The 72089-nt window shown below is 36.9% G+C and overlaps 1 protein-coding gene across 2 annotated transcripts; it reads right to left on the bottom strand.

Moving 5' to 3' along the window:
* Nucleotides 1–12070: 12070 nt before the first annotated feature.
* LOC137771455 (organic anion transporter 7) lies at nucleotides 12071–49211 on the bottom strand. Of its 2 annotated transcripts, XM_068554823.1 has the most exons (11): nucleotides 49158–49211; nucleotides 48614–48932; nucleotides 47825–47928; nucleotides 29168–29322; nucleotides 28897–29065; nucleotides 27638–27761; nucleotides 16424–16539; nucleotides 15538–15752; nucleotides 13824–13932; nucleotides 13154–13357; nucleotides 12071–12249 (listed from the first exon to the last, which is right to left on the bottom strand). In XM_068554823.1, exons 2-11 carry the CDS (start codon nucleotides 48692–48694, stop codon nucleotides 12189–12191), a joined length of 1338 nt encoding a protein of 445 aa, XP_068410924.1. In that variant the 5' UTR covers nucleotides 48695–48932; nucleotides 49158–49211; the 3' UTR covers nucleotides 12071–12188. The 2 variants fall into 2 exon arrangements, with proteins under 2 accessions (XP_068410924.1, XP_068410923.1); XM_068554822.1 differs by lacking the exon at nucleotides 49158–49211 and having other exon boundaries at nucleotides 48614–49020.
* Nucleotides 49212–72089: the final 22878 nt, after the last annotated feature.

Here is a 72089-nt window from a genome sequence, read left to right as displayed (position 1 = left end):
CCACAACTACTGAGCCTGCATGTCACAACTACTGAAGCCCGAGCACCTAGAGCCCATGCACACCGCAATGAAGAGTAGCCCCCACTTGCTGCAACTAGAGAAAGCCCACATGCAGAAATGAAGACCCAATGCAGCCAAAAATAAATAAATAAAATAAAATAAATGATAAAAAAAGTAAATGGACTAAAAGTGGCTGAATTTATGAAAAAAAAAAACCCCACAAGACCTATACATATACTTCCTACAACAGACTCACTTCAGATCTAAAGACACACAGAGACCAAAAGGGGGAAGATGGAAAAGGTATTCCATGCAAACGGAAAAGAAAAGTAAGCTGGAGTAGCATTACTTATATCAGGAAAATAGACTTAAAAACAAATACTGAAATAAAGGACTAAAAAGGACATTACATATTGATAAAGGTATGATTCTAACAAGAAAGAATAACAATTGTAAACATATATACATCCAACATAGGCGCACCTAAATTCATGAAACAAATATTAACAAACATAAGGAAGTTGACAGTAATACAATAATATTAGGGGACTTTAACATCATACTTACATCAATGGACAGATTATCCAGACAGAAAATCAAAGAGGAAACACTGGCTTTAAATGATACCTTAGAGCAGAGGGAATTGATATATAGAGAACGTTTCATCCAAAAGCAGCAGAGTACACATTCTTTTTAAGTGCATATGGAATATTATTCAGCATATCCCATGCTAGGCCACAAGAGAAATCTCAGTAAATTTAAGAAGTTTGAAATCATATCAAGCATCTTTTCAGAGCACAATAGTATGTGAATAAAAATCAACTAAAAGAGAAAACTGTACAATACACAAACATGTGGGGGTTAAACACATGGCGACTAAACAATCAATGGGTCACTGAAGAAATTAAAGAGGAAATAAAAAAGTACCTGGAGACAAATGAAAATAGAAACATAATGATAAAGAATCTATGGGCTGCAACAAAGGCAATTCTAAGAGGGAAGTTTATAGCAATACAAGCCTACCTAAGGAAACAAGAAAAATCTCAAAGAAATAATCTAGCCTAAAGGAACTGGAAAAATAAGAACAAATAAAACACAAAGTTAGTAGAAGGAAAGAAAGAATAAAGATCAGAGCATCAAAAAATGAAACAGAGACTAAAAACCCCAAACAATGGAAATGATCAAAAAAACTAAGAACTGATTTTTAAAAATTAATTAATTAATTAATTAATTAATTAATTTTTGGCTGTGTTGGGTCTTCGTTTCTGTGCAAGGGCTTTCTCTAGTTGCGGCGAGCGGGGGCCACTCTTCATCACGGTGCGCGGGCCTCTCACTGTCGCGGCCTCTCTTGTTGCGGAGCACAAGCTCCAGACGCGCAGGCTCAGTAGTTGTGGCTCACGGGCCTAGTTGCTCCGCGGCATGTAGGATCTTCCCAGACCAGGGCTCGAACCCGTGTCCCCTGCATTGGCAGGCAGATTCTCAACCACTGTGCCACCAGGGAAGCCCTAAGAACTGATTTTTGAAAAGAGAAAAGATGGCCAAACCTTTAGCTGGACTCATCAAGAGAAAAAGAGAGCTCAAATAAAATCATAAATGAAACTAACACACCATTGTAAAGCAATTATACTCTAATAAAGATGTTAAAAAAAATGAAAGTGGAGAAATTATAACTGACACCACAGAAACAAAGAATCATAAGAGATTACTGTGACCAATTATGTGTCAATAAAATGGACAACCTAAAGAAATGGATAAATTCCTAGAAATGTACAATCTCCCAAGGCTGGATTCAGTCAGAAAACTGGAAGACTGGATTCAGGAAGAAATAGAAAACAAGAACAGACCAATCAGCAGCAATAAAATTGAATCAGTAACAAACTCCACCAAAACAAATGTCCAGGATCAGACAGCTTCACAGAGGAATTCTATCAAACATTTAAAGAAGACTTAATACTTATCCTTTCAAAATTTCCAAAAAATTGAAGAGAAAGGAACACTTCCAAATTTATTCAAAAAAGCCAGCATCACCCTGTTTCCAAAACTAGACAAAGACACTCACACACACCAAAAATACAGACTAATACCACTGGTGAAAATAGATGCAAAAATCCTCCACAAATATTAAGAAACTGAATTCAAAAATACTTTAAAAGAAAGGTACAACATGATGAAGTGGGATTTATCCCAAGGATGCAAGGATGATTCAATAGTCATAAATCAATCCATGTGATATACCACATTAACAAACTGAAGAATAAAAATCATATGATCAGGCCAATAGATGCAGAAAAATCTTTTGACAAAATTCAACATCCATTTATGGTAAAAGCAGTTGACAAAGTGAGTAGAAAGGGAACATAATAAAGGGTTATATATGATAAACATACAGCCATCATCATACTCAATAGTGAAATACTGAAAGCATTTTCTCTAACATTGGGAAAGAGACAAAGATGCTCACTCTTGCCACTTTTATTAAACATAGTACTGGAAGTCCTGGCCACAGAAATTGACAGAAAAAATATTCAAGGGATCCAAATTGGAAAGGAAGAAGTAAAACTGTCACTGTTTTCAGATGACATAATACTATATATAAAAATCCCAAAGAGGCCACCAATAAACTGTAACAACTAACTAATTTTGTAAAGTTGCAGGATATAAAACTAATATACAGAAATCTGTTGCATTTCTATACATTAAAAAATATTAGAAAGAGAAATTAAGAAAACAATCCCCTTAAAAATTGCATCAAAAGAAAATTTAACCAGGAACATGAAAGACTTGTATTTTGAAAACATAAGACATCAATGAAAGAAACTGAAGTAGATACAAACAACTGGAAAGACACACTCATCTACAACACAAACCACAAGATTCTATATTTGTCTCTATATTTACCTTTATCAGGGATTTTATACTTTTACATGGTTTTGTGTTGCTGTTTATTGTCTCTTTGCTTCAACTTGTAGGACTCCTTTTAACATTTCATGTAAGTCTGATCTAGTGGTGATAAACTTCTTCATCTTTTGTTTGGGAAAGTCTTACCTTCTTTTTTTTAGGGATAGTTTTGCTGGATATAGTATTCTTGGTTGGCAGTTGTTTTTTTCTTTCTTTGAATTTATCATTCCACTCCATTCTAGACCACAAGATTTCTGTAGAAAATATGCTGATAGTCTAATAGGCACTCTCTTCTGTATAACAAGTTGCTTTTCTCTTGTTGCTTTCAAGATTCTCTCTTTGTCTGTGGCTTTTGACAGTATGATTATAATAATGTATCTCAGGAAAGGTCTCTTCAGATTTATCCCAGTTGGAGTTCTTTGTGCTTCTTCAACTTGTATGTCTATTTCTCAGACTTGGGAATTTTTTGGCTATTATTTCTTCAAATAGTTTCTCTTCTCCTTTCTCCCTTTCTTCTCCTTTCAAGACTCCCATAATGTGCATGCTGTTCTGCTTGGATGTGTCCCATAAGTCCTTTTAGCTCTCTTCATTTTTCTTTATTTGTTCTTCTTTTTGATCCTCTGCCTTGGTAATTTCAAAAGTTCTGTCTTCATGTTCATTGATTCTGTCTTCCGCCTGGTCAAGTCTGTTGCTTAGTCCTTCCCATAAATTTTTCAAGTTAGTTCTTGTATTCTTCAGTTCCAGAATTTCTGTTTGGTTTTCATTTATAGTTTACATCTCTGTTGATAGTCTCATTTTGTTCATGCATTTCCACCCTGATTTTGTTTAGTTGCCTTTGCTCTCTTTAATTCATTGAGCATCTTTATCATGGTAATTTTGCATTCTTTGGCAATTCATGTATTTCTGTTTCCTTTAGGTTCAGTTTCTGGAGGTTTAATTGGTTCATTTAAATGTGTCATGATTGCCTGTTTCTTTTTATGTCTTGTTATTTTTGTTATTGAGGTTTTTAGCATCTGAAGAACCAGCTAACTCTTCCAAACTTTGTACTCTGGTCTCATACAGGGAGGACTTTCTTCACAAAGCCTGGCTAGAGATTCTGGAGACCTCTCAAGCCTTTTCTTGGTATGTGCCCTCTCTGGCTTTTGTGTGTAATCTCCAATTTGAAGAAGTTGACTGATTTTTACTCAGGACCTCTCCCTATTGTTTGTAGTATTGAGACCTAGCAGACACTGTAGTAAATCACTGTCCGGGGTCTCCACCTAGTGTCTGTTTGTGGTATTGCACATTCTGGTGCAGGGTTTATGTCTTTTTTTCAGAGGATGCCCCCCCCCAACCTGGCATCCATTCTTATTTGTATAGGTGATGGTCTCCCCAGAAGTGGCCCCCCCCAATAAATCACTTGGACATACAATCTTCTAATTTCCTCCCCAGAAAGAAGATAGGAGTTGGTGGTTTCCCATCCGATGCACCTCAGTGTGAGGTGTGGGGAGGGGCTCTAACCAGAGAGAGTGGAGAGTGTCAGGAATTCCCTACTGGTTGATGCTGTTGGCCTCATGCTCATCTGGGGTGCATGAATTTTTAACTGGCTTCTGGATTTCTCACAGAAGTTTTTTGTCATCTTCTTGTTGTTAAGTCTGTGGGGAAGGAAGGTCTAGGGCTTCTTATTCTGCCATCTTGCTAATGTCACTCCCAGAATTAATAGAATTTTTACTTTGAATTGGTTGCCAGTGAGTACCTAAGGAAAAGTGAGAAAAATCCTATTGGAACCTGGAGAAGTGGGGATCCATATTATATAGTTGCAGAAAGCTTAACAACACTGTCCTTACTAATATGTGGAAAGTGGAAAATGGGCTTAATAAACTGGGTGATATAGCTAAGAAAATTATCAAGCAAAATGTCAAAGATGTCACTTGATTTTTCTTGCTGATTTTACAAAAAAGTGAAGGGAGAGAGATAAATTAAGAACTACTAAAGTAAGAAGAATGAGGACATGATGGGTTTTAGTTTTATTTCTAGATAGCAGGTGAGCTAAAAATTAGCATTGGGGCTTCCCTGGTGGCGCAGTGGTTGAGAATCTGCCTGCCAATGCAGGGGACACGGGTTCGAGCCCTGGTCTGGGAAGATCCCACATGCCGCAGAGCAACTAGGCCCGTGGGCCACAATTACTGAGCCTGCGCGTCTGGAGCCTGTGCTGCGCAACAAGAGAGGCTGCGATAGTGAGAGGCCCGCGCACCGCGATGAAGAGTGGCCCCCGCTTGCCACAACTGGGGAGAGCCCTCGCGCAGAGATGAAGACCCAACACAGCCATAAATATATAAATAAATAAAAATAAAAAAACAGGAGCTGAAAAAAAAAATTAGCATTGGATTCTCAGGAAGGACCAAATCCAGGCTATTATCAGAGAAAACATTTTTACACATCAAGTAGAGACGTGAGTATAAAATCATTTGATAAGACCTCACAAGGATCAAGGTGTTGCTACAAATGAGTTTATGTCATCTGATAAGCTGCTATGGATGAGAATATGGAAGGCTATAAACTTCCATTATGGGTATTGTAATTCAGGCCTGGATTTGTAATTGAAAATAAGATAATGAGACATTCATCCAGATTCAGACCGACCAATTTGTTCAATTTGCAGCATCAAGCTACTAGGGACAATTATGTTTTCTCTTGCTCCTTGGACAATAACATATTCTCTTGTGTTTCTGGAAAATGATTCCACTCCTGGGCAATAAAAACCACAGAATTAAAGCCTGAACACAAACTATGGTATATGCTCTTTAGGCTACTGGGCAGTTAAACAGGCCAATTGAAGATGCATACTGTAGGACTCTTATGTATCTGATGATTACTTTAGGGGGTACCCACAGGAGTGACTGATAATGTTCTCATGATGGATGTTACCTATTGATAACAGGCCAGCAAATGGCAACAAACTTTTAAGATCCAGGTTGAAGATCAGTGAGCTCTCTCATTTATAGTGCACAATCTGGCTCCCTCCCGCCTATGCTGTGTGGACTGGTATTGATTCAATGACTTTGACGTAATCCCTATAGTCAAACTTTATCCGTTCAAGGAAAAACAGAACTGGGGCAAAGTCTAAAATTCATCAGTCCCTAAGGAGCACCAGATACATTATGCACTGATGAAGGTGTATTGGGGAACTTATGGCAACAAAGGAATCTCTTCGTATTTTTGGATACTGAGGAATAATTCACGGTGCTGCCAGGAGGTACTCATGTTACATTGGGAAATTACTTTAACTGGATATGGAAATAACTTTCAGATTGGACAATGGACTGTTATAATTTTGTGGGTGGGAACTTTAGGGCCGATACACATCAAGTAGTGGTGATTGATACTGCTGAATGTATTGTGGGAATAGATATGTTATATATGTGTAGTACTCTGGTTACTGTAAGGGATGTTCCCAATGGGGAAATGTTGTAATTCGAAGCAGATTAATAAGATAAGTGTACACCAGGAACCATCTATCTTCCCCAGCATTGTCACGTAGTTCCTTTGTGATAGTAGAGGATAGCATTGTAGAGGGAAGCAGGTTACTACAGTAATCATGGAGATAATGGAGGAAGAAGAGCTTAATAAAAATATCACATTATTAAATAGCTTTGTGTGATCAATCAAAAAAGTCCAATGAAGCTTGGTGCTCCGCTGTGGACCCCTGAAATTTAGGAAGGCATTATCTCCCCTGCAACTGCAGTTGTGATATCATGAAGTCGTGGAGTCGTCATGGAGTCCATTGTGCAGACCGAGGGCACGTGTTAAGCAGTGGTGACATTGCTAATGCCTGTTAAGAGACAGTTTCTCGTTGCCATTTGGGTTCTAGCGAGGTATGAGCCTTCCTGCCCTGCCTCCCTCAGAATGGAGCTGCCGAGTATAAAATATATACTTCAGCTGCAGACTAGCATCAGCTCTTCATCAGTGGGATGTCCCACAACTCAGATTGTAGTCTTCTGGCCCCTTTTTGTGACCTCCTTTGTGGTTTGTGGGACAAAGGCTATGAAGAACTTGTATCCTTGGCTACTCTTCACGTCACTGTCTATGTAGATAAATAAAAATGGTTTGTTTTATCTGTACTCTCTGAATTACTTAAGGCCCTGATCTTTTGATGTGATCTTGACAGACTAAGGATGAGCTCTTGGAGTTGTGGTTCGAAAATGGAGCATGGACGAAATATAACCAGCAAAAGAGATATTAGGAATAGCTAGAAAATCTATTTTAGATATTGTCTACTTCAGATATTCTTTTACTTATTATTGCTTGCTTCTCCTGATATCTCTGTAAATGTTACCCTCATCCATACAGTCAACCAAATAAAATGCCTGGTTTTCCCTTAACTCTTTATTGTCATTCACTCAAAATTCAAACAATGTCAAATTCGGTCAATTGTATCTACTAAATCTATTTCTATCATCATAATGAAATCAGAATGAAAATCATAACATTTCCTGACCTAATACAATTTTAGCCCAAAATGAAGAAACAGTATTCATGGTCTCTTGGTGTGCAGTAAAGATTTTAACTCAATGGCTTAGGATGTTCAAAACCTGCTCTATCTGAGGAAAGGACTGGCCTTTTTCTCTCTCCTGGGAGACAACCTATAAGCCTTTTGAATATTTGATTTGATAAGGGTTTATTTGTATATTTGGGACTTGGGCTATGACAGATAGTTTAGCTATGAATCTGATTTATGGTGAATGAGTGCTTTTGTTAACCTGGGGCCATGGGTCATTTTATATCAGTCTGACCTCTTGGGGGACCATAACTGAGCAGTTAAGGGCAGTCACTTGGGCCTGTCCATCTTACAAGACAGGCACCCAATAAAAACCTTGGACACCTAGGCTTGGGTGAGTTTCTGTAGCTGGAATTTCTTCATACATCTTGTCATATACCACATACGTGTTGCTGGTAGGATTAACCAGTGTATGTAACTCCAAACAGGAAAGGACAACAGGAAGCTTGTGCTTGATTTCTTCTGGATTCCACCTAAGGCATTTTTCCTTTTCTGATTTAAATTTTTCTTTCCACTGTAATAAACCATAAGCATACTATAACAGCTTTTCAGAATTCTGTTACTCTTTCCAGTAAATCAGGAAACTCAAATGTGTTCTTGGGGACCCCCAACACTCTTGGGATACTTCAGTGAAGGTAAATCAACAGATTAGTCTTTGTTTTGCATCTGGTGTTTTGGGATAAAAAAACCTCTTAGCCATTAATTTTCACGCAGGAGGTTTATTAGAACTACAATCTATAAGTTTGTGAGGAAGGCATGACTGGTTACAGCTAAATGTTGAACCAGTATTGTTGCAACAGAGTGCCCAGGCAATCTATGGGAGGAGGTAGAGGTGGAAGAGCCCTTCAGAAATGTCTGGTATCAAGTCACAGAATGAGCCAAGTTAACACCACAAGGACGAGTTATTGTGTATGAGCAGTCCCTCAAGAGTGTAACATTGAAGGATGTACATCACTTTGACCAAGGACCAGTCCAAGGAATAAATGTGTGCATTAAGTCATACTCTTGTTGTAGCCCATCTATCTTGCCCATAGGGATGGTATGCTTTATCTGTCATTGCCATAAGTTATCTAAAATGGAACAGTATCTGCTATATCTAGGAAGTGAAACACATTGATAAATGACAAAAAGCAGCTCTTTAGTTGAGATATCCTTGTATAAGAGTTTTCAGCTCCTATAGAACATGCTATACAGACAATGGCTTATGGTGACTAAGCCACTTAGTCTCTGTCTTGTGATCAACAGCAACTCATGGACTCTGGAGAAAATAGATTCTGGGAAACAGGGATCAACTAATGTATCTTTGAGTTTTCTGAAAAGAAGGATGATAGGATGGTAAAAAACAAAAATAAACAAACCCCACCTTTACTAAATTGCATGAGTGCAATTGCAGGTCTCTAGTTTTCACACATTTCCTTTTCTCAGGTTCACTACAAGACTATATTCCACTCAGTGATGTCATAATAACTTTGAGAATAATAAAGGGTAATAACTTAGAGAGGGTACCAATGGAAGCCTCTTTCAGCAGAGATTTCCATGCCATGTCATTTCATAAATCACCTGCTGTCCTACTAATAGCTGCACTTGCTTTATGTACTATCCTTCTTTAGGAACCGTTGACTAGATTCCATGATACTATTTCTGAATAATTAATAGAATCAGGTTTTATATAACGATTGTCAAAAATTATATACAGCCTCATGGTTCAAAAAGGTATGGTTGCCAAGGCCTCTGTTAGTGGGTAGTCTGTGTCTATGTCCAGGAAGAAGCTCTAATATTACAATTAGGAGACAAGATTTGCCATATAGCATTTCCTCACTTGATTTTAAATGTCATTAGTTATCTGAATTTGGTTTTTCCTTTTATAAAAATCCTTTTAAGAAATACTACAAAATACAGAGTAAATGAAACATGTTCACTGATAATCCTGTTGCAAAACAATGGCAGATTGGACGTTTTTGAAGAATGACCCTGCAACTCTGTGTCAGACTGAAAGGAAAATTCCCCAAGCCTCTCACCACAATTTACTATACTTGTGCATACTATACTTCTCCACCAAAATATACGTCACTCTACTCTCTGTATCACAGAGCATCTGCTGGGCCACAACTGCTGGTGTAACGTCAAAGACCCATGAGGACCTGTGGGACTTTTTCTGCCATGAAACATCAGATTTTATGGACTGGCAGCTAGCCTTTGGGGTGATGTACAATAGATGCTGTCTAGTCTTTCTCATGATGGGATATCAAACATTTCATTAAGAAGAAGACCGGATAAACCAATGACATTCATTATTGATAATTCCTTGGCATTTCCTTTCTCCCTTTCCCACTTTTTGCAAGTGGTAATTTCTGTGCTTCTTGATCTCTTGGAAGTCATTTGGCAGGGAAAAGGCAAAAGAAGACGTAAGACTGGGGCTTCCCTGGTGGTGCAGTGGTTAAGAATCCGCCTGCCAATGCAGGGGACACAGGTTCAAGCCCTGGCCCGGGAAGATCCCACATACCATGGAGCAACTAACCCCCTGAGCCACAACTACTGAGCCCACGTGTCAAAACTACTGAAGCCCACGCGCCTAGAGCCTGAGCTCTGCAACAAGAGAAGACACCGCAATAAGAAGCGTGTGCACCAAACGAAGAGGAACCCTCACTTGCTGCAACTAGAGAAAGCCCGCGCACAGCAATGAAGACCCAAAGCAGCCAAAAATAAATGAATAAAAATAAAAAATAAATAAATTTATTTTAAAAAGAACTGAAATTTAAAACAAAGAAGACTGTAAGACTGACTTGATTGTGTTTCAAAAACTAAAGCCCATGGGGTAACTAGAAGGTATGTGTGGAAGAGCTAATAAGAGAAAGAAGTTGAGTGTCTAGGAAGTCTGAGGATGGAGGAGTGCTTGTAGGTTCTGGGGGAGCAGGGACCCAGTCCTGAGCCCTGGCAACACTCTATGGAAACAGAAGACCCCTTCCACTGTGGCTGTAAAAGGAGCTGAGCTGTCAGATGAGAAGCCCCAGATTCCAACATTTCATTGTGGTGTGGATGGCAGAATTGCTGCACCTGAGTGTCCACTGGTCCAGTAGTAACCTCTTTGAACAGGTAACTGATAACCAGTGCAGCTCCTCCTTGTAACCGTATATACTCCTGGAATCTAGATAGCTCTGGTGTGGAAGACTTGTGGAAATAATTTCCCAAAGTAACTGATTTGCAATCTTCTACCAGCCTGGAGGGAATGAGGACTTTAACATAAATTTTCTTTGCCCATAGAAAATAAAAATGTGATGCCACGCCAGTACACATAGAGTAATATCTGCTACATCTGTTTTTATAACTTTTTTTTCATTTCCTCTTTGTATCCAAGGTTCCTATCATACTGCTTGGTGACTATTACATGCTGAATAAATGGTTGCTGAATCAATGAAAGATTTTTAAAGCTCTTTATAATGACACCATTCTGTTTTATGCAAGTGTATGGCATATGTTATTTTATAACTCCACCATCAATTAACAAGGTTCCATTTACATTCTTCGGAAAATAAAAGTTGGTATTTTACTTAGTTTATATGTCTTTAAATTCCAGTGGTTTTGTACAGTTTTTCATAAATTTATTAGTCATAGGATTTTTTTCTTTTGAAAATTATATGCTCTTGCCTTTTGACCATCTAATATTGAATTATGTATTCTTTTCATGAATATATATTAGAATCCTACATATTAATATATAATCATTTTGAAAATTGTTAATTTGTCTTTTGCAGTTTATTTTTGATAGTATCTTATAATATTTTAAAATGTTGCACTATCCTTTTAAAATTTAGAGTACAGAAACTTACAAAGAAGAAAGTAAAATCTCATAAAGGTACACCACTAAAAGTTAACAGCTTTTATCATTTTGGTGAATATTTTTTCTAGATTTCTCCCATAAGTTTTTAGAGTTTTGTCCAATAGAGGTTTTAAATGAGTATTTAGTCAAATCTACCTGTATTTAAATCATTGGCATTTGCTTTACTTATCAGAACATTTTTCTTAATCCCAAGATTTTGTACCCTCATTTTCTATTGAATAACATGGCTTAATTGTTCCATTTGTCATTTTAACCATATGGAATATATATATTTTTTGGCTTAGAGAATGAAATCAAATTATTAGTCATTTATTTCTAAAGTTAGTTAATGATATTTATTACATAATCATTTTTTTCTACCAGTGATTTATGATGCCCAAATTATCAAGTTTTAAGTGTTCTACACACCACCGTCTCATTCTGGACTTCTTTTGATTTGTAAATGCATCTGCGTTTCATTTCAGCATATGCTGCCCCAAATACTTGCACCACCTACCCTCCATAAACTTCATTTTTCTGGATCTTGTCTATAATTAATTTGTAGATATATTTGGAACTTTTTCAAATTGTCCCCAAAGTAATTATTACATCAATTACTCAGTCATTAATTAGAGCAGAATCAATGTTTTAAATACTGTTCTAGCTTTCTTTCCAGAAACGTGCTAGGGTTCTACAATTATACACATATTTTATTATGATTCCTTTAAAAGTATTATGACTTTCCTCAAACTTCTTATTATGATTAGTCATAGGCATTTTATATATAGTTATTTAGAACTGCAATTGTAAATGGGGTCCATTTTTCCTTTATATCTTTTTATTTATTTGTTTTCCAAACTGTGCCAATATCTGGGAATGATCCCAATTTTTCTTGTTTATCTTGCTCTTTGATTAGCAGTTAGTTCCTGGAATCCTTTAAAACTGTGTCACTTTCATGGAGGTATCTTCCTGCTTTGCTTTTCTTGAGCCTCTTCTCCTAGAGCAAATACAATGAAAACAACAAACAAACAAACAAAATTTTAAAAACATGGAAAAACATCTATGTCCTGCATTCTTTAGAGCAAGCTGATTCTTGGTCCATGAGTTTTGATGCAAACCATGACGCCTGCCCTGAGAATCTGAGTGAATTTTGTGAAGAAAAAAGCCAAGCTCCCAGGGCAGGATCTGGAGACACAGCTTTGATAGTTTCAGCGCTCACCCTTGGACACCATGGTATTGGCTAACGGGGTCTTTGGAAGAGGAAAGGGAAGTATATAAAAGTTTTTAAACCCTTTCAAATTCTTGATCACTTAAAAATACCAATAACTACCACCTTTTCCCTCTCTTTTCTTAACACTTTCATTCCCAGTGAAAACCAGACGGTCTGAATCTTACAGGCAGCACAATAGGACTCCTTCCCCTGAGATATATTGTCATCTGTGGAAGGGGCTCTTGTCCTCTCCCTGATCTCCCTCAGATCTTCAGTGACCAGGGCAGGTCACAGACCTACAGACACCAGCAATCTCAGAGAGGTTACTGCCCTCACTGGGCTGAGGGCTGCCAGGATCTGAGGGATGAGAATCTGGTGTCTGGATCTGTGCATGTTCGTGAAACACCTTCAAGGGTATGTATGTCACACTAGGGCATTAATTTTGGCTTCTTCATCACTAAACCTACTGGTGCCTACTGGTGTTGGTCTGTGCGATCTAGGGAGGCTTGGGGGAGTCTGAGGTCACTGTGAGGAGGGATGAGGCTGTAGCTAAACCACAGGCACTGACCACCTGGAGTAGTCTAGGTGTAAGCCTTCTCCTGGGGACAATGACCCTGCATGGTGCCTTGCCCTCCCCAGCACCAACCTATATCACACAGCAACCCTAAGGGAGAGCCAGCGGTTTACTCACTCCTTTTCCACATCCTGGATGGAGTCAGGCAGAGGCTTATTCCTGGTTTCAGGAAGGAGTGGAACAACAAGGCCAGCGAGGATGGAGCAGACTCCATAGATGATCCAGGGTAGGCGGGGAGAATATACTGTTAGGATCATCAAGAGGGGAGCCAGGGCTGCCCCAATATTAGAAGCAACTCCCATGAATCCGGAGGCTGTTACCCTTGGAGTGCAAACAACAATACAAAAATAATCTGGTATAAATCCATACAAGTAATTTGTAATTTATTATTTTGCTGTGATTATGGGAGACACCTCAGCAGTATTTAGACACATGAAGGCTGACGACGTACTCTTACATTTAAAATATGCTCTTATTTGCTCACGAAGTTTTCAAGTGCACAAGTGCATTAAGACATGTTTTCATTATTTAAAAAATACTCTTGCCAACAGCACCTACCCTCTAATGGTTCAGCAGATTATGGGAGATGATACGTTAAAGGGCTTAACTCATGCCTGACAAAAGTGAGATTTTAACAAAAATTTTGGCTATAATTTTTGTTATCATTAATACTATTATAATCAATGCTTTTGATAATGAATCAGATTAGTTTTCTTCCCACTATAAGTCTTGATTAGCTGGGAAAGGTCTGTTTTGACCCTGATAGAGCTTCCATGAGATTGTGTACCTGACAACGGTGGGGACTAGTTCATTTCCATGGACAAAAGTACACATGAGAGCCATAGAAGAAACTGCTATTCCCAAAGTTGACAAAGCCACACGCAAGGTCTGTATTTCTGGAGAAGAAGACAAGTGAGACTCAGGAAATCTGAGCTGAAGAAATCACCATCCACCAAACTATAAGTGAAAAAGACACAGTTGGGGGACATCCCTGGTGGTCCAGTGGCTAAGACTCCACGATCCCAATGCAGGGGGCCTGGGTTCGATCCCTAGTCAGGGAACTAGATCCCACATGCCGCAACTGAAGACCCCGCACACGGCAATGAAGGTCCCGCATGCTGCAACTAAGACCCGGTGCAGCCAAATAAATAATTAAGTAAATAAATAAATATTTTTAAAAAAGAAAAAGACAGTTGGAGACATTTGCATGTGTTAAATACCTGGTAGAGAAAGCACACAGGGGCAAAGAATGTGCACAGCCTAATAGCTGAGAAATGTGACATCTGTATATTACAGCTTAAATAAGAAATTAAAAACCTGAGTTATTGCATCAACTCTTCCTACATATCAGAGATTTCAGAAATTTGCCAAAGATGGAGAGGGGAACAAAAGCCCAGCAAGAGTTTGCTTTCGTTTACTCTGTCCAGTGTCTCCTCTGCCTTTCATGTATAACATAGGACTATCATATGAGCAATTACTGATGGATGTAAGACTCATCAATATCCTCCAGGAGTTCAAAACCTGGGTGTTTAAACAATATTGACATGGGGCTAGTAATGCAGTAGAGAGTAATAAAAGAATGGGGCTCATATTAATGGATAAGCTGGAGAATTGCTTGATCTAGAATAATATTTGAAGATTCAAGAATAAGGATCTGTTTTAGGGAAAATATAGTTAGACTTTGGAAACCTCTGAAAGGAAGTTTCAGAAAGTCAGTTTTCTATTCCATTAAAAAAATCATGAAAGCATTACAACGTGGGAGTGGGCTCTGTTGTAAGGCAGCAAATTCACGTTGATGCTGATATTCAAGATGGGATCCTGTAAAGTGTATCACTGCACTGGGAGTTAGCTGAAACATGGTGACCACCTGGGTTCCCCTATTCATTACATATGGTCATTTAATTTAGTAAAATTGATTTTAAGAGAGGCTGTTAACAGCTTAATGCCTTTTTGTTACTCCCTGTACCTTCTATGCTTGAAGACAAAGGATTAAAAATACCTTAGAGTCAAGATGACACCCTGGGACCAGGGTTACAGTTATGGCGACCTAATTCCAGACACAAGAGTGGATATATAGAATCAGGGAGTAAATTTTCACTGAAACTGTAGTAATAAGAAAGAGACCAGACAGAGGAAGTGACAGTTGTGTCCTCACATGAGATACGATTATACATAGTGACATAATACTGTCATTTACAGTTACAAGTGTGATTGGCCAAAGAGAAAGTGATCAATTGCTCTCCCAGAGAAACTATCAGGAATAAATGGCACCAATTACCAAATACATCTCAGATATGGTGAAGACAACCATATGTCTGAACTGACTTTTCCTGACCTTTGACTATTTCTCAGCCACTTAATGACAGAATCTATCCTAAATCCTCAGATTGGTTTTGGAAAATCCTTAGAATCCTAGTCTTCACTTCCTTCTGGCTTCAGATTCTGTTTTCAAATCTCTGAGGTAAGACATTTTCTTATTTCAACCTGTGCTCTTTTCTCACCTTGAGGTGCAAATGTGATGGCCAGAATGGAGACTCCAAGGAGAAACATGAAGAGCGTCTGGCTTACTTGACGGCCCAGGTGATTCAGTGCCAAAAATGCAACATAATTGGCTGGGAGGTTGACTGCACCAAAAAGAACCTGGAACAGGAAAACATTGCTCCCCATGTACTGGAGGTGGAGAATCAGGCCAAAATAGGACATGAAGTTTGCAAATCTGTGGTGAACAAAAATGAAAGACACTTACCATAAGGTTTAGAGCCTTTGTCTTACAAATGATGATAATAAATATTAACCAGGCAGCCGGTGGTTGGTTTTAAAGTATAAAAACATGGTATATTTTATGGAATAATTCATCACAAGATGATGATTTTAAAATTCTAAAATTGGAGCCCCTAATTATTGTTAAGTTTTGGGGGAGGGTTTGGAGTGTTTTTTTGTGGAGGATGCATGATGGAGCCTTCTAGTGTTTTAGAGTTTTTTTTCTATATCTTTATCTGGGTGATGGTTGCATATTTACATATGGAAATATTCATTGAGCTGTATATTTTTGTGCACTTTACTGATTGTAATTTTACCTCCATTAAAATGGAAACAAACAAGTGAAGAAAGTTAAAGCCAATGTCTGTACCATGACTGAAGTTCTCAGTCTCAGTTTCCAGTGATGAGATTGGTAGGGTGATATGATAAACAAAACTCTCTGCTGTATAAATAGCTCTGGGTCAGTATTTTCACAACCCTTTGACTACTCTAAACACAGCAATTATCATTATGGCTTCCTCTGTATTTTATCTCAAATCTGTTCCCACAACATGTTGTATCCTTTGATATGGGGTAGATTCATGTCTCCACTATTTTAACGTCCCTCATGCACTCTGAGAAGCCCACCTCACAAAGGACAGGAGACAGATGCTCTTACGCAGGCTGGGTGTGCGGAACAAGTCAAACACAGAAGGTTTGGTCTGTGCGGCCTCCAGCTCTTCCTGCAGGATGGATCTCACAACCTTCAACAACAACAACGACAGGCTGTTCAGTTGCCACACAATGGGAGGCACTGTGAGGCCCTCAACAGATGACAAGATAGATGATGTCCCTTTCTGTCTACTGGAAAATATAGCCACTGAGGATGTAATGACAGGAGTAAAAGTGGTATGAATAGAGAATTACAGAGTTAAAGGGGACAGAAGGAAATGATGTAGCAACAAAAATATTCAAACATAAGATTCGAGAGGGCTACAGGGCATCAGAAAGGGAGTGTACCTTAGATACTCAGATTAGAAAGGGAATCAAATGCAGAGTTGCTTGGATTATGTTCCAAAGCTCCATTTGTGCCAGATGGGCATGAAAGACCTGAGAACTAAGCTTGGTTATCAGCTGGCTGTCCTTTGCAGAGAAACTGTTTATCTCAGGAAAAAGAACATTTCCTGAGAATCTTTATTTCGGTTCTTTTCTCAGTCACTTTGGGGGAAGTCCTGGCATGTTATGCCTCCATGAATGAGATGCCTAGAATTAAAACTGAGGATGAAATTAGGAGAGATCTTGGTATAGAATGATTTAAACCCAGAGTTGGTTATAATCTGGAGTTACTTAATAGCCCTGGGACGTGCTAAGTATATACCTTGAGGAAGGTAATTAAATATTTCTAAAACTCAATTTATTTGTCATTAAAAAGAAGAATAAGTAGAAGAATCAGAGTAGGAGGAGAGTAGGTGGAGAAAAATAATAGCATTTCCCACACAAGGATTTCCTGGTCCATACATGAGGCTAAAAATATGCATAAGGAATTATATCCAGCATACCTCAGATACTTACTTATTAGTTATTCAAACAATATAGTCTTAATTCTTATCCCACCTCTACAAATGAAAATGTACCATGAAGTCCATTGGAATAATTCCATGGGGAATTCAGAGAAATGAAAGGCCACCCTAACTGAGGACCTACACATGCAAGAATGTCCTTTCATTTAAAGAACAAGCCTAAATAGTGAAATATTGGACTTACACTTTTAGAAGAGAGGAGTCAGGATTGCATCTAACACCAGAATCCCATGACCACAGGCCATTGTCATGGATGATAATGTCAGAATGTGCTCAGATAATACTTTAAACTTGGGCCAGATGAGGGATGCAATGCCTGCAAGACTAGCCTTAAATTTCATTCAATATCAAAGTTAAAGTTTGGGATATGGTGTGGTTATTTTACACTGGCCGTTCATTTTTGGTGAGCAAGCAGAGATGTGAATAGTGTTAGCAGATGTATTTGGGGGGCGATGCCAGATCACTTACAGGAACTCAAGGAGCTCCTCCTACCTGGTAAAATCCTTATTCAGGGGAAAAGAGGCCCATATTCAAATGGGAGCCTGCTGTATCTTCACTTTTTAAAAGGCACTTTTCTCTCTGGTCTTCACTTCATTTTCTTGCTTAAAAAATGCTTTGTACCGGGCTTCCCTGGTGGCGCAGTGGTTAAGAATCCGCCTGCCAATGCAGGGGACACGTGTTCGAGCCCTGGTCTGGGAAGATCCCACATGCCTCGGAGTAACTAAGCCCGTGTGCCACAACTACTGAGCCTGTGCTCTAGAGCCCGTGAGCCACAGCTACTGAAGCCTGCGCGCCTAGAGCCTGTGCTCTACGACAAGAGAAGCCCCCGCAATGAGAAGCCTGCACACCGCAACGAAGAGTAGCCCCCCTGTTCATCGCAACTAGAGAAAGCCTGCATGCAGCAACGAGGACACAACACAGCCACAAATAAATAAAATAAATTTATAAAAAAAAAAAAACAAGCTTTGTACCACTCATAACACCATCCTGGGGTAAAAAGCATGAAACAGCCCTCGTCTGAACCCTTGCCCAGTAGCGTTCTGGAATCAGTGTGTAAAAATTCACAAAAGCCCTTTGTTAAATTTTTAGATAGTTTGTAAAGCAGTTGCCATCTTGTTGGTGGCGTGAAACTCACCGTGGTGGTAATAGTCACACCACGGAAATTGATAATTACCACAAATCTGAGATCTATGGCTTTTTTTCCTCTTGTAATGTTAAGTGTTAAACATTTACCAACACACCGCTGGCTTGACCCCTCTGCAAGTCATTTGGACTGCTCTCACTGCAAATTTAATCATCTCTCTGCCTGGTTTAAACCTGGATAGTTCTACCTTAACCTGTAAGACCCATTTCAGATATAACTACTTCCAAGATGCATTCATTGCCCACATACCTGCAGTTCAGATTATATGTCCCTCCTTGACATTCACATTCCACCCTTGCTTTAATTCAAAGAGACTTTATCAAGCCCATTTTACTTGTTGAGTGTGATCTTTCTGAAGATAGAAACAGTAGACTTTTCCACTCCGCCACTGTCACAGGATCTGTCATCAAGTAGTCCTGAAATAAATCTGGAAGGGAAAGAGGAAGACAAAAAGAAAGAGGGAAGACAGGGAGGGTGGAAGAAACTGGCTGAAGGTGGAATGCATTTAGAAGCTGAAAGATCTGAAATTCAAGAACCAATATAGGTATAAAACATTGATTTGGAGAGTTTTGAGAAGATGTTTGTCAATGAGATCAGAAATGGAGAAAATGGACATTTATTTCTTCAAAATTACAATTTATGATATTTAGAAAGAAACGTCTCTCAATGTAGAATAGTTGGGAAAACTCTGAAGTTTTATGGATGTAAGAGAAACCTGTGGAGGATTCAGGGGAGAAATTTGTGTTGCTCTCTCATAGTTGCCATGTCACTTACCATCACATAAGTGTGCCATCATTGAGTTTGTGAGAATCGAGTTTCAATTGAATACTTTTTTATGGTTTGATTGGACAGTGCACCTTGGGATCCTTTAAGAAAGTGTATTTCTTATACAGCCTGAAGTGTAATTCGGGCTGGGCTACTGTGGAGCATGAGTTCTTGTGTTTCTACTGGGTCTGAAACAATTAGGACAATAGAAAAGAAGACTGAAAAAGACTGTACATGTCACACAGGAATGGGAGGAGGAAATTGGACAGAGCAGAGGTGAGAGGAGAGTATCAGAATTTGGAATGTACAGAGTTTAGAGCAGGAAGGAAGGTAGATAAGACCACAACTGCATTGAAATACCAGAACCAGTAGAATGAAATGAGCAGGGGAGGAGGACAATTTATTAAAAGATAAATAAGAAAAAAATGGAAAAATGAATCTGCCAAAGGATGATTGAAATAAGAACTGACCAAAAAGAAGTTGCCTGAGAAACACTAGTGGCTTGGGGTAGGGACACTTTCTTCATAATCTTCATGTTTCCAAGAAGAAAGACTTTGAAAGAGTAATACTACAGACCACTTTATACCTACCCTCACTGCCCCTGGAGGACTGAGGTATTTGACTGGTAAATTAGGAGAATGCAATGGATATGCTTCAGTGACCCAGAATGCCTTTAGAATGAAAATTCATTCAGATTTGCTGCCTGGGTCATACCTTATATTTAGCAATGTAGGCTCTGCCTCTGTGGAAAAACCTGGCACTTGTGAATAAGTTCAGTTGTGGGTTGAAGTGTTAGCAAACTTACTGTTGCTTGAAATTTAGACATTTCCTCTATTTCAGTTTTCACTGTAGTGAAAAACATAATTTTTTATTGTCATCTTTCTGAGCACATTAACTATCCCTCAGTTGGGTGTGATTTAGGCAGAGGAAATGTTTATCATTTACTGGACTCCAAGACAGCCAAAACTGGATTAATCAATGGATTGTTATTGATATAAAGGGGAACAGCTTTAAGTTAGAAGGATTGTCTGGAGTGAATGTGTTTGGCAATCTGTCAGGTGGAGGTTAAACATGACTAAGACCACAAATTTCTGAATAATCTTTACAAAATTTAAAAAATGAAATTAAGGCAATTTGGGGTCCTCATTCATGCATAGAATCCAGTTCCTAAACCAAATTTCATTTGTTCCTCTTGTACAATGTTGTCTTTCTTCTTGGCACTGAGGTGATTGTCAGTTGCCATTTACCCTGATAATGCATTGTTCCTTTCTTTCTTCCAGCTCGTAACACTTATTTTTGTTATTTACCTGGCAAATAACTTTCCTGTAAGATTTAAGCTTTAATTCTTTGGATTGGGCCAACCTGGTAGACAAAATACTAGGTGCGGGCTTGGAACTAAAGATACTTCCAAGATGTTAGTTGGCCCAAAATAATTTCCTATAAGTCAGGTATATATTGACACAGTCTCAGAGTGCCATAGAGCTCCACCTAAATTTCAAAATTTCTTTAAAAAAAGGACTATGCCAATGGTTCTTTATCATCTCAGGGCCTCTCAGTGCCACTGCCTCTGTGTAATAACCCCAGGCACCACGCCACCCTTCTCAGGACCCCAGCAACATGCCTGCCTGTGGATCCCATCACCAGACCTGCCCTTGGCCCATGACCAGCAGCAGGCCCATCCAGGGACCCTGAAATGAGACTTGCCTACCAACAACAGCACCTGCGGACCCTGGCATCTAGCCTGTCCACAGACAATGGCACCAGGCCTGGCCACAGACCCCAGAACAAGTTCTGCCTCTCCATGGATGCTAGCAGTGGACCCTCCCACCTGCAGACCCTGGCTGAAGGCACAGCCATATGTGGACTGAGGCAGTAGGACCACTTATGAACCCTGCTAACTGACCCACCTGTAGTCTCTGCCAAGTGGCCTGCCCAGAATTTCCAGTGACTGGTGAAGAGCTTCCCTGCCAAAGCCAGACTGTAAAGACTGGAAGAAGTAACTGCTTCTTCATATGCACAAACACCAATACAAGGCTGCAAGGATCACAAAGAATCAGGAAAACATGACATCACCAAAAGAACAAAATAAAGCACTAGTAACCAATTCTTAAGAAGTGTAGATCTACAAACTGCCTACAAAGATTTCACAATAATCATAAAGAAGCTAGTGAGCTGCAAGAGAACCCTGAAAGACAACAAAATGAAATTAGGAAAACAACACATAAGGAATATAAGGAGTTCAACGAAGAGACAGAAACCATAAAAAGGAACCAAACAGAAATTCTGGAGCTGAAGCATATAATAAATGAACTAAAAAATTCAATTAAGAGCTTCAACAGCATATTTGATCAAACAAAATAAAGGACCTATGAACTCAAAGACAGGCCATTTGAAATTATATAGTCAGAGGAACAGAAAGAACACAGAATGAAAAAGAGTGAAGACAGCCTAAGGAACTTATGGAACAATATAAAAAAATCAATATACACGTTATAGGAATCCCATAAGGAGAAGATAGAGAGAAAGGACCAGAAATCGCATTTAAAGAAATAATGGATGAAAACTTCCCTTATCTGGGGAGAGTGGTGGATATTCAGATTCACAAAGCTCAAAGGACTCCAAATAGGTAGACCCTAAAGAGGTCTACATGGAAACATATTATAACTAAATACTCAAAAGTGAAATATAAAGAGAAAATTTTGAAAGCAGCAAGAGAAAAGTGACTCACCACACTCAGCAAAACTCCCATAAGACCATCAGTGGATTTCTCAGCAGAAATTTTGTAGGAAAGGAAAGAGTGGAATAATATATTCAAAGTACTGAGAGAAAAACCTGCCAACCAAGAATGGAGTACCCAGCAAAAATGTCCTTTAAAAATGAGGAAGACAAAGACTTTCCCAGAGAAAAACCGAGGGAATTTGTCACCAATAGACGTGCCTTACAGGAAGGGCTAAAGGAAGTTGAAATGAAGAGGATACTAAACAGCAACACGAAAGCATGTAAAAGTAAAAATCTCTATGGTTAAAGTAAATATAAGACAAATACAGAATAATCTAATACCGTAATGGTGGCATGTAAATTTCTTTAACACTAGTATAAAAGTTAAAAGACAAAACTGTTAAGAATAACTAGAACCACAAAAATTATTAATAGATATATGATTTGAGAGACGTGAATTCTCACATTAATAACATCAAACATGTGTTTAGGGAAAGTAAAAGTATAGTTTTTGCTCATAATAGAATTTAAGTTGTTATCAGCTTAAAATAGACTGTTATAACTATAAGAAGTTTTATGCAAGTCTCATGGAAACAACAAAGAGAAAACCTACAGTAGATACACAAAATAAAAACAGAAAAGAATCAAAGTATTGTATATCACTACAAAAAAATCAAATCACAAGGGAAGATAGCAATAGAAGAGAGGAAAAAAGAACTATAAAACAGAGAGAAAACAATTTATCAATTGTAAGTACTTACCTATCAATAATTACTTTAAATGTAAATGGATTAAACTCATCCATCAAAAGATATAGGGTGGTTGAATGAATTAAAAAAAAAAAGATCCAATTTTATGCTACCTGTAAGACAGTCACTTTAGATTTAAAAACACAGTAGACATAAAGTGAATGGATAAAAAAAGACATTCCATGCAAATGAAAACCAAAACAGAACAGGGATAGTTAACGTGCATAGATAAAATAGACTTTAATCAAAAACTGTCACAAGAGACAAAGAAGGTAATTTATAATGATAAAAGGATCATTGCAACACAAAGATATGACATATAACCCACAAAGATTGAATCAAGAAGAAACAGAAAGCCTCAATAGGCCAATAGCTAATAAAGAGTATGTGGCAGTAAGTTTTAAAATTCCAGAAATAAAAGCCTAACACCATAGGGCTTTACAGGTGAATTCTACCAAACATTTAAAGATTAATTAATTAGATATTAATTAATTAATACCAATCCTCTCAAACTCTTCCAAAAAATAGAAGACAGGGACAGTTCTAAACTCATTTTGTCAGACCAATATGATCCTGATACAAAATTGAGACAAAGGTACCATAAGAAAAGAAAAGAAAAGAAAAGAAAAATGCAGGCCAATATTCCTGAAGAACATAGTTGAAAAAATCATCTAGATATTAGCAAACAAAATTCAACAGCATATTAAAAGGATCATGCACCATTACCCAGTGGGCTTTATTCCTGGGATGCAAGGATGGTTCAATATAAGCAAATCAATGTGATACACCAAATTAACAGAATGAAGGCTAAAGATCGTGTGATTACCTCAATAAATGCAGAAAACACATTTGACAAAATTCAATGCACTTCCATGGTAAAAATTCTCAACAAATTAGGTATTGAAGGAACTTACATTAAAGGACATGTATGTAAAGCCCACAGCTAACATCATACTCTTTGGTGAAAAACTGAAAGCTTTTCCCTTAAGATCTGGAACAAGACAAGGATCACACTTCAATGTAGGACTGGAAGTCCTGGCCAGAGCAATTAGGTAAGAAAAAAAATAATAAAAGGCATTCAAATCAGAAAGGAAGAAGTAAAATTATCTGTTTGAAGGCAACATGATCTAACTTGTAGAAAACCCTAATACATATCCAAAAAATTGTTAGAACTAATAAGTGAATTCAGTAAAGTTGCAGGATACAAAATCAACATATAAAATCAGTTATATTTCTATACACCAGCCATAAACTGTCTAAAAATAAAATTAAGAAAATAATCCTGTTTGCAATAGCATCAAAATAATAAAGTATTTAGGGATAAACTTAACCAAGGAGGTGAAAGACTTGTATACTGAAAACTATAATCCCTGAAGAAAGAAATTAAGGCAGATACTAGAAAATTGAGAGACATCATGTTCATGGATTAAACAAATAAATTAATACTGTTAAGATGTCCATACAACACAAAGCAATATGCAGATTCAATAAATCCCTGTCAAAATCCCAATGGCATTCTTTACAGAAATAGAAAAAACAATCCTAAAATTCATATGGAAACACAGATTCCCACAGTCAAAGCATTTTTTTTGTTAGTTTCTGCTTTATAACAAAGTGAATCAGTTATACATATACATATGTTCCCATATCTCTTCCCTCTTGCATCTCCCTCCCTCCCACCCTCCCTATCCCACACCTCTAGGTGGTCACAAAGCACAGAGTCAAAGCATTTTTGAACAGAAACAAAGCTGGAAGCATCACATATTCTGATTTCAAAATATATTACGAAGCCACAGTAACCAAGAGTGTGATACTGGTACAAAAACAGACATATAGACAAATGGAACAGAGTAGAGAGCCCAGCAATAAACTCATGCATATACAGACAATTGATTTCTGACAGTTGTGCCAAGAATTCACAATGGGGACAGGATATTGTCAATAAATGGTGTTGGGAAAACTGGATATCCACATGCAAAGGAATGAAACTGGAAACTTACACTATACACGAAATCAACACAAATGGATTAAAGACTAAAATGTAAGATCTAAACTGTAAAATTCCTAAAGAAAACGTAGGAGAAAAGTTTGTTGATATTGGTCTTAGCAATAATTTTTTGGATGTGACACCACAAGCATAGGCCATGAGCAGAAATAGACAAATTGTACTAAATACATCAAACTGAAAAGCTTCTACACAGCTAGGAAATAACTGACAAAATGAAAAAGCACCTACAGAATGGGAGAAAATATTTGCAAGTCGTATGTCTTATAGAGGGTTAATATCCAAAGTACACAGGAAACTCGTACAACTCAATAGTAAAAAAGGCAAATAACTTAATTAAAAAATTGGCATACGAACTGAATACACATTTCTGCAAAGACAACATACAAGTGGCCAAGAGGTACATGAAAAAGTGCTTAACACCACTAGTTGTTAGGGAAAGGCAAATCAAAATTACGAGTTATCACTTCACACCAGTTAGGATGGCAATTATAAAAAAAAGTAATTAGTGTTGGTGAAGATGTGGAGAAAAGTGTACCCTTGTACACTGCTGCTAGGAATGTGAAATGGTGTAGCCACTATGAAGACAGTATGGAGTTTCCTCAAAAAATTAAAAATAGAACTAGTATATTATCCTGTAATCCCTCTTCTGGGTATATATCCAAAGGAATTGAAATCAAGATCTTGAAGAGATATCTGCACTCACATGTTCACTGGATCATTATTCACAATAGCTAAGATATGGAAACAACCTAAATGTCCATCCATGGATGAATAGAAAATATATATATGTGTGTGTGTGTATACACATATATATGTAAAATGGCATATTATTCAGCAATAAAAAGAAGGAAATTCCACCCTTTTCCACAGCATAATGAACCTAGAGGTCATTATGCTAAGTAAAATAATCCATGTGCAAAAGAACAAATACTACATGATACCACTTATACGAGGAATCTAAAAGAGTCAAACTCGAAGAAGCGGAGAGTAGAATGGTGTTTGCCAGGTGCTGGGGGATGTGAGAAATGGGGAAATATTTGTCATAGAGTACAAAGTTTCAGTTGTGCAAGATAAGTCAATCCTAGGGATCTACTTTACAGTCTAGTGTCTAGGGTTATAATACTGTACTGTATACTTAAAATTTGCTGTGAGGGTAGATCTTATGTTGAGTGTTATCACAAAAAAATAATGAATAAAGGGCAGAGAAAGTTTTAGGAGGTACTGGATATGTTTATTGCATAAACTGTGGTGATGATATTTAGATGTATACTCATCTGCAAATACATCAAGTTGTGTACATTAAATATGTACAGCTCTTTGTATGTTAATCATACCTCAATAAAGTGTGTTTTTAAAAATCTATCACACGTGCAATTGAACTTATTTGCAGAAATGTTTTATTGCTTCTCTTTGGCTGTCTAGCTCCTAGCACTCTCTTTTTCCTGTTAAATGAGGGCAGATGATTTCTCCTTGTCTCTATTAGCATTCTTTTCATTCTCTTATCGTTGCAAACAAAAAAGTTCACAACAGAAATACCATATGATCTGGCAATATCAATTATGGTTGTATAGCCAAAAGAATTGTACACAGGATCTTGAAGAGATATTTGCATACTCATATTCATTACCACACTATTCACATATGGAAACAACCTAAATGCCCATCAATGGATGAATGGATAAAGAAAATGTAGCATATTCATACCATAGGATATTATTCAACCATAGAGATGAGGAAATCCTGCCATATGCTGTATCATAGATGAATCTTGAAAATTTTGCTAAGTGAAGTAAGTCAGTCACAAAAGGATAAATAGTTCTCGTAGAAGGACAAATACTGCATGATTCCACTTATATGAGGTATCTAAAATATTAAAATAATAGAACAATAAGTAGAATGGTGGTCACCAGGGACTGGGGACAAGGGAATTGAGAAATTGTTGTTTAATGGGTATAGAGTTTTAGTCATGCAAGATGAAAAAGTCCTAGAGCTCATTGTACTTATAGTTAACAATACTGTATTGTACAGTTAAAATTTTTAGATTTCATCCTATGCATTTTGACCACAATAAAAGTTATTTTAAAACATATGTTAAAATTTCTCTTATTAATATTAAAGCTCTGTGAAAAATGGAATTCTGACTCAAACTGCTATGCATGACCAAGCACCATGCCTACTACATTTTTTCAATAAATAATTTATATGTTCACGACATGATGAATGGTCTACTTTATGACATACAGCAGCGTCTGCCTTCCATACCTGGGGTGGAAAATAAAAAAAGAGAAAGACCTCTTTGAAGCATTTCCACTCAGTCACGCTCTTGGAACTTGTAATAAGTAGGATGTAAACTCCACAAAACAGGGATTTGGACTATTGTGGTCATTACCATATTTCCTATATAGAACAGAATGCCCTTTCAGTAAATATACCATGAATGGAAGCATATATGATTGACTTGACAAATAAGCCTCCTTATGCTCTATTCTGCATGGTCACTAAGCTGCCCTTCAACTTGCCTTACCATCCTGAAAAAAAAAAAAAACCATTGAAATGTTAATTGGAAAGAAATGGATTAGTTTTTGTTACTTTCTCTAATACAAAGTGAGAACAATAACAACCTTTACAATCATAAATACTGTACCATTTTTCTAGATTCCACATACATGCGTTATCTGCCTCTGTTGAGTAAAATATCTGCATCCAGTCCTTTCGACATCAGCATCCTAATGTTCACTCAAACCATGTTGACAGCTATTGAAGACCAGGACAATGAGGTAAGAAGACCCCAAACCACACCAGTGTTCCCACCGTTTATTCACTTTATGGACACCGACTAGTGTATATGTCAGGTCATGTCTTTCCTATATTCCATAACCAACTCCCTCTCCTGTTCACCTCCATGGTTAGGGCGTCTCCAGCATTCTTCCTTCCATTCCTGTGAGCAGCTTTTCTAAGTTCCTTTAAGCCCTCCTCGGGTTTGTTGGTGATAATCAGCCACCGAGCAGACTCTGCCAGCCACCTGATCAAAGAAGAGGACAGAGGTGCCATCAACTTTCATTTGCCCATTTTTTTTCACATAGGCTTTTTCCTGAAATGCCTCTCCTCTCCCATCTAATACCTATCTCTTGTTTTGTTGTACCAGGAAATATAAACTTATGTTCTTTTGTACCATAACTAGGAAGCTGTGAAGATGACCTCTCCATGCAGTACACCTTCACTGCCGGGAATGTAGAGTTGGAGTCATAGTGCCCTCCCCACATTATTCAGGGGGATATTATCAGTTTTAGCAAATGAAACACTGTGTTTGGGCTTCCCTGGTGGCGCAGTGGTTGGGAATCTGCCTGCCAATGCAGGGGACACGGGTTCGAGCCCTGGTCCGGGAGGATCCCACATGCCGCGGAGCAACTAAGCCCGTGCGCCACAGCTACTGAGCCTGCACTCTAGAGCCCACGAGCCACAGCTGCTGAGCCTGCGTGCCACAACTGCTGAAGCCCGTGCACCCTGGAGCCCGTGCTCTGCAACAACAGGGGCCACCCCAATGAGAGGCCCGCGCACCACAGCGAGGGGTAGCCCCACTCGCCACAACTGGAGAGAGCCCGCGCGCAGCAACGAAGACCCAAGGCAGCCAAAAGTAAATAAATAAAATCTAAAAAAAGCACAAACAAACAACAAAAAAAAACCCACTGTGTTTAGTTAAATTTGAATTCAGATAAACAGTGAATATGGGTAATTCTTGAGTATGACTATGTCCCATGCAATATTTTGGACATGCACTGAAAAGTGTTTGCTGTTTGTTTGAAATTTTACTTTAATGAGACACTATTTTATCTGGTTAGTAAATAAAAATACAGAATTCTTAGGTAAATAGAAATTTCATATAAACAATGAATAATTTTTAGTGTAACTATGCTCCACACAATATTTGGCATACGATACGAAAAGTTTATTGTTTTATCTAAAATTCAAGTTTAACTGAATGCCCTTGATATTATCTGGCAACCCTACCCGTTCTGCTTCTTTAAGTGTACATAGGGCACAGATTAGTAGAGCATATGCTCAAGTGTTGACTAAGACCAACCAAAATTCTTGCATCCTAACTTCAGGTACCTTGCATCTAGGATCCTCTAAGACAAAGGAAGTAAGAAAGCTTATACCTTGAGGAAAGAAAAAAGACAAATAATGGTACAGAAAACACCAGCTGAAGGGTGTGCCAGTCTCGAATGGCAAAAGCTAGTCCTCCTAGGGCGATCTGTCCCATGCAAGCAGCACAGATTGACATGGTCATTCCCATGACTTGGAATCGGGGCACTGTCCATTCTACAACTGAAAGAAAACACAAACAGGATTTTGACTTCAAACAAAGTTAGAATTTCAAAGTCAAAGTTAAGGCTTGGAAAATGTCAAAGACCCAAAGTTTTGACTTACTAAGCACAGAAATATTTGTCAGGATGCTCATGGTAGAAAACCCAGCCAAGAAGCGTAGGGAGCAGTAAATGAGGAAGGTGGGAGCAAAGGCTGCACAGGTGTCAGTAATGGCGAGCTGGAGAAAACACCATCTGAGCATGAACCTCCTCCCAAACCTGAGAAATGGAAACAGGTTAGATATAGTAATAGTAACAACCTGTTGTAGAAATGAACAAAAAGAAGACACACTTTGAAATTGAGGGGATGTTTTGTTATTTTTATTTCATTTTAAAATGTTTTCTGTTTTTCTTTATTTCCCCAGTTTTATTGAGATATAATTGACATACAGAACTGGACAAGTTTAAGGTGTACAGCATAATGATTTGCCTTACATACATCATGAAATGATTATCACAGTGTTTAGTGAACATTCATCATCTCATATAGATACAACATTAAAGAAATAGAAAAAAAATTTCCTTGTGATGAGAACTCTTAGGATTTACTGTCCTAACAGCTTTCATATATAACACACAGCAGTGTTAATTATATTTATCGTGTTATACATTACATCACTAGTACTTATTATCTTATAACTGGAAGTTTCTACCTTTTGACTGCCTTCATCCAGTTCCCCCTCCCCTCATGCCCGACTCTGGTAACCACAAAACTGATCTCTTTTTCTATGAGTTTGTTTTTGGAGTATAATTGACCTACAACACCGTGTTAGTTCCTGTTACACAACATAGTAATTCCATATTTCTATACATTTCAAAATGATCACCACGATAAGTCTAGTCTGTCACCATACAAAGATATTACATTGTTATTGACTATATTCCCCACACTGTACATTTCATACCCTTGACTCATTTATTTTGCACCTGGAAGTTTATACCTCTTAATCTCCCTCACCTATTTCTTTCCCCACACACCTGTCCCCTCTGGTAACTACCTGTTTGTTTGTTCTCCATATCTATAACTGTTTCTGTTATGTTATGTTTGTTCACTGTTTTCTTTTTTAGATTCCACATATAAGTGAAATCAGTACTTGTCTTTCTCTGTCTGAATTATTTCACTTAGCATAATACCCACTAGGTCCATCCATGTTGTTGAAAATGGCAAGATTTCATTCTTTCATATGTTTTATATGTTTCATATATATATATATAAAACATATCTTCTTTATCCATTAATCTATTGATGGGCACTTAGGTTGCTTCTATATCTTGGCTATTGTAAATAATGCTGCAATGAACTTAGGGGTGCATATATTTTTTTGAATTATTGCTTTTGTTTTCTTCAGATAAATACCTAGGAGTGGAATTTGTGGGTCATACGGTAGTTCTATTTTTAAGTTCTGAGGAATCTCCACACTGTTTTCCATAGTGGCTGCACCAATTTACATTCCCACTAACAGTACCTAAGCGTTCCGTTGTCTACACATCCTCACTAATTTATTGTCTTTTTGATAGTAGCCATTCTGACAGATGTGAGGTGGTTTCTCATTGTGGTTTTGATTTGCATTTCTCTGATGGTTGCTGATGCTGAGCATCTTTTCATGTGTCTGTTGGCCATCTGTATGTCTTCCTTGGAAAAATGTTTATTCAGATCCTCTGCCCACTTTTTAATTAGGTTGTTTGCTTTTTTGATGTTGAGTTCTATGAATTCCAGTATATTTTGGATATTATCCCCTTATTGTATGTATCTTCTCCCATTAAGTAGTAACCTTTCATTTTGTTGATAGATTCCTTCCCTGTGTAAAAGCTTTTTAGTTTGATGTAGTCCCATTTGTTTATTTTTACTTTTGTTTCCCTTGCCTGAGGAGACATACACCCCCCCCCCTCAAAATTACTAAGACCCATGTCAAAGAGTGTGCTTCTTATGTTTTCTTCTAGAAGTTTTATGGTTTCAGGCCTTACATATAAGTCTTTAATTCATTTTAAATTTATTTTTGTGCTTGGTGTGAGAGAGTGGTCTAGTTTGATTATTTTGCGTGTAGCTGTCCAGTTTTCTCAACACCATTTATTGAAGAGACTGTCTTTTTCCATTGTATATTCTTGCCTCCTTTGATGAGACTAATTGCCCATATAAATGTGGGTTTATTTCTGGGTTTTCTATTGTGTTCTATTGATCTATGTGTCTGTTTTTGAGCCAGTATCATACTGTTTTGATTACCGTAGCTTTGTAGTATAGTTTGAAACCAGAGAGCATGATACTCCAGCTTTGTTCTTTTTTCTCAGGATTGTTTTGGCTGTTTGGGGTCTTTCATGTTTCCGTACAAATTTTAGAATTATTTGTACTAGTTCTGTGATAAATACCATTGGTATTTTGATAGGGAGTGCATTGAATTTGGAGATTGCCTTGGGCAGTATGGTCATTTTAACAATATTTATTCTTCCAATCCTTGAGGACGGTTTATCTTTCCATTTGTTTTGTTGTCTTCAGTTTCTTTAATCAGTGTCTTATAATTTTCCAAGTACAGGTCTTTTACTCCCTCAGTTGGACTTATCCCTAGGAATTTTATTCTTTTTGTTGCAATTGTAAATGGGATTGTTTTCTTAATTTTTCTTTCTGATAGTTTCTTGGTTAGTGTATAGAAATGCAACAGATTTCTGTATATGGTAAGTTCCCTATACATGAACGAGTTCCGTTCTGAGAGCACATTCGTAAGTCCAATTTGTTCGTAAGTCCAACGAAGTTAACCTAGGTACCCAACTAACACAATCAGCTGTACAGTACAGTACTGTACTGTAATAGGTTTATAATACTTTTCAAACAAATAATACATAAAAAACAAACACAAAAATAAAGAAAACATTTTTAATCTTATAGTACAGTACCTTGAAAAGTACAGTAGTACAGTAAAACAGCTGGCATACAGGAGCTGGCATCAAGTGAACAGGCAAGAAGAGTTACTGACTGGAGGAGGGAAGGGAGGTGGGAGATGGTAGAGCTGAAAGATCGTCAGCAATAGGAGACTGAGTGCAAGCTGCAGTTGCACTCATGGGTGACGCTGATGGCACAGCTTCTGGTTCCTTGACAGATTCAATTCTATCTACCCTCTTGAAAAACCAATCCAGTGATGTCTTGGTAGGAGATCTTTTTTTTTTTTTTAATTTCTCATCATAGATGACACAGTAGCACTGGATTGCATTCTGAATGGCTGCTGCAAACTTCATGTACTGTTCTACATTTTGGTCCTGTGTCTCAAAAACTAACAGTGCCTCCTCAAAGAGAGAAAATCCCCTTGCCATCTCCTGCGTCATGAATCTCTTTGGTTCTTCCGTTACTTTTTCTTCCTCTTCTCTCTCTTTGTCCTTTCTCTGGGCACATTCACATCTTTGAAAGTTTGCAACTTACTGTATTAATTTTATATCCTGTAACTTTTGCCAAGTTCATTGATGAGTTCTAGTAGTTTTTTGGTAGCATCTTTAAGATTTTCTGTGAATAGTATCTTGTCATTTACAAACAGTGATAGTTTTACTTCTTCCTTTCCAATTTGGATTACTTTTATTTCTTTTTTCATCTGGTTGTTGTAACTAGGACTTCCAAATCTATGTAAATAAAAGTGAATAAAATTGGTGAGAGTGGGCATCCTTGTCTTCATCCTGATATTACTAGAAATGCTTTCAATTTTTCACCATTGAGCATGATGCTACTTAGCTATGGGCTTGTCATATATGGCCTTTATTGTGTTGAGGTATGTTCCCTCTTTGTTGAGAGTTTTTTTTTAAATCATAAATGGATATTCAATTTGTCAAGGTTTTTCTGCATCTATTGAGATGATCATATGATTTTTATTCTTCAGTTTGTTAATGTGGTGTATCACATTGATTGATTTACAGATATTCAACCATTCTTGCATCCCTGGGATAAGTCCCACTTGATCGTGGTTTGTGATACTTTTAATGTATTATTGATTTCTGCTCTGATATTTATGATTTTTTTTCTTTCTACTAACTTTGGGTTTTGTTTGTTCTTCTTTTTCTCGTTCCTTTAGGTGTAAGTTTAGATTGTTTATTTGAGATTTTTCTTGTTTTCTGAGGTAAGCTTGTTTAAAACTCCCTCTTAGTACTGCTTTTGTTGTATCCCATAGATTTCAGATTGCTGTGTTTTCCTTTTCATTTGTCTCTAGGTATTTTTTAATTTCTTCTTTGATTTATTCAGTGAACCATTGGTTATTTAGTAGCATTTGTTTAACCTCCACATTCTTGTGGTTTTTGCAGCTTTTTTCTAGTATTGGATTTCTAGTCTCATAGCATTGTTGTCAGAAAAGATGCTTGATATGATTTCAATTTTCTTAAATTTACTGAGACTTGTTTTGTGCCCTATCATATGACTTATCCTGGGGAATGTTCCATGAGTACTTGAAAAGAATGTGTATTCTGCTGCTTTTTGATGTGATATTCTGTATATATCAATTAACTCCATCTGATTTAATGTGTCATTTAAAGCCCTTATTGATTTTCTGTCTGGAAGATGTCTTCATTGGTGTAATTGAGGTGTTGAAGTCCCCTAGTATTATTGTGCCATGTTGATTTCTCCCTTTATGTCTGTAAATATTTCCTTTATGTGTTTAGGTGCTCCTATGTTTTATATATGTATACACACACACACATACATATATATATGTATATTTGTGTGTATATATATATATATATATATATAATTTTTATATCTTCTTCCTGAATTGAGCCCTTGATCATTATGCAATGGTCCTCTTTGCCTCGTGTTACAGTCTTTGCTTTAAAGTCTCTTTTGTCTAATATAAGTATTGCTACTCTGGTTTTCTTTTGATTTCCATTGGTATGGAATAACTTTCTCCATTCCCTCATTTTCAGCCTGTATGTGTCTCTAGATATGAAGTAAGTCTCTTGTAGGCAGCATATATAAGGGTCTGTTTAGGTGTGTGTATCCATTCAGCAACACAATGTCTTTCATTTGGAGCATTTAGTCTATTTACATTTTTAATAATTATTGTTAGGTATGTACTAATTGTCATTTTGTTAATTGTTTTTATAGTTCTTTTTTGTTCCTTTCTTCTCTTTTGTCCTCTTCCCTTGTGATTTGATTTTACTTGTGATAGATTTTACTATCTTTATTGTTATCTTTGAATTCATTTCTCTTTTTTGGGGGGGTGGGGAGTGCATCTATTATAGGTTTTTGGTTTCTGGTTACCATGAGGTACATATATATCAGTCTCTATATATGTGTGATTATTTTAAGCTGCTGATCTCTTAAGTTAAATGCATTTTAACAACGCTGCATTATTACTCCCCTCCCCCAACAATTATTTTTTTTGACGTCATATTTTACATCTTTTTGTTTTTGGAAACCTTTAAATACTTATTGCACATAGAGATGATTTAACTAATTTTCTTTTAACCTTTAGCTTTATACCTGGTTCATTTACTACCTTTACTGTATATATGCCTTAACCAATGAGATTTTTCCTTTCACAATTTTCTTCTTTCTTTTTTTTTGAATTTTATTTTATATTTTTTTATACAGCAGGTTCTTATTAGTTATCTATTTTATACATATTAGTGTATATATGTCAATCCCAATCTCCCAATTCATCCAGCCCCCCCCCTCCACTTTTCCCCCTTGGCGTCCATACGTTTGTTCTCTACATCTGTGTCTCTATTTCTGCCTTGCAACCCAGTTCATCTGTACCATTTTTCTAGATTCCACATATATGCGTTAATATATGATATTTGTTTTTCTCTTTCTGAATTATTTCACTCTGTATGACAGTCTCTAGGTCCATCAACGTCTCTACAAATGACCCAATTCTGTTCCTTTTTATGTCTGAGTAATATTCCATTGTATAGATGTACCACATCTTCTTTATCTGTTTGCCTGTCAGTGGACACTTTGGTTGCTTCCATGACCTGGCTATTGTAAATAGTGCTGCAATGAACATTGAGATACATGTGTCTTTTTGAATTGTGGTTTCCTCTGGGTATATGCCCAGTAGTGGGACTGCTGGGTCATATGGTAGTTCCATTTTTAGTTTTTTAAGGAACCTCCATACTGTTCTCCATAGTGGCTGTATCAATTTACATTCCTGCCAACAGTGCAAGAGGGTTCCCTTTTCTCCATACCCTCTCCAGCATTTGTTGTCTGTGCATTTTCTGATGATGCCCATTCCAACCAGTGTGAGGTGATACCTCATTGTAGTTTTGATTTGCATTTCTCTAATAATTAGTGATGCTGAGCAGCTTTTCATGTGCCTCTTGGCCATCTGTATGTCTTCTTTGGAGAAATTTCTATTTAGGTCTTCTGCCCATTTTTGGATTGGGTTGTTTGTTTTTTTAATGTTGAGCTGCACGAGCTGTTTATATATTTTGGAGATTAATCCTTTGTCCGTTGATTCATTTGCAAATATTTTCTCCCATTCTGAGGGTTGCCTTTTCGTCTTGTTTAAAGTTGGCTTTGCTGTGCAAAAGCTTTTAAGTTTCATTAGGTCTTATTTGTTTGTTTTTGTTTTTATTTCCATTACTCTAGGAGGTGGGTCAAAAAAGATCTTGCTGTGATTTATGTCAAAGAGTGTTCTTCCTATGGTTTCCTCTAAGAGTTTTATAGTGTCTAGCCTCACATTTAGGTCTTTAATCCATTTTGAGTTTATTTTTGTGTATGGTGTTAAGGAGTGTTCTAATTGCATTCTTTTACATGTAGCTGTCCAGTTTTCCCAGCACCACTTATTGAAGAGACTGTCTATTCTCCATTGTATATCCGTGCCTCTTTTGTCATAGATTAGTTGACCATAGCTGCATGGATTTATCTCTGGGCTTTTCATCTTGTTCCATTGATCTATATTTCTGTTTTTGTGCCAGTACCATATTGTCTTGATTACTGTAGCTTTGAAGTATAATCTGAAGTCAGGGCATCTGATTCCTCCAGCTCTGTTTTTTTCCCTCAAGATTGCTTTGGCTATTCGGGGTCTTTTGTGTTTCCATACAAATTTTAAGATTTTTTGCTCTAGTTCTGTAAAAAATGCCACTGGTAATTTGATAGGGATTGCATTGAATCTGTAGATTGCTTTGGGTAGTATTGTCATTTTCACAATATTGATTCTTCCAATCCAAGAACATGGTATATCTCTCCATCTGCTTGTGTCATCTTTAATTTCTTTCATCAGTGTCTTATGGTTTTCTGCATACAAGTCTTTCAACTCCTTAGGCAGGTTTATTCCTAGGTATTTTATTCTTTTTGTTGCAATGGTGAATGGAATTATTTCCTTAGTTTCTCTTTCTGATCTTTCATTGATAGTGTATAGGAATGCAAGAGATTTCTGTGCATTAATTTTGTATTCTGCAACTTTACCAAATTCATTGATTAGCTCTAGTAGTTTTCTGGTGGCATCTTTAAGATTCTCTATGTATAGTATCTTGTCATCTGCAAACACTGACAGTTTTACTTCTTCTTTTCCAATTTGTGTTCCTTTTGTTTCTTTTTCTTGGATTGCTGTGGCTAGGACTTCCAAAACTATGTTGAATAATAGTGGCAGAGTGGACATCCTTGTCTTGTTCCTAATCTTAGAGGAAATGCTTTCAGTTTTTCACCATCAAGAATGATGTTTGCTGTGGGTTTGTCGTATATGGCCTTTATTATGTTGAGGTAGGTTCCCTCTATGCCCACTTTCTGGAGAGTTTTTATCATAAATGGGTGTTGAATTTTGTCAAAAGCTTTTTCTGCATCTATTGAGATGAGCATATGGTTTTTATTCATCAATTTGCTAATATGGTGTTTCACATTGATTGATTTGTGTATATTGAGCAGTCCTTGTATCCCTGGGTTAAATCCCACTTGATCATGGTGTATGATTCTTTTCATGTGTTGTTGGATTCTGTTTGCTAGTATTTTGTTGAGGATTTTTGCATCTATATTCGTTAGTGATATTGGTCTGTAATTTTCTTTTTTTATAGTATCTTTGCCTGGTTTTTTATGAGGGTGGTGTTGGCCCCATAGAATGAGTTTGGGAGTGTTCCTTCCTCTGCAATTTTTTGATAGAGTTTGAAGAGGATGGGTTTAACTCTTCTCTAAATGTTTGATAGAATTCACCTGTGAAGCCATCTGGTCCTGGACTTTTGTTTGTTGGAAGATTTTTAATCACAGTTTCGATTTCATTACTTGTGATTGGTCTGTTTGTATTTTCTATTTCTTCCTGGTGCAATCTTGGAAGGTCATACCTTTCTAAGAATTTGTCCATTTCTTCCAGGTTGTCCATTTTATTGGCATAGAGTTGCTTGTAGGAGTCTCTTATGATGTTTTATATTTCTGCGGTGTTTGTTGTAACTTCTCCTTTTTCATTTCTAATTTTATTGATTTGAGTTCTCTCTTTTTCTTGATGAGTCTGGCTAAAGGTTTATCAGTTTTGTTTATCTTCTCAAAGAAGAAGATTTTTGCTATTGTTTTCTTTGCTTCTATTTTATTTATTTCTGCTCTGATCTTTATGATTTCTTTCCTTCTACTAACTTTGGGTTTTGTTTGTTCTTCTTTCTCTAGATCCTTTAGGTGTAAGGTTAGATTGTTTATTTGAGATTTTTCTTGTTTCTTGAGGTAGGCTTGTATACCTATAAACTTCCCTCTTAAAACTGCTTTTGCTGCATCCCATAGGTTTTGGATCGTCGTGTTTTCATTGTCATTTGTCTTTAGGTAGTTTTTGATTTCCTCTAATTTCTTCAGTGATCTCTTGGTTATTTAGTAACGTATTGCTTAGCCTCCATGTGTTTGTGTTTTTTAAGGTTTTTTTCCTCGTAATTTATTTCTTATCTCATAGCATTGTGGTTGGAAAAGATGCTTGATATGATTTCAGTTTTCTTAACTTTTCCAAGGATTGATTTGTGACGCAAGATGTGATCTATCCTGGAGAACGTTCTGTGTGCAGTTGAGAAGAAAGTGTAATCTGCTCTTTTCAGATGGAATGTCCTATAAATATCAATGAAATCTATCTGGTCTACTGTGTCATTTAAAGCTTGTGTTTTCTTATTAATTTTCTGTATGGATGATCTGTCCATTGGTGTAAGTTTTCCTCTTTTATAGCTGTTAGCATTTGCCTTATGTATTGAGGTGCTCCTATGTTGGGTGCCTATATATTTATAATTGTTATATCTTCTTCTTGGATTAATACCTTAATCATTATGTAGTGTCCTTCCTTGTCTCTTGCAACATTCTTTATTTTAAAGTCTATTTTATTTGATATGAGTATTGCTTCTCCAGCTTTCTTTTGATTTCCATTTGCATGGAATATCTTTTTCCATCCCCTCACTTTCAGTCTGTATGTGTCCCTAGGTCTGAAGTGGGTCTCTTGTAGACAGCATATATATGGGTCTTGCTTTTGTATCCATTCAGAGAGCCTGTGTCTTTTGGTTGGAGCATTAAATGCATTCACATTTAAGGTAATTATCGATATGTATGTTCCTATTACCATTTTCTTAATTGTTTTGTGTTTGTTTTTGTAGGTCCTTTTCTTCTCTTGTGTTTCCCACTTAGAGAAGTTCCTTTAGCATTTGTTTTAGAGCTGGTTGGGTGTTGCCAAATTCTCTTAGCTTTTGCTTGTCTGTAAAGCTTTTGATTTCTCCGTCAAATCTGAATGAGATCTTTGCTGGGTAGAATAATCTTGATTGTAGGTTCTTCCCTTTCATCATTTTAAGTATATCATGCCACTCCCTTCTGGCTTGTAGAGTTTCTGCTGAGAAATCAGCTGTTAACATTATGGGAGTTCCCTTGTATGTTATTTGTCATTTTTCCCTTGTTGCTTTTAATAATTTTTCTTTGTCTTTAATTTTTGTCAATTTGATTACCATGTGTCTTGGCATGTTTCTCCTTGGGTTTATCCTGCATGGGACTGTCTGTGCTTCCTGGAGTTGGGTGGCTATTTCCTTTCCCATGTTAGGGAATGTTTCGACTATAATCTCTTCAAATATTTTCTCATGTCCTTTCTCTCTCTCTTCTCCTTCTGGGACCCCTATGATGAGAATGTTGGTGCGTTTAGTGTTGTCCCAGAGGTCTCTTAGGCTATCTTATTTCTTTTCATTCTTTTTTCTTTATTCTGTTCCATGGCAGTGATTTCCACCATTCTGTCTTCCAGGTCACTTATCCATTCTTCTGCCTCAGTTATTCTGCTATTGATTCCTTCTAGTGTATTTTTCATTTCAGTTATTGTATTGTTCATCTCTTTTGTTTTTTAATTCTTCTAGGTCTTTCTTAAACATTTCTTGCATCTTCTTGATCCTTGCCTCCATTCTTTTCCCGAGGTCCTAGATCATCTTCACCATCATTATTCTGAATTCTTTTTCTGGAAGGTTGCCTATCTCCACTTCATTTAGTTGTTTTTCTGGGGTTTTAACTTGTTCCTTCATCTGATACATAGCCCTCTACCTTTTCATTTTGTCTATCTTTCTGTGATTGTGGTTTTCATTCCACAGGCTGCAGGATTGTAGTTTTTCTTGTTTCTGCTGTCTGCCCTCTGGTGGATGAGGCCATCTAAGATGCTTGTGGAAACTTCCTGATGGGAGAAACTGGTGGTGGGTAGAGCTGGGTGTTGCTCTGGTGGGCAGAGCTCAGTAAAACTTTAATCTGCTTGTCTGCTGATGGGTGGGCTTGAGTTCCCTCCCTGTTGGTTGTTTGGCCTGAGGCAACCCAGCACTGGAGGCTACAGGCTTTTTGGTGTGGTTAATGGCAGAGTCTAGGAAGGGTCATGCCAAGGAGTACTTCCCAGAATTTCTGCTGCCAGTGTCCTTGTTCCCATGGTGAGCCACAGCCACCCCTGGCCTCTGCAGGAGACCCTCCAGCACTAGCAGGTAGGTCTGGTTCAGTCTCCTATGGGGTCAGTGCTTCTTCCCCCTGGGTCCTCATGTGCACACTACTTTGTGTGTGCCCTCCAAGAGTGGAGTCTCTGTTTCCCCCAGTTCTGTCAAAGTCCTGCAGTCAAATCCTGCTAGCCTTCAAAGTCTGATTCTCTGGGAATTCCTCCTCCCATTGCCGAACCCCCAGGTTGGGAAGCCTTACGTGAGGCTCAGAACCTTCACTCCAGTGGGTGGACTTCTGTGGTATAATTGTTCTCTAGTTTGTGAGTCACCCGCCCTGAGGTAATGGGATTTGATTTTATTGTGACTGCACCCCTCCTACCATCTCATTGCCGCTTCTCCTTTGTCTTGGATGTAGGGTATTTTTTTGGTGAGTTTCAGTGTCTTCCTGTTAATGATTGTTCAGCAGTTAGTTGTGATTCTGGTGCTCTCAAGAGGGAGTGAGCGCATGTCCTTCTACTCCACCATCTTCCCTTTTTATTACAATTTTCTTTTTTCTTATTGTGGTCTTTTCTTTTTCACTTAAAGACTTCCCTTTAACATTTCTTGTAAATCTGGTTTGGTGGTGCTGAACTCTTTTAGCTTTTGCTTGTCTGTGAAACTTTTGGTTTCTCCATTAAATCTGAATGAAAGCCTAGCTGGGTAGAGTATTCTTGGTCAAAAGTTTTTTTCCTTTCATCAGCTTAAATATTTTGTGCCACTCCCTCTGGCCTGCTGAGTTTCTGCTGAAAAGATAGCTGGTAAACTTATGGGAGTTCCTTTGTACATAACTTGTTGCTTTTCCTTTGCTGCTTTTAATATTCTCTCTTTATCTTTAATTTTTGCCATTTTAATTACAACGTGTCTTGGTGTGGTCCTCTTGGATTAATACTGTTTTGTACTCTTTATACTTCCTGGACCAGGCTGTCTGTTTTCTTTCCCAGGTTAGGAAAGTTCTCAGCTATTATGTCTTCACATATGTTCTCTGCCCCTTTCTCTCTCTCTTCGCCTTTTGAGATCCCTATAATGTGAATGTTAGCCCACTCGATGTTGTCCCAGAGGTCTCCTAAACTGTACTTATTTCCTTTTATTGTTTTTTTCTTTTGCTTTTTCTTTTGTTCAGCTTTAGTGATTTCCACTACCCTGTCTTCCAGTTTGCTGATCTTTTCCTCTTTATCACTTACTCTACTGATTCCTTCTAGTGTATTTTTCATTCCAGTTATTGAATTCTTCATCTCTGTTTGGTTCTTCTTTATATTTTCTAACTCTTTGTTAAAAGCTTCTAACTTTTCATTCTGTTCATCCAATCTTCTCTCGATTTCTTTGATCATCATTATGATCATTACTTTGAATTCTTTATTGGGTAGATTGGCTATCTCCACTTCACTTAGTTCTTCTGGGGTCTATCTTGTTCCTTCATTTGGAATGTCTTTCCTCTGTTTCCTCATTTTGCCTAATTTGCTGGGGTTTTTTTTTTTAACATCTTTATTGGAGTATAATTGCTTTACAATTGTGTGTTAGTTTCTGCTGTATAACAAAGTGAATCAACTTTATGTATACATATATCCCCATATCTTCTCCCTCTTGTGTCTCCCTCCTAACCTCCTTATCCCACCCCTCTAGTTAGACACAAAGCACCAAGCTGACCTCCCTGTGCTATGCAGCTGCTTCCCACTAGCTATCTATTTTACATTTGGTAGTGTATATATGACCATGCCACTCTCACTTCATCCCAGCTTACCCTTCTCCCTCCCCGTGTCCTCAAGTCCGTTCTCTTTGTCTGCATCTTTATTCCTGTCCTGTCCCTAGGTTCTTCAGAACTTTTTTTTTTTTTTAAGTTCCATATATATGTGTTAGCTCTATTTATAATTTGCTGTTTTTATTTCTATGTATTTGGTAGGTTGGTTATGTTTCCTGATCTGAAGAAGTGGCCTTTTGTAGGAGTTGTCCTGTGCATGCCAGTGGTGCAATTCCCTTTGGTCGCCAGAGCTATATGCTCTAGAGGTCCCCCCTATGGGGGCTGCATGGGTCCTTCTGTTTTTGTGGATGCTTACTGTGGGCAGTCTCATAGGAGTTGCTGGTCCCCAGTCCAGTTGGTTGCCAGGCCCTGCCTTGTGCAGAGGCTGCTGGCTGCTGGTTGGCTGGGCTCAGTTATAAGGAGGCTGATTTAGAGTGCTGCATTGTCCCAGGGCTAGTGCTGGCCCACTGGTGGGTGTGTTCTGGGGTGGCTGCTTTTGTGGCCAGTGTTCCAGATCTAGTGTTGACCTGCTGGTTGTTTGGGTCAGTTCCTGACATACCTGGCTGTGAGGTCTGGGTTATTCTAAAGCTGTTTCTGGCCTGTTGGTGAGTGGGGCTGGATCCTGGGGCAGCTGGCTGAGGGGCCCAAAGTGCCTTGGAGCTGGTGTTAGCCTGCTGGTGAATGGGCTTGGTCCTGACATGGTGAGCAGTGGAGCTGCCATGGTTCTGGGGCTGGAGTTTGCCTGCTGGTGGGCAGGGCTGGGGCCCAGTGGGTCCTGGAGTTGATGCCTGTCCACTGTCATGTGTGTGGCTGGCCCAGGGCTAGTGCTGGCCATCTGGTGGGTGAAGCTGGGTTCCAGATTCTCTGGTTGCAGGGCCCTGGGTGTCCTGCGGCTAGTGATGGCACACTGGTGTGTGTGGCTGGGTCCTGGGTCCTCTTGTGGAAAGGGATGTGTGCTGGGGTTGCTGTGGCCTCAGGGGATCTTAAGGCTGCTCTCTTGCTGGTGGGTGGGGCTGTGTCCCTACATGGCTAGTTGCTTGGCTTGAGGCATCTCAGTACTGGTGTTGACAAGCTGGTGAGCAGGGCCAGGTCCTGGGAGAGGAAGGATTCCAAAATGGCACTAGCCAGCAGCAGTGTCCACATTGTAGAATGAGCTCCCCAAATGGCTGATGCCAGTGTCTATGTCCCCAGGGTGAGTCCCAGTCACTACCTGCATCTCTGGGAGGCTCCCCAAGATCAGCAAGTGGGTCTGACCCAGGCTCCTTTCAAATTTCTCTTTCTGTGCTGCATCGCAGAGCATGTGAGATTTTGTGTGAGCCCTTTAATAGTGGAGTCTCTATTTCCCAAAGCCCTCTGGCTCTCCTGAAATTAAGCTCTGCTGGCCTTCAGAGCCAAACCTTCTGGGGGCTCATCTTCCTGATGCAGGGCCCCAAGGCTGGGGAGATCAATGTAAAGCTTGGGCCTCTTGCTTCTTGGGGAGAACATCAGCAATTGTAATTATCCTCCCTGTTTGTGGGTCACCCACCTGGGGGTATGGGTATTGACTATACTGCATCTCTGCCCTTCCTACCTCTCTTGTTGTGGTTGGTTCCTTCTTTATATCTTTAGTTGTAAAAGATTTTTTTCCTGCTAGATTCTGGTCTTTCTTATCAATAGTTGCTATGTAAATAGTTGTAATTTTGGTGTGCCCAAGGGAGGAAGTGAGCTCAGGGTCTTCCTACTCCAATCATCTTGGCCACCTCCCCCAAAACAGCAGTCTTGACTTTCTCCTCTGTATGTGCCTCATTCCCTATTCTCCTTCATCTCACTAAATGGTATCAGCATTCATCCATTTCCTCAGCCTGGACACATAGATATCTTCCTCGACCCTCTGCCACACCATAACCTCCTTCTTAAAAATCTGAAAGCATCAGGAAGTTCTACTGCATTGTCCTCAAATTATGACCCAAATCCAGCTATTTGTTACCATTTCTGTGGTCATCTTCCTAATTCATATTCCCACCATCTTTCCTAAGACCTATTTTGACAGACTTTTGAAATGTCTTCCCTAACATGATTCTGGCTCTCTCAGTTAATTATCAATGGAGATTCAAGAACGAGGTTTAAAATATTGTATTAAAATATTCCTCTTAAAAGCCTCTGATGCACACATTTCTGGTTCCAGGAATAAAGGCCTTAAACCCTATTATTTGCCCTCCATTCCCTCAGAAAAGAAATATAATGCAGGTACATACACAAAAAGAAACTACTGGAACATAGGTGAGTGTGAACAAAAGCAGATAGACTGTAACAGGGTGTGTATACTCTCTCAGATAAGAGCAGATGGAGAGCAATATAAAGAAGATCCTGTTTCCATGGTTGTTAGCCTGGAATAAGGTGCAGTCCTCACAGTAAAGTGAAAAAGGTGCATGAAAAAAACCTGCCATCCTGCAATCTGGAGAATCAGGGCACAGGTGGTGGGAAACTGGGAACAATGAAAAAAGTGGGGGTTCCAGCAAGGGAAAGTGGTAAAGAGGGGATCCCATAATTGTGTCTACCATACATCCCCCAGATGGCCCCTGAAACATACACCTGCAGAATAAGTTCAACTAAGGACAAAGATCTAAACTGAGGTCAGAGCTGCTGCATAAGAAACAGTTTTTAGTTTAATTTCAGGCATGAAAATTACTTGTTAAAATGAAGGAATCAGTATTACTGATGAATAATAATGGAAAATAGAATCTTCACAACTTAATATTTATGATATTCAAGATATAATTCAAAATATCTTGGTATGTGAAGAACCAAGAAAATGGAACTCATTCCCAAGAGAATGGAAATCTTTCAAATCTTCTCCTGAGATGAGACAAATTTTGGAACTAACCAACAAGGATTTTAAATATCAAAGATCCATTTGATACGATTGATGAACCTACAATTATACGTCATTATCCCCCAATGTTCATAGTTTACATTAGGATACACTCTTGGTGTTGTACATTTTAAGGGTTTTGACAAATGTATAATGACATGTGCCTACCATTACAGTATCATAAAGAGTAGTTTCACTGCCCTAAGATACCTCTGTACTCTGCCTATTCATTTATTTCCCCCCTTACCAACTACTTATCCTTTTACTGTTTCCATAGTTTTGACTTTTCCAGAATGTTATATAGTTGGAATCACACAATATGTAGCCTTTTCAGATTAGATTTTTTCACTTTGTGATACATATCTAAGGTTCCTCCCTGTCTTTTCATGGCTTGATAGCTCATTTACTTTTAGCATTGAATAAGATTCTATGGTTTGATGTATCACAATTTATTTATGCGTTCATCTACTAAAGGACATGTTGGTTGCTTCCAAGTTTTGGCAATTATGAATAAAGCTGCTATGAACATCCACAAGTAGGTTTTTGTGTGGACATAACTTTTCCACTCCTTTGAGAAAGTTCCAAGGAACATGACTGTTAGATTATTTGCCAAGAGTGTGCTTAATTTTGTAAGAAACTGACAAAATGTCTTCAAAAGTGGCTGTAACATTTTACATTCCCATCAGCAATGAATGAGAGTTCCTGTTTCTCCTCATCTTTGTCAGCATTTGGTGTTGTCAGTGTTTTGGTTTTTTGCCATTCTAATAGGTGTGCAGTAGTATATCATTGTTTTAGTTTGCATTTCCCTAATGACATATGTTGTGGAGCATCTTTTCATATGCTTATTTACCATCTGTATAACTTCTTTGATGGGGTGTCTTTCAAGTTTTCTGACCATTTTTAAATTGGAATGTTCATTTTCCTTTTGTTAAGCATTCTTTGTATATTTTGGATAACAATTCTTTTTCAGGTGTCTTTTGCAAGTATTTTTTCCAAGTCTGTGGTTTGTCTTCTCATGCTCTTGATTAAGTTTCTTTTTAATTGCAGTATAATATATAAAATATGATTTGCTATTTTAGCCACTTTTGATTGTATAGATCACTCACTGGTATTAATTACATTTACAATGTTGTGCAACCATCGTCACTAGCTACTGCCAAAATTTTTCAAAATCCTCAACAGAAACTTTGTACCCATTAAGCAATAACTCTCCATTCCTCTTTCTCCCCATCTTCTGGTATCTATATTCTACATTATTCTCTATGAATTTTCCTATTCTACATATTTTAAATAAGTGGAATCATAAATATTTGTCCTGTTTTTTCTGTCTTATTTTACTTTACATGTTTTCATGGTTTTAGTATGATTCAGAACTTTATTTCCTTTATGGCTGAACAATTTCCATTGTATGTACATATCACATTTTAACCATTCATCTGTTGATGGATACTTGGGTTGTTTTCATTTTTTGGCTATTGTGAGTAATGCTGCAATGACACTGTTGTATAAGCTATCTGTTTGAGTTCCTGTTTTCAATTCTTTCTGTTTTATACCTAGCAATGGAATGCTGGGTCATGTGGTTTCCCTAAATTTAGCTTTTTGAAGAACTCCCAAAGTATTTGTCATAGTGGTGGCACCATTTTACCTCCCCATCAGTAATGTACAAGATTCTAATTTCTCTATATCCTTGTGAATACATGTTATTTTCCTTTTTTTTTTTTGAATTATAGCCATCCTAGTAGGTGTGAAGTGGCATTTTATTGTGGTTTTTGACTTGCATTTTTTAAATGACATCATGTTGAGCATCTTTTTATGTACTTATGCACTATTTGTATCACTTCATAAAAGAAATGTATATTCAAGTCCTTTGCCCATTTAAAAATTGAGTTTTTTGTCTTTTTGTTGTTGAGTTGTAGGAGTTCTTTGTATAGTCTAGATACTAAACCCTATTCCCTTGGTCTATTTGCCTATCTTTATTCTTTATATATGATTTACAAATATTTTCTCCCATCAGATAGGTTATCTTTTCACTTTCTTGATAATGTCCTTTGATGTGCAGAAGTTTTTAATTTTGATGAAGTCCTATCTATATATATTTTCTTTTGTTACTCAGACTTTTGGTGTTATATCTAAAAGTACACTGCCAAATCCAAAGTCATGTATATTTACACCTGTTTTTTCTTGAGTTTTATAGTTTTAGATCTTATATTTAAGTTGCTAATCCATTTTGTGTTAATATTTATTATGGTTTTAGGTTTTTTCACATTCTTTTGCATGTGGATATCCAATTGTCACAGCACCATTTGTTAAATGGGCCGAATTTTACCCATTGAATGGTCTTGGAAACTTTTTCAAAAATCAATCAGCATAGATATATTGTTTTATTTTTATTTCTGCAAGATGAGTAGTTCTGTGTTACAGAACTGTTAGAAGTGAACATTCTGACTCTGAACACTTTTATAAGGTACCTTTTATATGGTCATAAATTCAGAATTCACAGTTTTCACCTGAGATAACAGATGACATTATGTTAGTAGTGGTAAGGGGCACCTTAATTCCCCATACCCTTTAGAGGAGACAGGCTTGGGTGGTGGCAATGGTTGGCTGTCTAATTCAGAAGTGGTATGGTCAGGCACAGGGTATTCCAGTTTCTAATACCACAAATGGTGACAGAAGTTGTCATTAGATTAATTACCTTACATGGTTGAAAACTTTACCTTTAAAGTAATGTTTCAGCAAAAATAAAAATCAAAGTCATTGGAATACACCACCAAGACACTTTGCTATGTATAACACAGGTTTCTTAGGAATGTCTACCCATCACACTTGAGAAACAGGGACATGATGACCTTGCTCTGAAACTCCACAAGCATTCAGCTAAGAGAGACTGAACAGGGCCGCCTGGCTAAGGCATGCAACACTGTTTTCCATATTGTATCATTGAACAGGTTGAATCTCATGACGTGAAACATCTTTCTCTCTGTTCCCATAGGTACCTCTTTCTCATCTTTATAAACCACATGTTGTGGCACCTCTGTTCTAAACCTCATCCTAAAATGCTCCCATATCTGATGGACATGTTGTTTCTGTATCCCATACACAGTGCTCGCAGATGATAAAATAGCCCTCGCCACATGGACTGTAATTCTCCATTTGTTTGTGTTTCTAGATCCCTGGGGAGCAAGGAAGCCCCAGGGCAGTGTAATTTGCCGTAAGTGTTTCTTAATGGAAGAATGATTCATGAGTTCATGAAAATACCTGAGTGAAGAGCGCTGTGATCCAGAGACACTCACCTGTCTGATAAATGACCATATATGATGCTTCCCACCAGCATTCCAGCCATGAACAAGAATTTGGCCATTGACTTTAGTGACTGAGATTCACATACCAGGTCCCACTGGAAGAGAAGGAGACCAACAAAGGAGAGCTCCACAACTTATAACCCCTCAGTGGAAACCTGATGGAAACAGTTTAAATGATTTACACGTTTCTTTATTTCAGCCCCTTTTTCCTCTCCAGCTTCCTTTTTTACTTTAGTTGACTTTTACCATTCAGGTATCAACTTAAACATAACTTCCTTTAGGAAGCCTCCTCTAAACCTGTTGGTTATATTGATGCCTTTTTTAATTCCATAATAAGTGATTCTCAAACTTGGCCACAGAGTGCAATCATTTGAGGAGCTTTAAAAATTTACTGATGCCAGAATTTCATTACAGATCTTCTCATATGGTTGCTCTGGGGTACAGTGCTTGGAGATTTTGATCAACAGCCCTGATATTTCTAATTTTCAAGCCAGGCTGAGCATTACTGACCTTTTAAACACATCGCATAAATTACTTGCTTAACCTTTGGTCTTTTAAAAATAAAAGCCATATAATAGCAAGGTCACATCTATTTTTGAGTTCATTAGACTCATTAAATATATAGGTGTCTGGCATTCAGTAAAGAAGTAATTAATATTTGCTGAAAGAATGAAGAATGAGCACCTAATAGTGACTAAAAAGTCTAGAAGTTTGTTCATTACTCTGTGACCCTTAAACACCCAGACCATGCACTCATAAGATGTAAATGGGACCTCTTACCTCAGTCACCACAGTGGAGGAGAAGGAGCTTTGGTCATACACCCAGCCATCCACACAGGGTTCTGTGTCCAGGTCACTCATGTTGGGTAAGGTCCCGTTCAGGTGAAGGAGCTGCCACTGGGGGAGGAGGAAGCGACGACACTTCTCTGGCCTCAGGTTTGAGTCCAGTGGGATGGAGATTCTCAGGAGGGTGTCTTGGCTGAGGGTCCCAGTGCCATTAGCAGAGTCAGTGTCATTGTCAAGGATGTGAACCCAGCAGCGATGACCAGGAACAGCTGCAGTGAAGTTCTCCAGTAGAATATGGGGGTACACTATGAGGCTGGAGATACAAAGGAAAACCATCTGAAGGATCTGGAATCTCCCCAGGCCTCCAACTTGATCCAGGAGGTCCTGAAAGGCCATTGAGCTGAGCAGTGATCCCCAAGGGGAGGCAAAATGACTGTTTAGAGAAGTTCAAAGGGAGGAGAAGTTTCCTCTCACTATGTCACACACTAAGTGTGTATTGATCCTGATCTCAGTGTAAGCTCAGTGGGCCCTGTCTCACCTTCACAACAAGGCCATGGAAGCTATTTCTCCAACTTGTTTGGGGATCAGGTCGGTAACTGTCTTCTTTAAAGTCACAGAGAAATATTTTGCTGAGGTGCTTCCAGCAATTGACAAAACTGTTTAAAGGTCTACTTTGTGAAAATTCTTTTTGTCAGCAGTGTCCCAAAGTGACATCGGACTTTGAGCTACACATCTGTAAATAAAATAAAATAAACCTGCTACATGGTTTGCAGTCCCTTTCAGAACATGTCATTTGTCAGACTCGAAAGTGAAACGTTTTTTGTTTTTCTGTGAAAAGTACTGAAAGTAAGTGCTTTGCTTGTTTAGTACTGAATTTTGATTAAAAGAGTTAATGAAAATAGTCCTGAGTTAATTTAAAGCAAGTGAAATATGATACAATATTTTTCTTTTGGTAAATGACATTATTCTGCTTAAAGTCAAATCAAACCATGATTTCACGCTGAAAATAAATTACTCAAAATGGGGGCAGGGTGGGTAGTGATGGAGGGCAGAGGGCTAAGTCAGTGGTAAGTGCATAGAGAAGTTTATTTTTTACAGGCTTATAGATTCATTCAGATAATATTTGTGAGGACCTTTTCTGTTCTAGGAACACAGCATTGTGCTAGACAAGGTCTTTAAGTGTAAGACTATGGTGAGTAAGGGAGAGGTATGTAAATAACTACAATCTGATATTATAAAACATATATATGGCAAACGCACAATGTGCTATGGAAGAATTGAAGAGCAATACAGGAAAAATGTCACCTTTGTTAACACTAAATCTTCCACTGAAAATTCTTTTGAAGCCTTATTGAGGTATAATTCATATAACACATAATTCTCTTTAAAATATACACTTACATGGATTTTATTTGTTCACAGTTGTGCATCCATGACTACGCTCTCATTACAGAACATTTTCGTCACCACAAAAGAAACCTGTACCCACGAGGAGTCACACTCCATTCCCCACTTTACCCCTAACTCTTAGCAACCACTAATCCACATCTGTCTCTATGGATTTGCCTAATTCATGTATTTCATAGAAATCACGTTATAAAATATGTGGGCCTTTGTATCTGGCTTCTTTCTGGCTTTTTTTTGCACTTAACATAATGTTTTCAAGTTTCATCTATGTTGTAACATATGCCATTCTTTCATTCCTTTTTATGACTAATTAATTCTTTCTATGGCAATTAATTTGACTTTATTATTTTTCTACATATATATTTAATTTTTACTTTATATTGGAGTATAGTGGATTAACAATGTTGTGTTAGTTTCAGGTGTACAGTAAAGTGATTCAGTTAAACATACACATGTATCTATCCTTTTTCAAATTCTTTTCCCATTTAGGTTATTACAGAATACTGGGCAAGGTTCCCTGTGCTATACAGTAGGTCCTTGTTGGTTATCTATTTTAAATATAGCAGTGTGTAAATGTCAATCCCAAATTCCCAATTTATCCCTCCCCCCACCTTTCCCCTTTGGTAACCATAAGTTTGTTTTCTAAGTCTGTGAAACTGTTTCTGTTTTGTAAATAAGTTCATTTGTATCATTTTTTAAAAGATTCTGCATATAAGAGATATCATATTATATTTGTCTTTCTCTTTCTGACTTACTTAGTATGATAATCTCCAGGTAATCTATGTTGCTGCAAATGGCATTATTTCATGCTTTCTTACAGCTGAGTAATACTCCACCGTATATATGTACTACATCTTCTTTATCCATCCCTTTGTTGATGGACATTTAGGTGGCTTCCATGTCCTGGCTATTGTAAATCTCATTGTAGTTTGCATTTCTCTAATAATTAGTGATGTTGTACATTTTTTCATGTGCTTTTGGCCATCTGTATGTCTTCTTTGGAGAAATGTCTATTTAGATCTTTTGCCCACTTTTTGATTGGGTTGTTTGCTTTTTTGATATTGAGCCACATGAGCTGTTTGTATATTTTGGAGATTAATCTCTTGTTGGTCGCTTCATTTGCAAATATTTTCTTCCATTCTGTGAGTTGTCTTTTCAGTTGGTTTTTTTTTTTTATGGTTTCCTTTGCTGTGCAAAGGCTTTTCAGTTTAATTAGATCCCATTTGTTTATGTTTGTTTTTATTTTCATTACTCTAGGAGGTGGATCCAAAAAATATTGCTATGATTTATGTCAAAGAGTGTTCTATGTTTTCTTCTAGGAGTTTTATTGTATCTGATCTTACATTTAGGTCTTTAATCCATTTTGAGTTTATTTTTGTGTAAGGTGTTAGAGAACGTTCTAATTTCATTTTTTTACATGGAGCTGTCCAGTTTTCCAAGCATCACTTATTTAAGAGACTATCTTTTCTTCATTGTATATTCTTGCTTCCTTTGTCATAGATTAATTGACTATAGGTGCGTAGGTTTACTTCTGGGATTTCAATCCTGTTCCCTTGATCTCTGTTTCTGTTTTTGTGCCAATACCATACTGTTTTGATTATTGTACATCTGTAGTGTAGTCTGAAGTCAGGGAGCCTGATTCTTCCAGCTCCATTTTTCTTTCTCAAGATTACTTTGGCTATTGGTGGTCTTTTGTGTATCCATACAAATTTTAAGATTTTTTTTGTTCTAGTTCTGTGAAAAATACTATTGGTAATTTGATAGTGATTGCATTGAGTCTGTAGATTGCCTTGGGTAGTATAGTCATTTTGACAGTATTGATTCTTCCAATACAAGAACATTCATATATCTTTCCATCTGTTTATGTCATCTTCAATTTCTTTCATCAGCATCTTACAGTTTTCAGAGTACAGGTATTTTGCCTCCTTAAGTAGGTTTATTCCTAGGTATTTTATTCTTTTTGATGCAATGGTAAATGGGATTGTTTCCTTCATTTCTGTTTCTGATCTTTCATTATTAGTGTATATGAATGCAAGAGATTTCTCTGTATTAATTTTGTATCCTGCAAATTTACTGAATTCATTCATGACCTCTAGTAGTTTTCTGGTAGCATCTTTAGGATGTTCTATGTATAGTTTCATGTCATCTGCAGACACTGACAGTTTTAATTCTTTCTTTCCAATGTGGATTTCTTTTATTTCTTTTTCTTCTCTGATTGCTGTGGCATTTGCCTTATATATTGATTGACTTGCTCCTATGTTAGGTGCATATATATTTACAATTGTTATATCTTCTTCTTGGACTGATGCCTTGATCGTTATGTACTGTCCGTCTTTGTCTCTTGTAACAGTCTTTTTTTTTTTTAAACAACTTTATTGGAGTATTATTGCTTTACAATGGTGTGATAGTTTCTGCTGTATAATAAAGTGAATCAGCTTTACGTATACATATATCCCCATATCTCCTCCCTCTGGCATCTCCCTCCCTCTCTCCCTATCTCACCCATCTAGATGGTCACAAAGCACCAAGCTGATCTCCCTGTGCATTGTGGTTGCTTCCCACTGGCTATGTATTTTAAATTTGGTAGTGTATATATGTCCATGCCACTCTCTCACTTTGTCCCATCTTACCCTTCCCCTCCCCGTATCCTCAAGTTCATTCTCTAGTAGGTCTGTGTCTTTACTCCCGTCTTGCCCCTAGGTTCTTAATGACCATTTTTTTGTTTGTTTTTTAGATTCCATATATATGTGTTAGCATACGGTATTTGTTTTTCTCTTTCTGACTTACTTCACTCTGTATGACAGACTCTAGGTCCATCCAACTGACTACAAATAATTCAATTTCATTTCTTTTTATGGCTGAGTAATATTCCATTGTATATATGTGCCACATCTTCTTTATCCATTCATCTGTTGATGGGCACTTAGGTTGCTTCCATGTTCTGGCTACTGTAAATAGAGCTGCAATGAACATTGTGGTAATTGACTCTTTTTGAATTATGGTTTCCTCAGGGTATATGCCGGGTAGTGGGACTGCCGGGTCATATGGTAGTTCTATTTTTAGTTTTTTAAGGAAACTCCATACTGTTCGCTATAGTGGCTGTATCAATTTACATTCCCACCAACAGCGCAAGAGGGTTCACTTTTCTCCACACCCTCTCCAGCATTCTTTGTTTCTAGATTTTTTGATGATGGCCATTTTCACCAGTGTGAGGTGATACTTCATTGTCATTTTGATTTGCATTTCTCTAATGATTAGTGATGTTGAGCATTCTTTCATGTGTTTGTTGGCAATCTGTATATCTTCTTTGGAGAAATGTGTATGTAGGTCTTCTGCCCATTTTTGGATTGGGTTTTTGTTTTTTTGATATTGAGCTGCATGAGCTGCTTGTAAATTCTGGAGATTAATCCTTTGTCAGTTGCTTCATTTGCAAATTTTTCTCCCATTCTGAACGTTGCCTTTTCATCTTGTTTATGTTTTCCTTTGCTGTGCAAAAGATTTTAAGTATCATTAGGTCCCATTTGTTTATTTTTGTTTTTATTTCTATTTCTCTAGGAGGTGGGTCAAAAAGGATCTTGTGTAATTTATGTCATAGAGTGTTCTGCCTATGTTTTCCTCTAAGAGTTTCATACTGTCTGGCCTTACATTTAGGTCTTTAATCCATTTTGAATTTATTTTTGTGTATGGTGTTAGGGAGTGTTCTAATTTCATTCTTTTACATGTAGCTGTCCAGTTTTCCCAGCACCACTTATTGAAGAGGCTGTCTTTTCTCCATTGTATATTCTTGCCACCACTGTCAAAGATAAGGTGACCATATGTGCAAGGGTTTATCTCTGGGCTTTCTATTCTGTACCATTTGATCTACATTTCTGTTTTTGTGGCAGTACCATACTGTCTTCGTTACTAGCTTTGTAGTATAGTTTGAAGTTGCAGAGCCTGATTCCTCCAGCTCCGTTATTCTTTCTTAAGATTGCTTTGGCTATTCAGGGTCTTTTGTGTTTCCATACAAATCGTGAAATTTTTTATTCTAGTTCTGTGAAAAATGCCATTGGTAGTTTGATAAGGATTGCATTGAATCTGTAGATTGCTTTGGGTTGTATAGTCATTTTCACAATGTTGATTCTTCCAATCCAAGCACATGGTATATCTCTCCATCTGTTTGTATCATCTTTAATTTCTTTCATCAGTGTCTTGTAGTTTTCTTCATACAGGTCTTTTGTCTCCTTAGGTAGGTTTATTCCCAGGTATTTTATTCTTTTTGTTGCAATGGTAAATGGAATGTGTTTCCTTAATTTCTTTTTCAGATTTTTCATCATTACTGTATAGGAATGCAAGAGATTTCTGTGAATTCATTTTGTATCCTGCTACTTTACCAAATTCATTGATGATCTCTAGTAGTTTTCTGCTAGCGTCTTTAGGATTCTCTTTGTATAGTGTCATGTCATGTGCAAACAGTGACAGTTATACATCTTCTTTTCTGATTTGGATTCCTTTTATTTCTTTTTCTTCTCTGATTGCTGTGGCTAACACTTCCAAAACTATGTTGAATAATAGTGATGAGAGTGTGCACCCTTGTCTTGTTCCTGATCTTAGGGGAAATGGTTTCAGTTTTTCACCATTGAGAATGATGTTGGCTGTGGGTTTGTCATATATGGCCTTTATTATGTTGAGGTAAGTTCCCTCTATGCCTACTTTCTGGAGGGTTTTTATCATAAATGGGTGTTGAATTTTGTCAAAAGCTTTTTCTGCATCTATTGAGATAATCATATGGTTTTTCTCCTTCAGTTTGTTAATATGGTTTATCACACTGATTGATTTGCATATATTGAAGAATCCTTGCATTCCTGGCATAAACCCTACTTGATCATGGTGTATGATCCTTTTAATGTCTGTTGGATTCTGTTTGCTAGTATTTTGTTGAGGATTTTTGCATCTATGTTCATCAGTGATGTTGGCCTTTAGTTTTCTTTTTTTGTAACATCTTTGTCTGGTTTTGGTATCAGGTGAATGGTTAAAGAGGATGTGGTACATATACACAATGGAATATTACTCAGCCATAAAGAGGAACGAAATTGGGTCATTTGTAGAGACGTGGATGGACTTAGAGACTGTCATACAGAGTGAAGTAAGTCAGAAAGGGAAAAACAAATATAGTATATTAACGCATATATGTAGAATCTAGAAAAATGGTACAGATGAACTGGTTTGCAAGACACAAATAGAGACACCGATGTAGAGAACAAACGTATAGAGACCAAGGTGGGAAAGTGGTGGGGTGGTGGGTGGGGTATGAATTGGAGGATTGGGACTGACATATATACATTAACACGTATAAAATAGATAACTAATAAGAACTTGCCATATAAATAATAAATAAAATAAAATTTTAAAATACTAAAATAAATACGTCATTTATTATAAACATTATGAATAGTTTTCTCATTAATGCTTGCCTTTGAATTCTTAAATTATTTTATTTCACAATTTACATTTTTTTTTAACACCATTGGGAAAGTGGCTGGGGTGTGTGATGATGTGATGAATTGGGAGATTTGGATTGACATATATACACTAAGATGTATAAAATGGAAAACTAATAAGAACCTGCTGTATAAAAAATAAGTAAAATAAAATTCAAAAATTCAGAAAAAAAAAGGATAATAGTACGTGACTTTAACTCCCCACTTACAGCAATGGACAGATCATCCAAACAGAAAATAAATAAGAAACACAAGCTTTAAATGACTCATTAGACCAGATGGACTTAATTTATATTTACAGGACATTCCATGCAAAAACAACAGAATACACTTTCTTCTCAAGTGCACACAGAACATTCTCCACAATAGATCACATCTTGGGTCACAAATCAAACCTTGGTAAATTTAAGATAACTGAAATTGTATCAAGCATCTTTTCCAACCACAACACCATGAGACTAGATATTAGTTACAGGGGAAAAAACTGCAAAAAATGCAAACACATGGTTAAACAATATGTTACTATACAACCAAGAGATCACTGAAGAAGTCAAAGAGGAAATCAAAAAATACCTTGAAACAAATGACAATGAAAACACGAGGACCCTAAACCTTTGGAATGCAACAAAAGCAGTTCTAAGAGGGAAGTTTATTGCAATTCAATCCTACCTTAAGAAACCAGAAAAATCTCAAGTAAACAACTTAACCTTACACCTAAAGCAATTAGAGAAAGAAGAATAAAAAAACAGAAGAAAACCCCAAAAGTTAGCAGAAGGAAAGAAATCATAAAGATCAGATCAGAAATAAATGAAAAAGAAATGAAGGAAACAATAGCAGAGATCAATAAAACTAAAAGCTGGTTCTTTGAGAAGTTAAACAAAATTGATAAACCATTAGTCAGACTCTATAGTAAAAAAAGGGAGAAGACTCAAATCAACAGAATTAGAAATGAGAAAGGAGAAATAACAACTGACACTGCAGAAATACAAAGGATCATGAGAGACTACTACAAGTAACTATATGCCAATAAAATGGACAACCTAGAAGAAATGGACAAATTCTTAGAAAAGTACAACCTTCTAAGACTGAACCAGGAAGAAATAGAAAAAATAAACAGACCAATCACAAGCACTGAAATTGAAACTGTGATTAAATATCTTCCAACAAACAAAAGCCCAGGACCAGATGGCTTCACAGGTGAATTCTATCAAACATTTAGAGAAGAGCTAACACCTATCCTTCTCAAACTCTTCCAAAATATAGCAGAGGGAGGAACACTCCCAAACTCATTCTACGAGGCCACCATCACCCTGATACCAAAACCAGACAAAGATGTCACAAAGATAGAAAACTACAGACCAATATCCCTGATGAACATAGATGCAAAAATCCTCAACAAAATACTAGCAAACAGAATCCAACAGCACATTAAAAGGATCATACACCATGGTCAAGTGGGGTTTATCTCAGGAATGCAAGGATTCTTCAATATACGCAAATCAATCAGTGTGATACACCATATTAACAAATTGAAGGAGAAAAACCATATGATCATCTCAATAGATGCAGAAAAAGATTTTGACAAAATTCAACACCGATTTATAATAAAAAACCCTCCAGAAAGTAGGCATAGAGGGAACTTACCTCAACATAATAAAGGCCATATATGACAAACCCACAGCCAACATCGTTCTCAATGGTGAAAAATTGAAACTATTTCCTTTAAGATCAGGAACAAGACAAGGTTGCCCACTCTCACCACTATTATTCAACATAGTTTTGGAAGTTTTAGCCACAGCAATCAGAGAAGAAAAAGAAATAAAAGGAATCCAAATCGGAAAAGAAGAAGTAAAACTGTCATTGTTTGCAGATGACATGATACTGTACATAGAGAATCCTAAAGATGCTACCAGAAAACTACTAGAGCTAATCAATGAATTTGGTAAAGTAGCAGGATACAAAATGAATTCACAGAAATCTCTTGCATTCCTATACACTAATGGTGAAAAATCTGAAAGAGAAATTAAGGAAACACTTCCATTTCCCATTGCAACAAAAAGAATAAAATACCTAGGAATAAACCTACCTAATGTGGCAAAAGACCTGTATGCAGAAAACTATAAGACACTGCTGGAGGAAATCAAAGATAATACAAACAGATGGAAAGATATACCATGTTCTTGGATTTGAAGAATCAACATTGTGAAAATGACTATACTACCCACAGCAATGTACAGATTCAGTGCAATCCCTATCAAATTACCAATGGATTTTTTCACAGAACTAGAACAAAAAGTTTTACAATTTGTATGGAAACAGAAAAGACCCCGAATAGCCAAAGCAATCATGAGAAAGAAAAACGGAGCTGGAGGAATCAGGCTCTGCAACTTCAAACTATACTACAAAGCTAGTAACGAAGACAGTATGGTACTGCCACAAAAACAGACATATAGATCAAATGGTACAGAATAGAAAGCCCAGAGATAAACCCTTGCACATATGGTCACCTTATCTTTGACAGTGGTGGCAAGAATATACAATGGAGAAAAGACAACCTCTTCAATAAGTGGTGCTAGGAAAACTGGACAGCTACATGTAAAAGAATGAAATCAGAACACTTCCTAACACAATTCACAAAAATAAACTCAAAATGGATTAAAGACCTAAATGTAAGGCCAGACACTATAAAACTCTTAGAGGAAAACATAGGCAGAACACTCTGACATATATCACAGCAAGATCTTTTTTGGCCTACCTTCTCGAGTAATGGAAATAAAATAAAAAATAAACAAATGGGACCTAATGAAACTTAAATGTTTTTTCACAGCAAATGAAACAATCAAAAACCAAAAAGACAACCTATAAAATGGAAGAAAATATTTGCAATTGATGCAGCTGACTTGGGGTTAATATCCAAAATATATAAACAGCTTGCAATACTGAAGAAACAATCTGAACAAAAATGGGCAGAAGACCTGTACATACATTTTTCCAAAGAAGACAAATGGATGACGAACAGGCAAATGAAATGATGCTCAACATTGCTAATGACTAGAGAAATGCAAATCAAAACCACAGTGGGGTATTAGCTCACAGCTGTCAGAATGGCTATCATCAAAAAGACCACAAATAACAAATGTTGGTGAAAATATGGTGAAAAGGGAGCCCTTGTACACTGCCAAACGGAATGTAAATTGGTGCACCCACTATGGAAAACAGTGTGGAGATTCCTCAAAAAAAAAACTGGAAAAGAAACTACTATATGATCCAGCAATTCCACTCCTGGGTATACATCCCCCCCAAACCAAAACACTAATTGGAAAAGATACAGGCACACTAATGTTTGTAGCAGCATTATTTACAATAGCCAAAACATGGAAGCAACTCAAATGTCCATCAGCAGATGACTGAATTAAGAAGATATATTCCATAAGTATATATGGAACATTACTCAGCCAAGAAAAAGAATGAAATATTGCCATTTGTAGGAACATGGATGGATCTGGAGAATATCATGCTGAGTGAAGTAAGTTAAACAGAGAAAGACAAATACTATATGATATCAGTCATATGTAGAATCTAAAAAATAATACAAACGAATGTATATACAAAACAGAAACAGACTGACAGACATAGAAAACAAATTTATGGTTACCGAAAGGGAGAGGGAGTGGGAAGGGACAAATTAGGGGTATGGGATTAACAGAAACAAACTACTATACATAAAATAGATAAGCAACAAGGATTTACTGTGTACAGGGAATTGTACCCAATATCTTGTAATAACCTATAATGGAAAAAATCTTAAAAATCCCTGAAACACTATGCTATACACCTGAAAATGACACAATATTGCACACAAACTATATATCAAATTACAAAAAAAAAAAAAAAAACAACCTTAACAATCTTATTTAAAAATGGTCAGAGGAACTGAATAGACATTTCTTCAAAGAAGATATTCAAAAGGCCAACAGATGCATGACAAGGATTTCAACATCACTGGTCATCAGGGAAATGTAAATCAAATCTACAATGAGATACTACCTCACACCTGTTAGAACAATTATTGTATAAAAGAGGGGAGATGTTAAGTGCTGGTGAAGATGTGGAGGAAAAGAACACATGTAGACAATTGATAGCAATGTGAATTGGAACAGCAACTAAAGAAAACAGTATGGAGGGTCCTCCAAGTATTAAAAATACAAACACAATATGATCCAACAATCCTACTTCTGGGTACCTAACCAAAAGAATGAAATCTCTATCTTAAAGAGATATCTGCACTACCATGTTCATTGCAGCATTATTTATAATACCCAAGACATGGAAACAACCTAAGTATCCACCAATAAGAGAATTAGAAAAATACATGTATATACCACCTATGAGATATAGATAGATAAATATAATAGATACAGATATAATAGATAAATAATATGAAGAATATTATTCAGCCATGTGAAAAATCAAGAAAGCCTGCCATTTACAACACGGATGACTCCTTGAGGGCATTATGCTAAGTGAAATAAGTCATAAAGAGAAAGACAAACACTGTATAACCTTCCATATATGTGGAATCTAAAAAGCCTGAACTCATAGAAACAGGGAAGTGATTACCAGGTTGGTTGCCAGGGGTAGCAGAATTGAGTGATGTGTTCAAAGGGCACAAACTTCCAGTTATACACTTAATAAGTTCTGGGAATGTTATGTACAGCATGTAGACTAGAGTCAGCAATATTTTACTGTAAATTTGAAAGTTCCTAAAAAATTAGATTTTTAAAGTGCTCAAAAAATATATATATAACTATGTGAGGTGATGGATGTGTTAACATACCTTATTGTGGTAATTATTTCACAACATGTACATATATCTAATCATCATGTTGTACATTTTAAACGCACACAATTTCATATAAATCTTATCTCAATAAGCAGAAATTTTTTAATTTTAAAAAACAAATAATTTGATTTGTAATCTTTTGGAATTGGCTTTTTTCACTAAGCAAAATTATACAGGTATCCATCCAAGTTGCTATGTTTATCTATAGTTTGTTTTCTTTTTATTGGTGAGTACACAAAATGTATATGCAAAAGTTAGTTTAACCAATCTTCTGGGGAAGGCCATCTGGATTGTTTCAAGTTTTTGTTTGCTTGTTCTTTATTGTAATATAATTGACATATAGGCTGTATAAGGTTAATGTACACAACATGTTGATTCGATACATTTGTATATTGCAATATGATTACCAGCATAGTGTTAGCTAACACTTTATTCATGTCACAAAATTATTATTTATTTTTTGTGTTGAAAACAATTAAGATCTAACTTATCAAGTTTGACATTTATAAAATAGTATTGTTGACTATAATCGCTAGCTGTGCATTACATCTCCAGACTTTATTTATCTACTAGTTGCAAGTTTGTAACATTGAACGTTTCCCCATTTCCCCCGTCCCCTGGTAACCACTATTCTACTCTCTGTTCCATTAATTTCCTTTTTCTTTTTTAGATTGGACATCTAAGTTACCTACAGAATCTGTCAATCTCTGTCTAACTTAATCTCACTTATCACAGTGTCCTCAAGGTCCATCCATGCTGTCACAAATAGCAGCACTTCCATTTTTATCATGGCTGAATTATATTCCATTTTTTATACATATATCATATCTTTGTCCATTCATCTGTGGATGGACACTTAGGTTGCTTCCATATCTTGGCTATTGTAAATAATGATGCAATAAACATGAGAGTGCAGGTAACTTTTAATTATCTTGTTTTCATTCCCTTTGGATATATGACAAGAAGTAAGATAGCTGGATTTTATGGTGTTTTAAAAAAAAATTTTTTTTTGTGGATCCTTCATACTGTTTTCTGTAGTGGCTGTACCAATTTACATCAGCATCAACAGTGTACAAGTATCCCCTTTACTGAACATAACTTATTATCTCTCATTTTCAGATGATAGCTGCTGATGAAAATTAATCAATCTTCAATCAAAAGGGAGAAATAAAGAATTTTATTCGAGCCAAGCTGAGCATTATAACCCAGGAGAAAGCCTTCCAGAAAATTCTGAAGCCTATCCCGTTTGTTAGAAGTCAAAAGCACAGTCACATACATTTTTGAGACAAAGAATTTTACATCAAAATGACACACTGACATTTTACATCAAGTTCACCAAAGATACATAGTCCAGTTCTGCACATACCAAGCAAGGAGCAGGTCACCATGACCTGTTAAATCAAGCATGCATTCCCTCCTTTCAGGAGGTCTGGTTAATGTATAATGCAGAAGCACATTGCCTACTAAGGAGAGTCCAATATGGGCAGGGAATATGCTATGCTTAAATTTTCTCGTCCTGCCTTAAAACATAAATTTTTTTCCATCATAGCCATTCTAAGAGGTTGAGATGATTCCCCGTTGTATTTTTGATTTGCATTTCCATGATGATTAGTGAATTTGAGCAAGTTTCCATATACCTGCTGGCAATTTGTATGTCTTCTTTGGGGAAATGTCTATTCAGGTTCTTTGCCTATTTTTAAAGTAGTATTTTGGGTTTTGCTGTTGAGTTGTAGGAGTTCCTTAAGTATTTTGGATATTAAACCCTTATCAGATAATGTGGTTTGGGAATACTTCCAAGTCCGTTTTATGTAATATTACACAGCAATAAAAAGGAATAAAATATTGATACAAACAAAACATACATTAATTTCATGTACAATATACTGAGAAAAAGCCAAATACAAAAATATTAACTTGTAATTCTAATTATAGGTTAATAATAAACCTAATACCTAGTGAAATATATATTGGAAGAGAAGTGAGGGTTATGTGACAATTCTGACTGAGGAATGAGCACAAAAGAGCTTTCTGGATGATGGAATTAATCTGCCCCTTGAAAGGATTGTAGATGACAGTAGTATATGAATTTATGCAAATACATTGAATTTTAACTTAGGATTTGTACATTTGACCATGTGTAAATTTTATCGAATAAAGGAACCATAAACAACAACAAAATGATATGAATTGAAATGATCACTATAAACATTTAGAGGGTGATAATTAATAAAATGGTAAGAAGGAATATTACTTTGTACAGAACATGTGTATCATCTTATTTACTAGTATGTTATATTTTCTAGTTTGGGTGGTGGTTAAACAGTTGTTGTCTTTATAATAATTCTTAAAATATACTTATATTTTAATATACCCTTCTATATGTAAATTTCAGTGCTCACAAGTTTAAAAGTGTATATGGAATAAAAATGTTTTGCTGATAGCTATGCTAATTTTGAAAAAGAACAAAGGTAAGTGACTTTCTCACCCAGATTTTAAAGATACATAAAACAAGTGAGTTACTGAAGTTAAAGAAACACTGAGTTATAGGAACAGGAGGAGACAAGCTGACCAATAAAATGGAATAGGTGTTTCTGAAAACAAAGAATATGTTATATGATACAGAAAGCATAACATATAGAGAGGTTAGAGGATTTGTTTTAAAAGATTGTCATGGAAGTATATCCCATTCTGAACACAAATATAGGTGGATATCACAGCACTTGCTAGAGTTGAACCCCAATAGAACTTAAGATAATAACCAGGTTGGTGTCCTTGCAAACTACATTTCCAGATGGCCTTGCCAATTGGACTATGGTTCGGGCAGTAGGAGGTGATGGTGAAAGATTGGAGAGCAAAAGGAGAAGGGAAGCAGTGACTTCACCAGTGACAATATCTCCTCTGTTTCTCCAGCAACCATCATCTGGTCCATTTCTTCCAGGCTCCTGTGGGTGACTCTGGAACCTGAACCTCCTCTGGTAGCACCAACTCCTCTATGTGTTGTCTAGACTTGTGGTAGCAGCTTCTTGTTACTGATGACCTAAATTGTCTTGCCACCCCTTGTTGGAAAATTTGCAACTTAGTTCCCCATATTAAATCCTTCTTATTGAAATAAATGATATTTTGTGGGTTATATGATTGGATCCCAATACCTCGAGCTTTCTCATGTTCCTTTTATTCAATATTCCACAGTCACTTAATATGTTCCCAAAACTCTTAATGTGCCAAGAATTCTTCAACGTGATACAACACAGAACAAAACATACCTCTTCTATTTGAATAATGAGGAAATAGACAATATTCAAATATATAGCTGGGAGTACTAAGTGGTGTGAAGAAGATGAAGCAGGACAAGGAAATATTAACATGTAAGGAGAATGCATAGGGAAATTCTCTCAAATGTGGTAACAATTGGCTAGAGAACTGAAAGAACTAAAATATTTTTGAAGTAAGTATTTTGTGGGGAAAAGAAAGGCAGTGGGAGTATGCCCAGTATCTTTTGAGACATAAAGGAAACTGGTGTGTCTATAACAAAGTTAGATAACATAAGAAAGGTAAAAGAGACAGAGGGGGACTAAATCTAACATGGACTTGAGTGTAACAGTGTTGACTTTCATTCTGGATGAGTTGGAAGCCATAAGAGATATTTGAGCAGAGATTTGACATCACATGATAAATTTTTAAAGATTTACATGAAGATTTATTTGGAGAAATTGGGGAGGGGACAATAGTCCAGATGAGAAATGAGAGCGACTTAGACTTGGGAAGTTATAGTGCAGCTAGTTAGGGTCAGCCAGATTCTGGATGTCATTTGAAGGTGGAGCAAGTTTTAAAACCTGGGGTTTACAGGAGAGGCTATGCTGGAGATGTAAATTTAGGAGCCATCAGTAAAGAGATGAAGAGAGTGGGTACACATAGAGAAGAGAAAATATTCAGGACCTGAGCCCTTCAGCACTCCAGTGTTGGAAGAGTCAGCACAGGAGAATGAGAAAGAGAAGCCTGCAATGAGTTAGTAAAACAAAAACAGAGTAGGGTTTGGTGGCCAAAAACAGTTTCTAGGAAGAGGAATTTACCAGCTACCACAAATAACCATTTGGATGTGAAAATATAGAAAACATTAAGATCTTAAGAAATTTGGTGGGGTTGAATATGTTATAGGAATGGGTAAAAATATAAATGGGAAAGAAAGAAATCAGAGAATAGGGCAGTAGCTGAAGGAGAAAGTGGGTTCATAAGAAGTTTATTTTGTTTTCTGTTTAAGTTGGAATACTTCACTCCCTGTTTGTACTTCAGGGCCCTGGTGATTAGAGAAAGCTTATCTCATACCACAGAATTCTTCTGTCTATGTCCTATTTTCTTGTCTCCCCAAAATTTGGGACAGCTCTGATCCCATTGATATAGAAGAATATGTCTTTTGGTTGAGGACAGCATCTTCCAGGGGCATCTTTCTTGGGAGGCCCCTTGAGAAGACCTCAGTTTTCAGCACAACCTTACCTTACAGAAGTTTCTCATGTGGTCTAGGCACTGTATGTCTCCACTAAGCAAACATGGATACGAACCCTAATTTTGCCCCCTTGTAATATTGAAGGGTTTCAATGAGATCAAAGGAATGAATTGAACTTTGGAACAAATCAATGAGAATGTCTTTTTTGTGTGTGTGGTAATATACTTTGATACTTTCCTCTTTATCATTTTGTATCTACTGTCAGTGTTTCCTTTCTGGTTACCATATTCTTGCATAAAGCTTTTTATAGTTTGGACAGTCTATTTTAATCTGATAACAACTAACTTCGATTGCATGCAAAAACTCTACAATTTTACTTGCCACAAAACACACATGGTATATGCTATTTGTGTCAGAATTTACATTTCTTATTCTGTATTTATAAAACAAATTTTTTATTATATTTCACTTTATTTTTTTAACATCTTTATTGCAGTATAATTGATTTCAATGTGTGTTAGTTTCTGTTTTATAACAAAGTGAATCAGTTATACATATACATATATCCCCATATATCCCCCCTCTTGCGTCTCCCTCCCATCCTCCCTAATCCACCCCTCTAGGTGGTCACAAAGCACCGAGCTGATCTCCCTGTGCTATGCGGCTGCTTCCCACTAGTTATCTATTTTACATTTGGTAGTGTATATACGTCCTTTCCACTCTCTCACTTCGTCCCAGCTTACCCTCCCCCCTCCCCGTGTCCTCAAGTCCATTCTCTACGTCTGTGTCTTTATTCCTGTCCTGCCCCTAGGTTCTTCAGAATGATTTTTTTTTTTTAGATTCCATATATATGTGTTAGCATACGGTATTTGTTTTTCTCTTTCTGACTTACTTCACTCTGTATAACAGACTCTAGGTCCATCTACCTCACTAAAAATAACTCAATTTTGTTTCTTTTTATAGCTAAGTAATATTCCATTGTATATATGTGCTATATCTTCTTTACCCATTCATCTGCTGATGGACACTTAAGTTGCTTCCATGCCTTGGCTATTGTAAATAGAACTACAGTGAACATTGTGGTACTCTTTTCAAATTATGGATTTCTCAGGGTATATGCCCAGTAGTGGGATTGCTGGGTCGTATGGTAGTCCTATTTTTAGTTTTTTAAGGAACCTCCATACTGTTCTCCATAGTGGCTGTATCAATTTACATTCCCACCAACAGTGCAAGAGGGTTCCCTTTTCTCCACACCCTCTCCAGCATTTATTGTTTCTAGATTTTTTGTGATGGCCATTCTGACCACTGTGAGGTGATACCTCATTGTAGTTTTGATTTGCATTTCTCTAATGATTAGTGATGTTGAGCATCCTTTCATGTGTTTGTTGGCAAACTGTATATCTTCTCTGGAGAAATGTCTATTTAGGTCTTCAGCCCATTTTTGGATTGGGTTTTTTGTTTTTTTGTTATTGAGCTGCATGAGCTGCTTGTGAATTTTGGAAATTAATCCTTTGTCAGTTGCTTCATTTGCAAATATTTTCTCCCATTCTGAGGGTTACCTTTTTGTCTTGTTTATGGTTTCCTTTGCTGTGCAAAGGCTTTTGAGTTTCATTAGGTCCCACTTGTTTATTTTTGTATTTATTTCCATTTCTCTAGGAGGTGGGTCAAAAAGAATCTTGCTGTGATTTATGTCATACAGTGTTCGGCCTATGTTTTCCTCTAAGAGTTTTATGGTGTCTGGCCTTACATTGAGGTCTTTAATCCATTTTGAGTTTATTTTTGTGTATGGTGTTAGGAAATGGTCTAATTTCATTCTTTTACATGTAGCTGTCCAGTTTTCCCAGCACCACTTATTGAAGATATTGTCTCTTCTCCATTGTATATTCTTGCCTCCTTTATCAAGGATAAGGTGACCATATGTGTGTGAGTTTATCTCTGGACTTTCTGTCCTGTTCCAAAGAACTATATTTCTGTTTTTGTGCCAATACCATAATGTCTTGATTACTGTAGCTTTGTAGTACAGTCTGAAGACAGGGAGCCTGATTCCTCCAGCTCCGTTTTTCTCTGTCAACATTGCTTTAGCTATTCAGGGTCTTTTGTGTTTCCATACAAATTGTGAAATATTTTGTTCTAGCCCTGTGAAAAATGTCATTGGTAGTTTGATAGGGATTGCACTGAATCTGTAGATTGCTTTGGGTAGTATAGTCATTTTCACAATTTTGATTTTCCAATCCAAGAACATGGTCTATCTCTCCATCTGTTTGTATCATCTTTAATTTCTTTCATCAGCGTCTTACAGTTTTATGCATACAGGTCTTTGTCTCCTTAGGTAGGTTTATTCCTAGGTATTTTATTCTTATTGTTGCAATGGTAAATGGGAGTGTTTCCTTAATTTCTCTTTCACATTTTTCATCATTAGTGTATAGGAATGCAAGAGATTTCTGTGCATTAATTTTGTATCCTGCTACTTTACCAAATTCATTGATTAGCTCTAGTAGTTTTCTGATAGCATCTTTAGGATTCTCTATGTATAGTTATCATGTCATGTGCAAACAGTGACAGCTTTACTTCTTCTTTTCCGATTTGGATTCCTTTTATTTCCTTTTTCTTCTCTGTTTGCTGTGGCTGAAACTTCCAAAACTATGTTGAATAATAGTGGTGAGAGTGAACAACCTTGCCTCGTTCCTGATCTTAGTGGAAATTGTTTCAGTTTTTCACCATTGAGAAACATGTTTCCTGTGGGTTTGTCATATATGTCCTTTATTATGTTTCGGTAAGTTCCCTCTATGCCTGCTTTCTGGAAGGTTTTTATCATAAATGGGTGTTGAATTTTGTCAAAAGCTTTTTCTGCATCTATTGAGATGATCATATGGTTTTTCTCCTTCAATTTGTTAATATGGTGTGTCACATTGATTGTTTTGCGTATATTGAAGAATCCTTGCATTCCTGGGATAAACCCCTCTTGATCATTGTGTATGATCCTTTTAATGTGTTGTTGGATTCTGTTTGCTGGTATTTGGTTGAGGATTTTTGCATCTACATTCATCAGTGATATAGGCCTGTAGTTTTCTTTCTTTGTGACATCTTTGTCTGGTTTTGGTATCAGGGTAATGGTGGCCTTGTAGAATGAGTTTGGGAGTGTTCCTCCCTCTGCTATATTTTGGAAGAGTTTGCGAAGGATGGGTGTTAGCTCTTCTCTAAGTGTTTGATAGAATTCACCTGTGAAGCCATCTGCTCCTGGACTTTTTTGAAGATTTTTCATCACAGTTTCAATTTCAGTGCTTGTGGTTGGTCTGTTTATATGTTCTTTTTCTTCCTGGTTCAGTCTCAGAAGGTAGTGCTTTTCTAAGAATTTATCCATTTCTTCTAGGTTGTCCATTTTATGGGCATATATTTGCTTGTAGTAGTCTCTCATGATCCTTTGTATTTCTGCAGTGTCAGTAGTTACTTCTCCTTTTTCATTTCTGATTCTATTGATTTGAGACTTCTCCCTTTTTTTCTTGATGAGTCTGGCTAATGGTTTATCAATTTTGTTTATCGTCTCAAAGAACCAGCTTTTAGTTTTATTGATCTTTGTTATCGTTTCCTTCATTTCTTTTTCATTTATTTCTGATCTGATCTTTATGATTTCTTTCCTTCTGCTAACTTTGGGGTTTATTTGTTCTTCTTTCTCTAATTGCTTATGGTGTTACGTTAGGTTGTTTATTTGAGATGTTTCTTGTTTCTTGAGGTAGGATTGTGTTGTTATAAACTTCCCTCTTAAAACTGCTTTTGCTGCATCCCATAGGTTTTGGGTCATCGTGTTTTATTGTCATTTGTTTCTAGGTATTTTTTATTTCCTCTTTGATTTCTTCAGTGATCTCTTGGTTATTTAGTGGTGTACTGTTTAGCCTCCATGTGTTTGTATTTTTTACAGATTTTTTCCTGTAATTGATATCTAGTCTCATAGCGTTATGGTTGGAAAAGATACTTGATATGATTTCAATTTTCTTAAATTTACCAAGGCTTGATTTGTGACCCAAGATATGATCTATCCTGGAGAATATTTCATGAGCACTTGAGAAGAAAGTGTATTCTGGTTTTTTTGCATGGAATGTCCTATAAATATCAATTAAGTCCATCTTGTTTAAGGTATCATTTAAAGCTTGTGTTTCCTTATTTATTTTCATTTTGGGTGATGTGTCCATTGGTGAAAATGGGGTGTTAAAATCCCCTACTATGATTGTGTTACTGTTGGTTTCCCTTTTTATGGCTGTTAGCTATAAAACAAACTTTTATGGTCATAATTATTAATACTTTTGTATTTAACTTTTATGTCAGTGCTAAAAGGTAATTTACATATCACTGGTCCAGTGTTACATCATTATTTGTCTATATATTTCCCTTTACCCTTACCAGTGAGATTTGCACTTTCTTATTCTTTCATATTGCTGCTTAGCATCATTTCATTGCAACTTAAAGAGCTACCTGAACTTCTCTGAAATGATTATTTTGAGTTCTTTGTCAGGCAGTTCATAGATATCCATTTCTTTAGGGTCAATTAGTGCAGCTGCATTTTGTTTCCTTGGTTGTATCATATTCCCCCAAGTCTTCTTGGTCCTTGCAGCCTTGCATTTCTGTCTGCCCATTTGAAGAAGCAGTCACCATTTCCAGTCTTTACTGACTGGCTTAGGCAGGGAAATGTCTACACCAGACAGCTTGGCCAGAGACTCTGTACAGTCCCGTTGTCAGGGACCCTGGGCAGGCTGCCTGGTGACATCCATGGTTGTGGCCTGATGCTACAATCCACAGACAGTCTTTCTCTCTCTTTCACCAGTGAAAGAACTTGTGGGCCAAGGGGATCTTTCTCAGTGCTGCTCCGTGACTTGTTGGGAGGAGAGTGACAGGAGGAAAGTGGAACTTTTCTGTTCACCCTTTCAAGCAGGTCTTTTCTCACTTCTGTGCTGCACCACGCTGATGAACCCTCTCACCTGGATTCCAGGTATCTCATAAAGGAATTTTCATCCATGGACAGTTGTTAAATTGGTGTTACTGTGGGAGAGGAGGGCTGGGACCTCCTATCCTGCTATCTTTCTGATGTCAATCTCTTTTATCATTTGTTCTTTTGTGTCACATTTAAGAAATCATTGTCTAACCAAAATTGTGAATATTTGCTCTTATGTTCTCTTCTGAAAATTAATGGTTTTAGTTCTTATATTTAAGTCTATGATTCATTTTGAGACTTTTGTTTGTTTGTTTATGGTATAAGATAGAGGTCCTGAAACTTTTTGTATGTGTATATCTATTTCTCCAAGCATCATTTCTTGAAGACTTCCTTTCTCCCACTGAATTTTCCGGTCCCCTTTGTTAAAAATCAATTGACCATAACTTTAGGTTTTATTTCTGTGCTCTCAATTTTATTCCTTTATGTAAAAGTCTATCCTAATGCCTGAATCACACTGTACTATAGCTTTGCAGTAACCTTTGAAATTGTAAAGTGAAAGTCCTCTAAGTTTATTTTTCTTTTCCAATATTGTTTTGGTAATCTGGGTCCTTGAGTCCATATCAATATTAATGACAATGATATTATAAATTGACAATTAATGATATAATTGACATTAATGTCAATTTCCACCCAAAAGTAAGCCAGCTGAGATTTGGATAGAAATTTTGTTGAAACTATAGGTCAACTTGGGGGTATTGCTTTACTGACAACACTAAGCCTCCCAATACAAGAATATGAGCTATCTTTCCATTTATGTAGATCTTCTTTATTTTCTCAGAACACTGTTTTTTTGGTTTACACTGGGCAATTCTTGCACTTCTATTAACTTTTTCTGTGTATTTTATTCTCTGTGATACTATTGTAAATTGATTTTTATAAGATTTGTTTTTGGATTGTCTATTGCTAATGTAAAGAAATACAATTGATTTTTGCAATTTATTTTGTATTTTGCAAAGTTCATAAACTCATTTATTACTTCTAACAGATATTTAGTGGATCCTTGGGAATTTCTACATGCAAAGTTATGTCATCTACAGATAAAGACAGTTTTGCTTTTTCTTTTCGAATATGGTTATCTTTTATTTATTTGTCTTCTCTAATTACCTTCACTAGAACTTTTAATATTTTGTTGAATATACATGATGATAGCTGACATCATTATATTTTCCCTGAATTTATGGTGAAGAAATCAGCCTTTCACCATTTAGGGTGAGAATTTCTGTAGGTTCTTTGTATTTGCTCCTTTTTAGTTTTATTGGGGTATAATTGATATACCAAATAATTCACATTTTGTTGAGATTGTGCATATGCATACACTTATGATACCATCACTAAACTAAGGTACTAACCATATTGATCACCTGGAAAACTTCCCTTCTGTTCCTTTGTAGTCTTTTTTTATTGAACACAACATAAGATCCATCCCTTTAACATATTATAAAATGCACAATACCATATTGTTAACTATAGCCTTATTCATCATGAATAAAAAAACTTTATACCCATTGGAAAACAATTTCCAACTTCTCTCTCCCCCCAGCCCCTGACAACTACCATTCATTCTACTCTCTGCTTCTATGACTTTGACTATTTTAAAAACCTCATATAAGTGGAATCATGCCATATTTGTCATTCTGTAACTGGATTATTTCACTTATAATAATGTCTGTATGCTTATCCATGTTGTCCCAATGGCAGGATTTGCTTCTTTTTTATGGACAAATAATATTCCACTTTTAAGCAAGATGTAAACACTGACTTGGATCTCTAAAACTCCTCAGAGAAAAAGCTAGGGAAAAACTTCTTTGACATTGTTGGTGGCAATGATTTCTTGGATTTGGCATGAAAATCACAGGCAACAAGGTCAAAAATAGAAAAGTGGACTACATAAAACTCAAAAGCTTCAAAAAGCAAAGGAAATAATCAACAAAATGAAAAGGCATATACACCGTTTACCAGGGTGAACTCCCTTTCTTTTGCTCACTTCTCACCTATTTTCTAAAAGAGTTTGTGAAGGATTCATGTTAATTCCTTTTAAATGTTTGGTAGAGTTCACCAGTGAAGGTAAATTAGACTGAGCTTCTCTTTGTAGGAAGTTTTAAAATTAGTAACTTAAGATCTTTAATTTTTATAGTCTTATTCAGATTTTCTATTCCTTCTTTGAGTCAGTTTTGGTAAATTTTGCCCTTCTAGGAATTTGTCCATTTCATCAAATTATCTTATTTCTTGGCATTCAGTTGTTCACAGGATTGCCAATCTGCTCTCTTTTATTTATGATTTTAGAAACTTGAGTCTCTTCTAATTCTTTTCCTGGT

This window comes from Eschrichtius robustus, chromosome 11 (assembly GCF_028021215.1).
Source record: "Eschrichtius robustus isolate mEscRob2 chromosome 11, mEscRob2.pri, whole genome shotgun sequence".
NCBI lineage: Eukaryota > Metazoa > Chordata > Mammalia > Artiodactyla > Eschrichtiidae > Eschrichtius > Eschrichtius robustus.
This window is presented reverse-complemented; position numbering and strand designations above follow the sequence as displayed.

Bases quoted from the DNA above. Each gene is read 5' to 3' on its own strand.
- LOC137771455 (XM_068554822.1), bottom strand. From the start codon at position 49,015: ATGGCCTTTCAGGACCTCCTGGATCAAGTTGGAGGCCTGGGGAGATTC. The intron at 47,929-48,613 runs GTAAGAGGTCCC...CTTCTCTTCCAG, and splicing joins CCTCCACTGTGGTGACTGAG to TGGGACCTGGTATGTGAATC. The intron at 13,358-13,823 runs GTACACAATCTC...TTGCACTCCAAG, and splicing joins CTAGTCCCCACCGTTGTCAG to GGTAACAGCCTCCGGATTCA.